We start from the raw sequence: 67,047 nt of genomic DNA on the forward strand, positions 1-67,047 counted from the left end.
TGTTCAATTTGTCAACAGCAACCAAATTTGCTATGATCATTTGGCATTTGGAACATCCGGGGTATTCTTGGTTTTTAATTTTGCGCATTGTATCAGTTATTTATAATGCTTTTCTATCACTGATATGAAATTTTGTGAGTGACATTTTTAAATACCTATGTTTAAATAAGTAACTTTACTTCTGGTGCACACAGGCAAATACATGCACAATGCACACAAAATTAGTTATTAGTGAAGTTGTTGGTTCATGAACTGGTTTGTTGGTAGAAATGTTGGGTAGAAACTGGTTTATGAACTGTTTTTATGGCTGGGTAGCAACTGGTGAATTTTGTTGGTGGAAATATTGGGTAGCAACTGGTTTATGAACTGGTTTGTTGGTGGAAATGTTGGGTAGAAACTGGTTTATGAACTCTTTTTATGGCTGGGTAGGAACTGGTAAATTTTGTGTTGGGTAGCAACTGGTTTGTTGGTGGAAATGTTGGATAGAAACTGGTTTATGAACTGTTTTTATGGTTGAGTAGCAACTGATTTTGTTTTGTTGGTGGAAATATTGCTGAAGTTGGTGGAAACGTTGCTGGAGAGATTAAATGTTTGAGGAAATGTTTTGCTGAATTTGATCAGTGACAGACATTTTGTGGAGATGTGCGGATTTTGGGCTGTGGCTTGGCCTCTCTCTCATGTGGTAGGGGGGCTGGAGGCTGTCGAGCTTTGATTGACAAGCAAAGCTCATCACCCAACTGAAGTGATGAGGTTTGCTACAAAGCCGACCCTGTTCAAGACACACACCGCACTCTTTGCTGAGCTGGCTTTTTATTATTTTTAATTTTTTGGTTCTAACTTGAGTGCGCGTTTCTCCTTCTCTCAAAACAGTCTCAATGGGTTGTGGAACCCACAACAACCGCCCATTAGAGCTACTTCCATTTTTTTGAAGTTTTCTTTTGACGTGGAATCGGATCGACGCCTGACTACAGTTCATACCCGTCAGTTTGCATATCAAAATGGGAGGGCTAGATAAGATTGGTAGATCTGTCAATATATTTTGCCATTCTGTGAAAATAGCAGTAAGATTACAATAATTTGAACCTTCATTCGAAAAGAAAGAGGGAAAACAATATTAGAATCAAAGTTTTGGAGTCAAACCTGGAAATTCAGGTGACGATGTTGTTGAGGCTATAATCGCTGGTAGCCGGGATTTTCTGTCGTATTATAAAGGGGTTGATCCGCATGGCCAACAATCAAGTAAAATTCTGATTTCCTATTGCAATGAAAAATTTTCAGAAACTGTTTAGTGTTATTCATAATAGCATAACTTTTTGCCATTTTGTCATCTCTGTTTTTGTTATTCCTGTTTTTCCTCATTATGCAGGGAGAAAGCAAAGATGACGATAGTGTTCAGACTACAGGAGAAGATGCGGGATGCCATAAGGGGGTTTCTGGAAAGACAGATTTCAAATGAAAGAAAAGGAAGTTTAAAATTTAAAAAAAAAAAAAAAGCGCGCCACGTGGGCTAGAGTGCGGAGGTTGTGGAATTGTGGGCGGTTGAGCAGCTTTTTTTTCTTTGAGCTTTAGCCAAAAACTCTAATTTTAGTCCAATTTTAAACTGCATTGCCAATGCTGTTAGGTAGCGCCACCAGCAGTACTATAGTTCTTGTCACGGTTTTTGTCACTGTTATGGATTGGAATTGTGACGAGAGGGGAACTGGACATGATGATCTGTGTCATTTGGCCAATATCCAAGCAGCTACGATGTTATTATCTGGTACAAGAATGTCGGGCTACATACAGACCTAACAGCAATGCAGATTAGTGTAAGCATTAAAGAGAGTTCAAGAGAAAGATAGACAAGGGAGGGCAGCCAACACCATCGCCGGCAGTCGCTCGTCCTGGCCGTTGACAGGCGGCAATCACTCGGCCAAAAATACCCTTTTCCAATCGGGATTGGACCTAGTTTTAAGCTCCAAAGCCAACTTCTGGCCTTGAAACTGCATCCGAGTCCAAGCTAGGCCGAAAGTTTGTGCCTTTTTTCAATCGATCACATGGGTATGTATCTTGGTGTAAGTTTGAGGTAATTTCAATTGTAATATAGAGATTTGACTGCGCAAAAGGGAACCGGTTTACTGTTCACATTCTGACATTTTCATTTGACATAATAGGTGTGGAACGTAGGATGCGGAATCGATGGACCTCAAAGAAATTTCCAGATTTTGGTGAGTGGATGTACTATTTAATTTATTGTTATTTTTCACAGCTCTCCCTGCTCTTGTTCGTTTCTATAATCGATTGAACAAGAGTAGAGTGGATTTCATGATTTGAACTTTTCTTTTCTTATTTAATTTTTCATTCATGTTGAAAGTATCCTGGTTCCTAATAGCTCATAAATTATGTTATTGATTAAACAAGTCGCGTCTCTTAAATTGGATTGAAATTATTCCCGTAAATCGTACAGGTCTATGAGTACTTTATATTAATCTACAAAGCTTGAGACAAGAAGTTTGAAACATGAGAATACAACTTGGAACTTTTTGCATTTTGCAGGTGCGTATATTTTTATTTCTATTTTTTTTTAGGTTTTCATGAAAATTTTTAATTGACCGAGGTTACAAGCATGACCAGCTTTTTTTTTTTTTTTTGTCTCTTCAATTGAAACACTCTAATTATGACGAGAAAGTTCTGATATTAAAGTTTTTTTTTTCCTCAAAATTTTATACATATTCCATGGACTTGGATCCATCCTTGGGAATTGCATTTTTCATAAAAGTTTCAATTTGTACCCTAAACTATTAATAGGTTTTACTTTGCACCATTCATTGAAATCTAACCATGATGATTGCATGATGTGATCAATATTTGTTCATCTTAATGGCTAGATCTTAACTGAGTAGGATTTGATGCATGCACAAATGTGCTGTAACCCTGTTCTTACTAGCATATAGTAAAAATTTAGCCACTCACTTCTTTGGATGTAAGCACACTGTCAAGCCACGAGAAATGCTTGGGTTTGAATATTCTCTCTCTCTATTATTGGTTCTCTTTGCATAATCGTTGTTTTTAACACCACATATCGCAACGGTAATGGATAATGTTGAACAATTATTCTTATCTACTGCTTGATGGGATGTAAATAAAATTTTGTCTATACACTCAATGCAGACTTTATTATTATTATTATACATGAAGATCCAAAAAGTCCAAATGGAAGAAATTTAGTAATACAAAGACTGTTTAATTCAGAAGAAGATAAAAAACTACTCTTGCATTAACCTTAACATGGAATCAAGGATTCTGTTAAATCTGCAATTTTTTAGTAATCGGCAGCATTAGATTGTAAAACTTCAGTTCTCACGGACAAGGGACTCCTTACAGCATGCACTCCATTAATCCACGTCAGGCTCCCAAAATAGTATCCTGTGTTCACCTTGTGAGTTGTGGAGATTGTAACCCTGAAGGAGATCTTCTTAACAGTAGAGTTGAATTCCAAGACATTAGGATTTACTGATATCATTATGCCAAATGGAGGTTCGATTACAGCTCTATAAATAGATTTTGAGGTTGCCACATTTGTAACAGTTCTGGTGATAGTGATAGAATCTCTTAGACTTGGTATCGTTATGGAAGGTAGATTTACATCCAAAATGGAGGGTTTTTTACTAGGGCACGCCATGGATTGCCCCATGAGCCGGGAGATGGCAGAGTTGTTGTAAGCCATGGCACAGAGATAATGTATGTAGTCGGTAGTGCCCATGTCATATACCAGTCCGGGGTCTGCTGCCTTGTTTGGATTTGCAATGCCACCTCCAAAGTCAAATGGATTAGCAAGCTTCTGAGGAGATCCTTCAGCAAAGATTGGCAAACCAGATGGACCTGTCTGCCATGCTGCATCAAGATTTGTGAAGATTGACGTGTGATTAGTCAGTTTTATATGCATGGTCTTTTGAATGGTAGTGAACTGATGACAATTTTCTTATTGAAAGGTATCAGAATAGGAGTACCAGTTGTGAAAAGGGCTGATTTTATGGCTGCTGGGGACCAGTTAGGGTGCAAGGCTTTGAGAAGTGCCACGATGCCTGAGATATGAGGAGTTGCCATTGAAGTTCCTGAGCGCATGGCATATCCACCATCCATCAATGGATCGAGGGCAGTAGTGGCGGCCAATATGTTGGCACCAGGTGCAGTTATATCTGGCTATCCCACATATAAACAAGATAGAATCATAAGAATCAAAGAAGAAACCCTGCTTTTTATGATAGTGCTGCTCAGGCTAGGATGGACTTGTACTAGTTTCTTTGGATACCATGCAGATATAGAGCCAAATGATTGGACACATTCAATGGTTGAAATATAGAGGCAAAATGAGAGGGAAAAAATACCAAAGGTTACTTAAAACTGTTTCACATGCATTGAAGAAAGTAGCCTTGTTCCATTCTTCTTTCCCAAACAAGAAGCAGGCATAAACCCATTATTGAATCCAAAAGGGCTTGGTAAGAGAAATTCCAAAATTCTCTGATCTCGTGTTCAGGCTGGTACAGGCCCAGTATATGTTAGTAAGGCAAGTTCTGACTGAGCCCTGCCTAATGCCAGATTAATTAAGCAGTGTGTATTAAAACGAACCTTTAGAATTGCTGGTGCAATTGAGCTAGGCCCCCTAGATGAGAAATACGCAACCTTTGGTGATACTGGCATGCCCACAATTGTTTTCGTAGGGCTCAACTTCACTAGAGGATTCCTGCATGATCCATTCCAACAATCGATTAAAGGATTGGAAAAGAACCTGGATCATGAAATCAAGAATGGTCATAAAGGTGTTTTACCCAGTGGACCTGATGTAAAACAGTATCTGGGTGCCGATTTCATAGTCAACTTCAATGCATGGGAAGTCAGCAACACATGAAGTCAAGATATCACGGGGATGCTTGGCAACAATCAGCCCAACACCTCCTGCTTCCTGCACAACTGTTGAGGCAATGAAAGAAATCTGCCGAGCCATTGAAGTGAAGCAGAGAACCACATTCCCGGCTACACTAGTTTTGTCAAGTTTGAGAGCTTCACAACTGCTTCAAATTTAATTAAGAAAAAGGAATCATGCTTCAAGTTAACTTGCAAGTTATAAGAATGTTCATCCAAAGAAATAGATCAAGCTACCTTCCTGCGGTCGAATCAAGTCCTGTGGACTCCGGGTATACCAAGCCTGTAAAATCAATCTCCTTTCCTGTAAAAAGGGCTTGACCCTACAATAACCATCACACACGACGTTGTTTCATATTCATTCTCAAAAGAAATGATGAAGAAGACTATTGTCGACCGGATGGTTGATATTTTAAGCTGCTATCTACCTAATAAAAAACACCATACCAGTAAAGTTTTATTGTTTCCTAGAGTAATAGGTGTAGGAAATGCTCGATCAGTGGTGCTTGCTGCAACACTTAAGATCCATGGTGCTGTGTTATGAACTGTGTATGCTGAAGGTCCGTCATTTGCGGCTCCACAAACTACAGCGATTCCCCTGGCCACAGCATGGAATGAACCAGTGGCAATGCCATCACGTTCATCAACATCTGAGAACAGAGGAATGGAAGAACCAATTGACAAAGATAAAACATCAACCCCATCATGTATGGCATCGTCAAAAGCTTTCAGCATATCAGCCGCTGCACATTGGCCTCCAAGTATATTCCAGCAAACCTTGTATATGGCCAAGCGAGCACGGGGTGCACCACCTCTAACAGTTCCAGTAGCAAGGCCCCTGAAGCTAACATTGCCCACGAAGGAACCACCAGCGGTGCTGGCAGTGTGCGTGCCATGTCCATTTGCGTCTCTGGGAGATAAGTATTCTCGGTCTCTAGATGAGTTCAATGGCTGTCCGTATTCTGCAAGAAATCCATCGATGTACGAACGGGCTCCAATAATTTTCTTATTGCAGTTTGTAGTGGCATTGAATTTGTCCCCAGATATGCAGATACCCTTCCATCGAGATGGAACCGGCCCGAGACCATCATCCCCGAAAGATTTGGACTCCGGCCATATTCCTATTTCATTAGGCAACTTGTCAAGAGTCCATTATAGACATGAGAGAGAGAGAGAGAGAGAGAGAGAGAGAGAGAGAGAGATGGTGAAGATGCTGAACCTGTGTCGAAGACACCTATGATAACTCCATCGCCCATTTTACTATTGTGAAGAATATTGTTGGGAGACTGAGGAGACAGACCGAGAAAATCCCAGCTCCTAGTTGTCTGCAGCTTGTGAAGACTATTTGGTATGACGCGAACAACCCCAGGCAACTCTAAAATACCCGAGTCAAACGATCAACAAAAGTAACAATGCTAAGACAACTATTATGATTGTAACTCTCATATCCGAAAACTAGAGTTAATTATTTTATATGTTAGCGATCGCATGCATGGTTTTGTTGACTCTAGATATGATCATCTACTTTTTCATAGCTATTGATTGGGCTGGTACCAGCAAGTTGTTGTGCTTGAGACTCTGTAAGCTTAGCTGCAAATCCAGAGAACCCATGCTTGTAACTGTAGACCATCAAACCTGAGGCTATTTCCTTGCTTCAGAGAGAAAAAAGTACCAATAATCAGAAGAGAACAAACCTTTTACTAAGATTTATTAGGGATCTCAGCCAATCCAGGTTGAAGTACATAAAATTTTGTTTATTTCGTCATATATTTAAGCCATACCTCCCTACTACTGTGGCAAGCATATCATGATGCGAGTCTTGGATCAACTTGGGATCGTCTCGCGGCTTCTCTCCCAGATAAACTATGCGAACCTGTAAATTGTAAGAGGAATTTAAGCACACCGGACCGATTAAGGGCTTCTAAATATCAATTCAGCCACACCCAAGTTCGGATGATGGAGTATTAAATATTTACGTACGTTGCTTCTTGCCTTCGCGATTGTTGTAATACTCTGGCCATTCAGAACCAAGATTAGATACACTAAAACAAACATTGATGGACTCATCTGGTTCCGCATAACATCCGACCGATCCACAGAGAGAGAGAGATGGCCTCTTGGACACTTAAAAATGTGCAGAATTCATTTGGGTTCTGCAAATATGTTTTTGATTAATGTTTTATACCAGTAACAACGTAACCGTCGGTCACGGACTCACGGTGAGGTTGCTCCTTAAAGTTGTGGGAACGTGATAACTTGAAGTCTTTATGCACACAAACCTGGATCATTTGACTGTCATTTCTTAATTAATACAGGACAGTGATGACAGTTTATGTGGTTCAGAATCGGTAATCCAATGGATAAGAAAAATCTTAATTCATGAAAAATACAGGGGAAGTTGTATAGCGACGCGCATAAACTCACTTACCACGGCCAGGTCCAGGCCGCGGAAAGGTCGCCTCAATTCAGTTGACTCCAAAACTTGGAGAGTGCGCTCCACGCAGATTGAGTTTACAGGCATCTCATTTCAGGTGAAATAGTGGAACATAGTAATTTCTTAAGAATTAAGTCATCTTGTGTCACCAAAAGAACTGTACGTACGTAAACAGACATGAAAAAGCACACGCATGGAAGCCCACAAGCAGAAGTCAACTGAAAGATGGGGGGTGCCAACACATTGTGTGGTATTGGACAATATCTATGGTAGGAAACTCGATTACCATTTGAAGCTAAACCACACCACTTTTTACGGCACATGTTTGATCTAAATGACAAGCAGCGAAACACTATCTCATGTACGAAAGGTAGATCCCAAGCAGACTGCATTGGGAGGAAGTTGATCTGAAAGGCTTGTATGGCTTGATCCTCGTTTTTTAACAAGTTAGGCTTGATTCTTGGTGAGAATGTTCACCACATAAACTATGTTGATGTCCATTCACTTTGTAACGACACTCACTATAAATTGTCAGTCTCAATCACTTTATGCAATTTGGATTAAAATAAACACGTGTTCCAAAATATTAAATGTTATTAACAAATAGTGGATATCAAAAAAGTAATGCAGTCAATTTTTTTTATATAAATTTTATATTTATTTATTTTTAAATTGAATGCTTAGTGCTTACAATATATCACAAATTCCATTTCTCTGACAGATACAGAAAATGGGTCCATTAATACAGGCATAAAGCCTCAATGTAATGCGCGTCCCAAAAGTCTACAAGAAAGAGAGAAAGTCCGCATCGCGACATAATCGAGAAATGATCAAGGGCGCCACCTTCTAGAGGCGTAGTATTTTCCTGTCCAGAGTTTTTCCAAGCAATCTGAAAGGTACATATCTAGAGACATGGACTTTATTCCATTTAATTTTTAAAAGGGACACCACCTGAATGGAAACATTCAACGGAGAGTTAAGGTTTGTTACAGAAGCATTCAAATTGTTGCAGCTACATTAATATGCGTTAATGCAATGCGTCAGCATACGTAATGCTCAAGACTAATCAAATTGCTGAGAAAAGTCAGCATTAATCCATTTACCTGTTCATTTCATAAGGATTGGATAACCTTTTGTAAGTAAAAATTCACAATAATAAAATAAAATTACAATAAAATTAAAATTAAAATGAAATTAATTTAGACTCACGTATGAAAATCTCGTTTTCTTTAAAAAAATTCAAGTTCTCTTAAGTATAAAAAACTTTTTCAGTTTAACCGGTACAGTAGAATTCATTTTGACTTATCTTCTTTAGGACAGCCAAAATGATCGTTGTATAACCCAAATCAACTCTACATAATTAATTGAGCTCAAAACTTCCCTCAAAGAATACCTCTCTTTTATCTTAAAATACTCTAAAAAAAAACATGCCTACGTACTTCCCAACATGAAACAGCACAACACTAAACTTACAACGAAAAATTATGTATATCATATGGACGCCAACCTCCATCCAATTTAAAAAGGGAGGTAGACCTTCATACCAAGAAACAGCAAAAACATTTATTACCAACTTTATTAGAGCTATTTGCACAACACGACATCACTACTTTCAAATCAGATGATAATCAAGATTTAGAAACTACTCATGATAACATCACAAAACCTGATCTGCAGGCACTGGCATTACCAAGTGCACCATCTGTTTGTAATAATGTTACTGTTAATTTACTAGAAAGTCCCTCTTATAGTTGAGTTGTAATGTACTATTTTTGTATTTTTACAGTTAGTTATGTAGCTATATAGACCTACTACATTTTCAATTATTCCCTAGTTACTTAGAATCTTTTCTTTCCTTTTTTGTGTATATAAGCAATTGCACAATGTAATTTGATTATATATGATTGAATGGAATGAAGTAGCCTCTTCTCTAGCAAGCTCTCTCTCTGGTCACTTTCTTTTCCTATGTTATTATTCATTTGCTTTTTTATTCTTACATGGTATCAAAAGCCACAGAGTGTGATTATTATTATTATTATTATGGCTACTCCTCCAACCAATTATGTTTATTTGGATTTCAACAATGTCACCAACCCTTACCGACTTGATCATGGTAATAATCATTCCCTTTCCTTGGTCCCTGACCTCTTAACCTTAGACAATTACATCACTTGGTCTAGAGCCATGTGTGGGGCTCTTTGTGCCAAAAACAAGCTTGAGTTTATTGATGGCACTTTGTCAAAACCCAAAGCTACCACTGATCCTCTTTATGATGCATGGCAACGCTGCAATGATTTGGTTGTCTCTTGGCTCCACAACTCCATCAACGTAACTCTTAAATCCAGCATTGCATTGATGGATGATGCACAAAAAATATGGGGAGAACTTAAAGACCACTTCACTCAATAAAATGGCCATCGAATCTTCCAGCTCAAAAAGGCCTTGACAAGTTTGCACCAAGAAAATGATTCTGTTAATGTTTATTTTGGAAAACTTAAAGCATTATGGGATGAACTCCTCATTTATGATCCTATGCCTGATTGTTCGTGTGGGAAACTTTATGTTCTACTTGATAGATACCAAAGGAATTGTGTTATGCAATTTCTTATAAGTCTTAATGATTCCTACAATGTTACCCTTGACCAAATCATGTTCCTAGACCCTTTACCCCCCATTAATAAAGTTTTCTCCATGATTTAGTAGCAAGAGATGCGTCATCTCATGCTGACTGGTTTACCAATCCCTGACACCATTGCCTTTGTTGTTAAACAACCTTCTCATTCATACAAATTTCTTCCCAAACCTTCTAACCCAGCAAAGCGTGATAAGCCATACTGTACTTATTGCAAAATTCAAGGCCATGTTCTGGAAACCTGCTTCAAAGCAGGCAATGCTCAGGCTCCAATTTGTACACACTGTCACATGGCAGGACATATAGTAGAAAAATACTACAAATTGCATGAGTATTCCCTGGGCACAAGTTGCATGGAAAAGACAAGTAGCCTAGTTTTCCTCCTGCTCATATGGCATCACTCGAGCAAAGGACCACTCAGCCACCAACCTCACCTTACCAAGGATCAATATCAACAAATTTTGTCTCTATTGCAGTCAAGCAAAGTTTCCATTACCAATCACTCAGTCAATCATGTACAAGCAGATTGTTCTCATCCTTTTACCATGTATGGTATCTCTTTTTCCCTCACTTCTTTCACTTCCCAACATCACAGCACCACAAATACACCTTGGATCATTGACACTGGTGGTACAAACCACATGATCTGTAGCACCTCCTCCTTTTTCGTCCATTACTTCTCAAATTTCTTTTGTAGTTAAACTCCCTAATGGACACACTACACCTGTCACTCACATTGGCACTGTCCAACTCACCAACACCTTAATTTTACATAATATCTTATGCGTTCTATCCTTCAATTTTAATTTACTCTCAGCCAAACAACTAACCACCTCACTTTCCTGTTGCTTTCTATTTCTTTCACAATTTTGGTTCATTCAGGACCTTTGTCATGGACCATGATTGGCATGGTTGAGATGAAGGATGGACTCTACCATTTACTTGCTGCACCATTTTCATCCATAGCTCTTATTGATCATTTCTCTGCTTTTCTCAACAAACAAATTTCTGTTTCTACTATTAAGAATCATGTTTTCACCATTTCTTATTCCAACCCTTGTCATGTGTGTCCAATCGCCAAGCATCATAAGCTTCCCTTTCCAACTAGCACTCATAAAAGCAAATATATATTTGAACTTATTCATTGTGACGTATGGGGACCCAACTCAGTTGAAGGTTATGATGGCTCCAAATATTTCCTAACCATTTGTTGATGACTTTTCTAGAAGCACTTGAACCTATCTCCTCAAAGCAAAATCTCATACTAGATCATGCATTGAAGCTTTTTGTAACTTAGTCTCAACTCAATTTCATACAAAAGTCCAAGCCCTTAGAAGTGATAATGGCCTTGAGTTTCAAATGATAGATTTTTTCCGTAAAGAAAGCATTATTCATCATGAAACTTGTGTAAAAACCCCCGAACAAAATGGGATTGCTGAGAGGAAGCATCAACACCTCTTAAACATAGCCCAAGGCATCAAGATTTAATCTAATCTTCCGAACAAATATTGGATAGATTGCATACTCACTATAGCTTATATAATCAATTGAGTTCCAACTCCATTGCTCTCCAATAAAAGCCATTTTGAAATCCTATTTAATTTCCCTTCTACATATTCTCATATGAGAATATTAGGATGCTTATATTTTGCCTCTACCCTCTCTCAAAATAGAAAAAAATTTGACCCTCGAGGTAGGTCTTCTGTTTTTCTTGGGTATCCTTTTGGGGTCAAATGATACAAATTACTTAATCTCAATGACAACTCAGTTTTCATTTCTCGAGATGTTACGTTCCATGAACAAATCTTCCCCTTTCATATTTCATCTCATTTTCCACCTTCTCCTCCCTTCTCAAATCATCAACCTTCTATTTCCACCTTGCCAACTACTCACATTCTGCCACATCCCTTTCTTTCTCATCCTTCACCTTCATCCATTACTAATTTGCCTCCATCTCCAAGCATTTCCTCTTCATGCACAATGCCTACTAAACCATCAACTTCTATCTCTTCCTCTCCCATTTCACTCAACCTTGACCCTGCACAACATCTCCCTCTTAAGAGGTCCACCAAAACTAGACGTGCATCTCAATATCTTCAAATTTCCATTACCAGCACATCACTTTATCCTTACCCACTCAATCTATGGACATGGCATCTTCTCTACCAGGTATACCATTTCCTTTATCATCTTCACTTTCTTATGCACGTTTATCACCTGCTTTTGCTTTATTTTATTCTGCCATTTCATCCAATATTGACCCACATACTACAAACAAGCTGCCAAACATTCAGATTGGTGTAAGGCAATGGAAACCAAGATTGATGCATTAGAACTTAATCACACTTGGATCCTCACTAACTTACCTCCTAGCAAAGTCCCTATTGATTGCAAGTATGTCTACAAAACAAAGTACCATTCCAATGGTACTGTTGAAAGAACGAAGGCCAAATGATTCACTTAACAAGAGGGGGTGGACTACCATGAAACCTTTTCACCCGTGGTCAAGATTGATACTATTAGAACCATACTTGCTTTAGCTGCAATTAAAGGGTGGCATCTTTAACAATTTGATGTCAACAATGTCTTTCTCCATGGATAACTTAAAGATGAGATTTACATGAAAAAGCCACCTGGCTATCACAAAGGCAAACCTGGACAGGTATGCAAGTTGCTTAAAAGTCTTTATAGAATTAAGTAAGCCTCATGGTAATGGTATGATAAATTTTCATCCTTTTTAATTCAGTTTGGTTTTATACAATCTAAGGCTAATTATAGCATTTTTACTTGCATTAATGGTGCCAATTTCACAATTCTACAAGTCTATGTCCATGACATAGTGGTAGCTAGCAACACTCTTGATTCAATTTCTGTTTTAAAAGCCTTCTTGAACCACAATTTCAGAATTAAGGATCTTGGTTTATTGAGATATTTTCTTGGTATCGAAGTAGCTAGATCTCCCACTAGAATTCATCTTTGTCAAAGAAAATATACTTTTGATATCCTTGCTGACTCGGGACATTTGGCTTCTAAACCTTTAAAAATTCAAATGGATCAGAACTATAAGCTTAGCAAAACCAGTGGCACCCTTCTAGCTAATCCCACCTCCTATAGACAATTTATAGGTCGAATACTCTGCGTCACTCTCATTAAACCTAATATCAACTATCCTATCCAAGTCCTCAACCAATTCATGGACAAACCTATCACAAATCACCTTGCTGCAGCTCATAAAGTATTAAGGTATCTCAAAAATGCTCCTGGACAGGTTCTATTACTATCATATGATTCCTCAATTCATTTGCAAGGCTAGTATGACTCAGATTGGGCTTCATGCCCTGATATCAGAAAATCTATAACTAGCTACTGCATCTTGTTGGACAATCACTCATTTCTTGGTGCTCAAAGAACCACACAGTTGTATCATGTTCATTTGCTGAAGCAGAATATCGTGCAATGGCATCACTCTCCACTGAATTTACTTGGCTAAGGTAGCTATTATATGATCTCTCCATCCCTCACCCATAACTTGTTGACATGTTTTGTGATAATCAAGTTGCTCTCCATATAGCAGCTAATCCCATTTGTCACGAAATGACAAAACACATTGCAGTGGATTGTCACCTAATTAGAGATAAGATCATTGAAGGAAGCATCAAAACTGCTCATGTCTCCACTCACACACAACTTGTTGATATATTTACCAATGCTCTTCCCTCTCATGTTCTTTATTCTCATCTTTCCAAGATGGGAATAGTGAATATCTATTCTCCATCTTGCGGGGGGTATTAGAGCTACATGTACAACATTGCATCACTACTCCCAAATCAGACAATCACCAAGAATTAGAAGATGCTCATGATAACATCACAGGACTTGATCTGCAGACACTGGCCTTACCAAGTGCACCATTTGTTTGTAATAATGCTACTATTAATTTACTAGAAAGTCCCTCTTGTAGCTGAGTTGTAATGTACTATATTGTATTTTTACAGTTAGTTATGCAGTTGTACAGACTTGCTACATTTTTTATTATTCTCTAGTTAGTTAGAATCTTTTCTTTCCTCTTCTGTGTATATAAGCAGCTGCACAGTGTAATTTGATTATATATGATTGAATGGAATGACGTAGCCTCTTCTCTAGCAAGCTCTCTCTGTGGTCACTTTCTTTCACTTTGTTATTATTCCTTCACTTTCTTATTCTTACAAACTTAAAAGTAAGAATAAACCGACCTGCAGAAATTATTGGACCATTAACTAAGAGCCGGTAAGATAAAATTTAAGATAAAAAAGTTTAAATTAGAAAACGCTAATGGACTCTTAAAAAACGTTGGTAATGATCATCACTCAAAAGATACGTACAAAGGCCATGAAGTCGGTTTTCCCAGTTGTTTGCTGAAAAATTTATACTTTACAAGAATAAAGGTAAAAGAAGATAACGGCAAGAAAGTAATGAGAAACCAACATTACTAACCAAGAGATTCTGCTACGGGCAATTCAAGAGAATAAAGGCGGGCTTAATATCGTTCAAGCAATAAAACCCATACGTCTAATAATTATTTTATAAAAAAATACCAACACCTTTCATTATTGAAGCTGACAGCTCCCTCCTTCTCATCACTGTCACCCAACATTTCCCATCTTCTCTTTACTCAGTCTAAAATAAACAAGAACCAGTGATGAACGAGATACCATTAATTTGGGCAGAACAGTCAAAAAAATGCAAGCAAGTTCAAAGAAATAGCAAAGAAGAAGAAAAGAATCAAGTGAGATTCTCCAAATGATGCCAACATCTCTGATGGAAGAGATTTCCTTTATTTAACTTGTGAAAAATTCCGGTTCTAAGCACTCATATATACACCTTAACATTTCTTAAAAATTATTGTGACAGTGTTCTCTACCACAAAGTTTGGAACTTCATCATATTAGAACTCCCAACTCACTCTTAACTAACGTAGTTCCTACATCAAGGAATCTTCTACAGCTTGCAGACACGAGCATGTTTGGCTACATGAGTTCCCATTATCTTAGTCATTGTGTCATCAATGCCATAGACCTATATCTAATATTATTCAATGCAAAATCTGGAAATAACTTCTAATATACATGATCAGCTCTAGCTGAGTATTTTATAAGAAAGAAAACACGTATGGTCAATATTAGAATAAACCGCACAAATATACTACAAGAAATAAGCTTATTTCCTGCAAACAAAAGTCGCCAAAAATAGTCTTATCTTCACCAAGTTTTTCCGATGAAAAGTAGTTGCCCGAAAGTTGCCACAAATTTTGAGCCAACAAAGATTTTTCAGAAAGATTTTTCTCGGCTACTCTTTTGCTATTTTCGGCGACATTTAGTCACCACAAAATTATAAAAATTCTCCACAAATAGATCTGGTGGCCGCTATTCATAATTTTTTTTTTTTTTTACATTTTTTTAATTATGTTGGTTTTTATCCACTCATATCAAATGAGCTTCTTTCCCTTATTGTTCAAAAAAAGTAAGAAAGATAAACATTACTATTAAAGTTTACTAATGTCATTAAAAAAAAAAAAAAAAGCAAAAGGTCCAAAAAAACCACCAAGCTATTTGATGAATCCGAGCCACTATTGTTGAGCATTGTTGTTCAGTTTTACACTACAAGAAATTAGCCTTTTGCAGCGCTTAAAATCATTGCAAATACATTCCAAAAACGCTGTAATTGATCAATTGCAGCGTTATTACCCTCCTTGCATGTTCGACAGTATAAAAGTGATATTTTTGATCAATAGCAACGTTATTGAAAAAACGCTGCAAAAGACTTCATTTGCAGCGTTTTTAAACCGCTGCAAACTCACTAATTTCACGCTGCAAAAGGCCACCCCATGTGACTGCCATGGCGCTGCATTTGATCAATTACAGTGAAATTTATCCTTGCTATATCATTAAATTTCGCTGCAATAGCCCCCAACAACAGCAGCGCTACATTTAGTTCGTTGCTTTTGCCATTTTTTGCAACACTTAAAATCACTGCAATTGATTTATAAGCGCTGCAATTTGTGTACGTCAAAAGCAACATACCATTCTAGTACTGCTTTTGATACTTTTTGCAAGGACTAAAATCGCTTCAAGGCCCCAATTCATGGGAAAACTATGTATTTATTACTTCTTCTTCTTCTTTTCCTCGAGAAAATAATAAAATGATGTTATTTGTAAGTGTCACTCAATGTTTGATGACTTGATCATGAGTAACTGTATATATCTAGAGAAAATATCAAAGCAAAACTAATCAGTCCACTTTCATCGCAGAAAATCCAACTAGGGGCTCTTTTTTAGAGGATTAGAGTTTTGAATCTTCTAGTCTGTTATAATAGTAAAGACTTCTGCCAAATCATGACACTCTTGATATATTCTGGTAAAGGTGGAAGACACCCTCCTCCTTCTCCAACTTTACGTACTTGTCCTCGAATTATCTATAAAAAAAAACAATGCGGCCATTTGAATTAGATCAAAGAAATGATTTTTGCCCACTAATTGAATTGTTGTTCATGTGACTGCTCACAAGGTGAAGTAGAAGGGTTATTATTGTAGAACTATTTTAAATGATATAGCACCTAAAAACACTTACAAATGCTCTGTTTTGTACAAATTTGCAAATGATAGTGGTATTGGTCCTGATATGTTGTTTTGATCAATTTGTATTCTGTCCAAGTTTGGAAGATGACCAAGCTCTTCAGGTAATGGACCTGTTAATTTGTCTCTATTTAGAAGCCTAGGAACATGGAATATTACAGATGGAATTAGAGATAAAGCAAATTACATATACCAACATAAGGCTTCAAAATGATGCCAAAATGGCAAGATCATGCATGAAAAATTATATGACAACTAGTTTTTAAAGCTACAATAACTGATAATGTAAATCAATTTAAGTTTAATGACTCTTCAGATAAAGAATATCAACTTATTGTTTCCCCGAACATCTGTCTCCAATGATGACTTGAGATTTCTTAGCATCAAATAGTCCAATTGCAGGGCATAAAATATTTTCAAAAATTACAAGAAAAAAGAATGTCTTTATCATTTAAAAAATATATATATAAAATGAGAAGAATGGAGAATGTCTGAATCATTACTACTTGAAAACATCAAAGTTTTATATACTCAAAACCATTATGCGAACACGTGATAAGAAGACCCAATAAAAAATCCACATCAATCAAAACCATAAATAAAATTTAATGAAAGGTGTACTTATTGGCAGCATCTTGAACATCTACAACACTTGATAGACCATTCAGCCAAATGAAAGACATGCAAAGAAAATCATAAACACCCAATTTCAAATATGGATCAACAATTTATATTCACCAATATACCTTTGCCACTCAAATTCACAAAATTGAATTCTCAAGTAATTGTAACCATCAAAAGAATAAGAGTTAACAATAAATTTATAGTGTGTATCTTTTTCAATAAGTTAAATCAAGGACGTCTGACTATCTAGCAAGATTCTTGAAATGCATATGCTAATATGGAACTTTAGGTATGATTCCTAAGATGACCACAGGGATAATCCACTCATTTATGTAAATTTTTACATAAGATGACCAGAAATTGGGTATTTACCCCCTGTTTAGATACGAAGAAAATGTAGCAATGAGAAAATAAAATAAAGACAACTTTCCTCGATTAAGCCATATACCATTATCCCCCATTTCGAAGATAAATAAATAAACATACGTAAGATTCATTTTTTCATTTTTCACCTTTTTTATATTTAACAAACACATTTCATGTATCGAAGGAAAAATCTACCAATCACAAAAATCAGTTCACAACGAACCTCTTGCATCCTTTTGTAGGCATTTAGCTTTTAAAAGATGGTCTCAATGATGATAAGCATGAAAGAATTTATTTAATAAAAAGGCCCAACCATCACCCCCACCACAAATGGGAACAAAATCCCAAATTATAATCTTAATAAAAGAAGTAACTTTTAATTTCTTTTGCTTTAACAAAACAATGACTATAGAGAGAGAGAAAGGTGAAAAATCCCCACCTAAATTGGCTGATTTATGATTTATGAACCATAATTATATTTGTATAGTCCAATGTTTCATCATACAATTTTACATTTTCATGTTTTATTAATTTTGTTGTTACAATTTATGAAAAAGGTTTGTTCTTGTTCAACTTATTGAATTAATTTTCCTTTGGGGGTGATTCATTCCATAGTTTATGGTCTGCATATCATTGGTATTATTCCACCCAAGTTTTGTGCCATTTGATGCAAGTTGTACAAAAAGAAAATGCCTTATAGAAGTCGCAAACTCACCTTTGCAGTACTCAAACTTGTCGTACTCAACTTGTCTCTCCCTTAGCATATTCCATAGATCCAAATTTATCAGTGATTTGCATCCAACTCTTGTCTATATAAAAATTATAACACTAACAAATTATAACACAACTATAGTCAAAATTGTAAAGTAATTAAGAATTATGCCATATTCAGATTAAGCCAAGCATGCAAAAGTTATAACCAATATCTAAACTAGAATATCCAAAAAAAAAAAGATTGCTATAATCAAAGATTGAGAATCCGAACCTCAAAGATCAAGTCTATACTATCCTCAACTTTTACATAAAGTTCTGCATCTCAATTTTGAATTGTAGTACTGAAGAAGAACCTTGCTTTCTTAAGCAACTCTTCTTGAGCCTCCTCATGACCTTCCTGATATAATTTACTATTTATAATTAAAAAGCAATACTCAATCTGGTTGAACAAAGTCTGCATTTTTTTTTTCTTATTCTTCCTTTAAGGTAGTTCAGCCCCAAGACAACCTACATAGCCCTTTATTCATGCCACTTGCTTTTCCATTCATTTAGTTAGATGATGTTGTGTTTTGAGTGTATAAGTAGAGGAATATCATGATTTGAACTTATGAAATCATGAGTATGCTTTGTCAAGGGGCTTATGAATTTGAGAAAATATTTCTGCACGTAGAAACAAGAGAAATTAATTCAACTAACTACTTGATGAGGTAGAATAAAATTTTGCTCTGTTTTTAGTCTAGGCAATTTGGTTTCTATTATAGTTTCTACTATAGATTTAGTTCTATCATTTCCTTTACCTGAATCCCTTTTCAATAAGTTTAAACCCTCCTTTTTATACGTCAAACCATTAGAAATCAGTATTTATTTGTAAGCCACCTTCTCAAGCTTAAACCAACGTGAACAACCACAGATTACACTAAACCAGTAAAATCTGCAGTAGTGAACTAACAGCCTATTTCACCTCTTCCTCAACTACTCAACTCAAGCCTCTTGTAGCTATTGATATTGCCTCATTCTAGACCCGCAAGAGGCAGCACAACCACCATAGAAGCCACCAAAGCAGTAGGTAAGATCCCTCTTTTAATTTTGTCTAAAACTGTAGCATAGCAGCAAACTCTTTCCGCAATGTGTTTCCTCCTCTAAATTTTTGCTTCTTCCACTGCAGGTTTAATCTTGAGGTCTTTCCAAGAAAGTGATTTAGTAGATTAGAGAATCCATATTCATCAGTGAGATGGGAGCAAGTGTAGGGTTGAAGTTTTATGTATAAAGAGAAAACTTCATTGCGTGGGAAATCATTGAGATGTGAAGAGACTCTGGGGAGAGAGAGAGAGAGAGAGAGAGAGAGTAGCGTTTTGGTCACAGTTGTGAAAGTACTTCGACATTGTTCAACATAAGTGAGTTAAATGGAATTGTTTTATAACTAAGGTCTTGTTTGGATGTTGAGACGACATTAGATGTAATGAGAAATTTGTGAATAGCAGTGAAATAATACGTGAAAAGTAGTGAAATTGTTTGAATTCAAATGTTTTATGGAGTTTTGGGAAATGAGAGAGAAAATTGAATAAAAAATTATAAAGTTAAAATATTGTTATAATATAATTTTTAATATATATTCTGTTTTGAAATCTGAAAAAATTGAATTATTTTTTGTGTTTTGTTTGAAAGTTTTGAAAAATTATAATGATTAGATAAAAAAGTTAAAAATTTGAAAAATGAAAAGTATTTTTGTTTTAGTGGTATTTGGATGTTGAGATTAAGATTGGTTGAGACCATCTCAACATCCAAACAGGGCCTAAGTGAGTTATATTTTTTGTGATTTGTACGATTTCTATTTTTGTGTGATTTTTATCTAATGTCAGGTGTTTAATTATTTGTAGAATCCATGGATAGTGCTCAAGTCCGAATACTAGCATTAATGCTAGCTCTGCTACACCTACTATTGCTCTTACATATGATCATAATAGACAAGCTACACTTTTGATTTGTGGAGAAGTCTAACCACTTAAATTAATATTCCTTATCGCCACACGGTGGTGAATGATATTCTTAAATTATGCAGTCTAGAAAAAGATTGGTTAGGAAATTTATTCAACAGTCAAAGAGTTTGCCCTACCATGATACATGAACATCGGTCCAAAAATTGAACTATATGTGTTTGATTGCTCATTTTGTAGATAATGATTGGCAATCATACAAAAATATTTTCAAGTTTTGTTTAATCGTCAATCACAAAAGTGATACTATTGGGAAGATGGTGGAGTCTGCAATAAATGAGTGAGGTTTGAAGTGGGTGGTAACAATAATAGCTAGTAATACCTCATCTAATGATACTGCACTTGCGTATCTAAAGAATAAAATTAGAGAGGAAAATATATCAATATTGGGTGGTGAACTTTTGCATGTTTGATGTTGTGCACATATTCTCAATTTTATTGTGACCGATAGTTTGAAAGATGTTCATAAGTTGGTTGCAAGAGAGAAATGCAGTGAGGTTTGTGAGATCTTTACCAACTAGGTTTAAGAAGTTCAAAATCTTTGTTTGTGCTGTGGGCATTGAATGCAAGAAATGTTATGTTCCTACAAAATGGAGCTCAACCTTCTTGATATTGAAAACAGCCGAGCAATATAGAAATGCCTTTGATGCCATGGGTGGAAAGGATATGCAATATGTCCTCCACTTTGAGGAGGACGAATGGAGATCGAGGCAGTCCAACGATTATGATTGGAAAAATATTCAAGAATGGATGGGTGGATTAACTTGTGCTAAGGGTTAAGAACAATCTTAATAGGTTATATGATGAGTTCACCGCATTCATGGGTGTTAATATAAAGATTCCACCATCCACCGCATTGCTTCCTCCCAAAATCGATAAGCCAAAAAAGTGTAAGTGGAGTATAAGTTTTGGCGATACCCACAAGTCTTGGAAGAATTTAGATGAGAATCGAATTTAGAAAAATACTTGGCAACAGATATACAACCATATGCAAAGCAGTTTGATATCTTAACTTGGTAGGAAGTAAATGTCATTATGTATTCAATCCTTGGAGAGATAGCCCGCAATATTTTAGATGTCCCTATTTCTACTGTAGCCTCAGAGTATGCATTTAGTATCAGGGGATATATATTGGATCCATTTTGAAGTTTATTGTCTCTTAACACTATGGAGGTTTTGATTTGCACTCAGAATGGGATAAATGGAAAGCCAATTCAGATTCTCAAGGTGGTTCACTTTGCAGAGAACCACAAGTCTTGGAAGAATTTAGATGAGAATCGAATTTGGAAAAATACTTAGCAACAGATATACAACCATATGCAAAGCAGTTTGATATCTTAACTTGGTAGAAAGTAAATGTCATCATGTATTCAATCCTTGGAGAGATAGCCCGCAATATTTTAGATGTCCCTATTTCTACTGTAGCCTCAGAGTATGCATTTAGTATCAGGGGATATATATTGGATCCATTCTGAAGTTTATTGTCTCTTAACACTGTGGAGGTTTTGATTTGCACTCAGAATGGGATAGACGGGAAGCCAATTCAGATTCTCAAGGTGGTTCACTTTGCAGAGAACTACAAGAAGGATGATGTTGATCAGCCTAGAAGCATTAATCGCTCTTAGTTCATTATTTTGCATTTACTTATAATATATCGTGTTATATTTATTTGACAAACTTAATTTCAAATTCAATTATTATAGGGACAACTTTGGAAATAATACGTCATCTCAATCTACATTGGCTGCAATTTGACTTTGATACACTACCATTGGTTTATTAATATTTGTAGTCTATACATATGTTAATAATGCTATTATTTTTTTCAAATTGATGTTCCTTTCTTTTTGAGACGTCATATTATTCATATACTCATTCTTTTGTTTTCTTTTTCCACGTTAAATGATGTCGCTCAAAAACCCCAAATGCTTGCCATGTTACACCTTTATTTCCTTGTTCTTAAATGTATTTCTATTTTAATGGGCAGTAACATTGTTATTCATTCAAGTTGTTTGAGAATTTCTAATACTTTTAGATTAATTTTTTATAATTTTAGATTAATGTTAATAGTTTATACTTATAATTATTAGTTAGCAAGTTTCTTAGGTTTATTCATATTTAGAGAAAGTTTAATTTATATTTTTTATATTTAATTTCAATTGAAATGAAAAGTTGAAAACAAGTTTTTGAACCAAAATGGGCGTGAAAACATGTTTTGGGCAAAAATTGGCCTCAAAATAGGATTTTGGGCCCAAAAATAAGTTATGGGCGATGCGCCCATTGAGTCCCATGAAAGGTTGACGACCTGTCAAGCCAATCTGCCCCTCAAAATTTGAACAAGAACACCCATCTATGGGCATAGGGCCCAATGTGTCCCCCACCCATGCAAGGGTGAGGGAAGGAGGTGTGGGTAGTACTTCTAATTTTAACTTCAACCCAAATATTTTTCTAAGTAGGGTTGTAAATGAACGAGTATGTTCAATAGCCCATTTGATACTCACTCGATTAAACTCAAATAAAACTTATCTTGTGAAAAAAAAAATTCTTGCCCATGATAACAGATATCTGCTCGATTATTAAATAATACATACCTGGTTAAACTCGACTCGATTCGATTAAGGCTTGTTATGGCCTGCTCATTTATGCTCAAGTCGACTTGTCAGCTCGACTCAATTAAAGCTCATTTATATATTGATAAATATAAATATATACATACATATATACATATATATTGGTTAATAATATAAGCATAACACATTTTATAATTAAATATATAGCATGTAACCTAATTTCTTATATCTATATATTAAATGTACTTCATAGTTATTTTATAATTTGTAAAATAGTTAGTCGGTAAGATTTACTAATTTCATACAGTAATATGTAGAGACAATATATAAAATGTTGAAATATACTATCATATTATCTATATGTATTGGTAATTTATGTATGGATATAAAATATGGTTACTACGGATAAGCATAAACTAGTTACATATTAATTATTTAGAATTGCTAGTTGTAAAAAATTCATTAAATTTATATTTTTTTATTTATCTGTTTTTTTAATTATTAGATTTTATTCAAAAATTCTAAATAAACAACTCTGGCTCGATTTGACTCGACTTGACTCAAACTCTTTTTTTATTGAGCTCGAGTTGAAAACTTAATGCTACATTTGGATGTTGAGGTAATTTCAAATGATTTGTAAATAGTAGTGAAAAATAATAAATAGTAATAATTAGTTTGTAAATAATAATTAGGTAGTCTAAAGTGATTTGAAATCACCTCATTGACCAAACATATCGAGTCGAGCCCAAATAAAAATTAGAAAAAAATCTTGAGCTTGAGTTTTTTGAGTCGAGCCAAGCTCAACAATTCAAAGACTAGTTCGGTTCAACTCAATTACAATACTAAGTATAAATGATGAGTATTGTTATGAGCCATTGAAACTTACCACTTAAATAGCCCTCTGTACGTGATATCACCATGTAATACCACGTGAGTTAATAAAAATAATATATATATATATATATATTCAAATTAAAAAGGAGTCCCCAAAAATAAAAAACTCTAAATTCCTTATGCTTTTTTTGTGATTGTTGTTTTGATTTTTTAATAAATTACATGGTATCAAAAGCCATATAAGTTCCAGCCAAATAGTATATTCATAAACAGTTCATATTCCGAAAAAATAAAATCATCTAAGTATGGGCAGACTTGCACCTTGTACCCATATGCTCTTTAACACCCTGGCACTGTATGACTGTACTACCCATGCCTTTAATCCACGATTTTACGATTAGATCCCTACCCACTACCCGCTTTTCATTGTTGAATCTTGTACTAAAGGCTCTTTAAATTTACTTGGACCAAACTACCCCTATTCTTTTTTCTTCTTGATATGCTAAATAGATCGAGGTTACATTATTGGAGATCTCGAACCTTTTCCGTTTCCTAAGAAAAATCCTATGAAGCCAGAGTCATACACTTAGGACAACCGCAACATTACAATTTACAATAGTCAACTATACTATTTTTTATGGTGTCCAAAAAACAGCCAACCTTGATTTTTTTTTTATGTATTTATTTTTCCGGTAAAAAAAACTATATAAATAACAGATAAAAAGCCAAGTAAAAGACCGACAGATATTTTTATTGATATTGTCTTTGATTTAAGATATAGAACGAAAGATAATTAATATTGTAATAATTTTCTTTTTTATAATAACGAACCAAATTCCATTCATTAAAAGAAAACATATAAAGTTGATTTGAAAACAAGTCAGTTACAAACGTTAATAGCTTTCCAACACACTTCCGTGATTGACATTATCTAATTCAGAAGGTAGATCTCTAAAGACCTAAATCTAAGAGATAGCACAACTCTATCCACGACAAAGTTAACAGTAACCGAGTGACAAAACCCAATATCCTGACTAAGTAGGTAAGGTAAACCAACCCCACCATAAACACCGCCTAAGCGGAGGGGGGACCACTCTATTCAGACTTAGGTCCGAAGGCATTATTTTTTAGATTTTTATTTTTCTAAAAAGTAAAGACAAGACACGAAATAAAATACAAAGGGAAAACACTACAAAAATCGAAAAAATAGTGCTCTGAAAGGCTGCTGTGGTGGGTGCAATACACACGCCATTCTAGGAGGAAAACCGACGGTCAATCTTGAAAGTCCCAGACTCACAAACCCCTACGCGCCGCTCGTGTCGTCGATAGAGGGCTTCCCGACAACTTGTGAGAGCCACATGCCAAATGTCTCCAAGACCTTCAACCCGGGTGTGCGGGCTACTTGTCACTCCATTTGGCGTTGCCTTTGGTGGTCTTGAAGATCGGCGGTTGGGCAACACCATGGAAGGGTGCGTGTTGGTATATGGTCATCGAAAATTTATAGATATGCAATTCTCCCTTATTTGACCTGAAAAGAATACAAAAACACAAAACAGAGCACTATATAGAGGGGGAGGGAGGGAGGGGGGTGGGAGCTTAGAGTTGGATCTAAGTTCTCTGAACCGCTCTTCTTTGTCTGTTTGTAATATTTATTGTTATTCGTATAGATGTTCCATACCTCAATGAAATCTTGGATGACTCATTTATCTACCTATATCTATCAAATCTAAATTATAGAGTTAAAAGAAAAGAATACTAAAAATCTTAATCCTATAAAGGTCCTTGTCGTCACAAACATTGACTAATCAAATAATATTATTCTTACATTATATTAAGATGACCATATCAACTACTCAACTTACAGGATTGGATCAATGTGGTTGAATATGATGATTGATTATATTTACTGAATGGGTTTTCTTTCTCCCACTTTGGGTAGAGAACTTATCCAAATAAAAAAAAAGAAAAGATCTAGTTATAAGTATAATTGTATACTAATATATGTATTAATATAATAAGATTGGTCAAAAAATAGATTTTATTGAAAATACTGTTAATTTAAATTTTGAATATGAAAAAATCAATATTAATACACAAATTAATATACAAGTTTACTTATATGTAGTAAACTTTTAATAAAAATATACCCATTTTTACAATTAATAAGAAAAATATACCCATTTTTACAATCATGTAGCACGTGATCCAACAATTGAGAATCTGCTAGACATTGATGTATCCCAAGTTATTTTGTTCATATCCGACAGTGTCGTGAATCGTGATTTAGGAACAGATATGACCGTCATTGAAGATGCAGGAATGGGAGATGAATCGTGTTGAATGAGGGGCAGATGGGACTGTGCATATATTTGCCAAATTAGCTCTCTCTGCATTTATCTATAAACCGATTTAGCTGATACTGAGGAGTGCCATCTTTGAATTTATAAATTGTTGTTGTCGAATATCCTTTGGTTGCTCACTGAAAGCATGATTTTCAAAACCAAAAGAAGAAAAAGAAAATACAGAAAAGAAAAGAATATAGGTCTTGATCTATAGGAGTGAAAACATCACTGTTCGAAAAAGTTTGAGGGTTGCTTTCAAGTTTCAACATACAATCAAAATGTCAATATTATGGTATATTCCATAAACTTCCTAACTAAGTGGCCAATCTATAGCAAAATGTCATATCGTGGGAATAGTTGCATCTTATAATCATCATAAGAAAAAACTCAATATTTCGGACTTCTTGGATCAAATATTAATATTGTTGGTACTCAATAATAATGTTTTTCTCATATTTTTGGTGTGGTTTACTGGTTAAGGATAAACTTCCGGGAAATAAACAAAAACTCTTGAGATTTACGCTTTCCGAAAAGGAAAAACAAAAGAAAAAAAGAAGAAAAGAAAATACAATAATATATAAAGAAAACAAAAGTTTTATAATAATGTCCCGAGAAAACAGAAAAAAGCTGTCAGCTCCAGACAGAAAGAGAAGAAAAAGAAAAGAGCACAGAACTGCGCCCAGGCGCAGACGTGAGAGCCCAACCTTTGGTTGGGAATAAAAGGGCATTATTGGTACCTGAGGTTGTCCCGACTTTTGTTAAATTTTGTGTTTTTTAACGTTGTCCCGTGACAAAACAATGAAACCGAGCGTAATTTGCTAGTGATGATGTCCAATGTCCATTCCCCAAGTGATTTTTTAACATCGTCGCCTTTTCTACTTGTTCTCTCCATAGTCCGTGTAGGTGCTTCTCATTCTCTAATGGGATCCCCTGCTTTCTCTGATTTGTAACACAGACGCTTCCTTATAAAGCTGAAGCTTTTTTGGAGATTGAAAAATGGGTCTGAGCAGACCTCACAAGGCTGGCAATGGCGTCTCCACCAGATGGGTTCTTGGCCTCTGTATCGCCAGCTTCATCTTGGGTGTTCTTGTTGTCAACAGGTACTCTCTCTCTCTCTCTCTCTCTCTCTCTCTCTCTCTCGTGCACGACTAAGATCTCGCGTTGAAGTGTCAACTTTTCGATTTACCGCTGTTTCTACTAGGGTTGGAAGCTTTCATTGTAATGATCTTTCGAGCTAATGGGTTGCATCTTTGGCTACCTTTTTTTTTTTTTTTTTTTAGGTTTTGAGGTTCTGATGCAGGAAAAAAAAAATGAAATTATGTCTTTATGAATAGATTCGTTCCTTAAGTTAATAAACTTTTGGGTACCTGTGCTGGGATTCCAGGTTCAAGATTAAGACTTCTACTGTCATTTGTGTAATTAGTTGTTGTATAAGACCTCCAGTACTGCTGACATATGTGTTGTAGGATCTCTCTTGGCACTTCGGTAAAGCAAGGCGTAAACTTGATGATGCTTAGTTCTGGACAATGGTGAACTATGTTTCCCTAATACGGGGAACTTTTTGCTGCAGTAGCTTAGAAGTCTGTTTTTAAAGTTTGAGTTTGATTACGGGAGATTGCTGGTTGTCCCCAAGTCTTAGAGCGGCTAATGGGAAAAACATGAGAGTTAGTGGGATTACTGAATTTGATTTTGAGTTGCACATTGCATGTCTGTCGCATAACAAATGTTTGCTTTGGATTATATGTCTATGATCATTACATGCATTTGGAACTTCACCACGGGTAATACTTCCAATATATACCAGAGATTGGTCCATGTATTTTAAGTATCGGCTTTTGAACTAATTCTCTAATGCCTAATTAGGTATATCTCTCTTGTATACTACCTCTGTACTTGGCTTTACCTAATTATGAATATCAATAAATTTTCTTATAAAAAAAAAAAAAAACTAATTCTCAAATGCATTGGAAAGAACAATGTTGTTTATTCATCCCATCCATTGTCAACAATTTTCTGCCCATTGAAGATTGATGCCTTATTGTGAAGTCACAGTTTGCTAATGGTAATTTATCAACATCCACAATTTGTATGCGGGATCTGTATTATTTAACCCCATGTATTTAGCTGGCAGCAAGACGCAAAAATGTGATATGTGGTATCTTATGGTTTAAATCTTGCATCATATGGCTTCTTTATTGTCTTACAGATTTTTCAACATTTTTAGTGTTTCACAATCCCATAAGTGTGTATGCCAGTTTAATTCATTGTTTCATATGGATGTCACAAGGGTACTAGGAGTTTGCTGAGTAAACTTCTGGGGACAGGCAAAAGTATGCGCTTGCCACCTTGCAACAAACTCCTTGACAGGTTCAATATCCCTTTGCTTGGTCTTGAGTTGTTCAGGCACCCCAACCCTAGTTTGCGTGTTGCTGAACTGCTTCCTGAACTTCAAGATGCTTGGGTCCTGGATTGGGATTTTTTGGCAGTCCTACTGTATCACATTTTATTTTATTTATTTATTTATTTATTTATTTTGTAGGGCTTTACCCATGAGGGGAGCCCTTCCAGAAATTCTTGAAGGCCAGGGACTAACCCAGGCCTAAGAGGGGGTTTGGAAATAGTTTTCAACCAGCAATAGACGCGCCTCGGTTAGAACCTCACTAGCTGCGTCATTGCCCCAAGCGCAAAGATATCACATTTTAAATTAATTGTGTCAGATAGAGATCATGAGGATCCCTTATCTGACTGGACAAGTCATTAGGATTTCTGCATTTCACTTTATGTGCCGGTCAACACAATCAAACTTGATAGATTTAGAGTCATAGGTTGAATCATTTCTGAATTTCTCTTATCCTTTTACATATTTGTCGCTGAGTTGATTATTATCCATTTCATAGGTTCTGGGCTATTCCTGATCCAGTTACAATGGACAGAGAGGCTTCATCAGTTGAGAAACATGAATCAAGACCTCTCCATCCCATAGACAACTGTGAGAAGAAGGCAAGTCTCAAGAATATTGTCATCATAAGCTCCACATCTTTTATTACCACATCCTTATAGCCTTCTTCATGTTTTTACAGGATGTTTCTTTTCAGACAGGGGACATCCTATCTCAAGTTTCACAAACACACGATGTAATAATGTAACTTTCTATAGCCTCCTGAGTAATGTTTTAAAGATATCTGGCTATATCTTACATATTGCAATCATCTCACTTTCTATCATGTAATTTGTATATATGACACATCAATGTCCAATATTTTCAGGACATTAGATAAAACAATCTCCTCGTTAGAGATGCAACTAGCTGCATCTAGAGCTTCCAAAGTTAACAATGAGGAGGGATCTCCAATAGTTACAAAATCAGGAAGTGAGCAATTTAAGGAGCGTCAGAAGGTTTTCTTTGTTATGGGAATCATTACTGCATTCAGCAGCAGAAAGCGACGAGAATCAATTAGAGAGACATGGATGCCCCGAGGTTCAGTCCAAAACTTAATCACCATCCTCTCAGATATTAGGTACATGTTGAAGTGAACTGATTGCTAAACACACTTTGGCTATTTTTCAATTTAGGGGAAGGGTTAAGGAAGTTGGAAACAGATAAGGGAATTATAATTCGATTTGTCATTGGACACAGGTGATTTTTCTTGAACCTGAGAGAAATTTGCATACTACATTTGCAATCATAAATTTATTAATAAGCAATCATAAGTTTTTTGATAGAACAATAGGCATAGCCCTAGTACACAGCATTTGCTTGGTTTGTATTAATAATCTTGACAAAATATACTGGTTTAAATTTGGTGGACATTAGTGCAACTCCAGGTGGTGTACTGGATCGTGCTATTGATGCAGAAAATGAGCAAAACAAGGATTTCTTACGTCTGGTATGGTAAACTTCTTGGGACTGAGTTGCTCTGTTATCTCTAGTCATCAATTATTCTTTTTCTGATCGGTAGCTATCTCTAATTTTCATATTATTAAACCAGGAGAATAGAAGGATCTGGTTTAGGTCACTGACTCACTGGTTCAACTAGTAGATCAAGTGGTTTGATTAAAATCGTAAAATAATTGCAACATTGAAAATTATGTCGAAAGTCAAAAAGTCATTACAAGATATAATAAGTTGTAAATCACCCATTGTTTCAAAAGTTAATGTTGAGGGGAAAAGATAAATTTAATCATTTAATTTATATTCTAACACTCTTCCTCACATGTAGGCCTGTTCTCCTTAATAAGTGGGTCTAATATATGGAATACTTAATTAATTGTGGGGTGCAATGTAGAGTCAGGGTTTGGATTCTATTTTGATATCATATTATGTCACCAATTATCCTAAAAACTTGAGCTGGTGAAAATGTAATAATTTAATTGATATTTTAACAGCAGAAAAATTACAACATATGTGCACAATAAAATACACAAAACAAAATGTGGATAAAAAGTGAATACTTATCCAAGTACAATAGCGATATTGAGAGGCTATTACTAAATTTTATACAAGATACTATTATTTCAATCTTCAAATTATGACTTGGAAAACTGTTTAGTGACATTGAAACTCAATATTAGTTAGATGTACGTCTCACAAATAAATAGACCAAACATATCTATGCTGCATGGTATTTACAATGTTGTTGCTGTTCTGGTCAAATCAACAGTTATAAAAATTTAGAATGCGTTAGCATAAAAGAAGAAAATGTTGCTGGTAGATCAGGACCTAAGGAACTAAACTTTCCAAAATACCCGGTCAGCTTTTCATGGTGGTTAGAATTTGCATGTTATCCTTTGATTAAAATTTCTTCTCTGAGCTTATGCAGAGTTACTTCTTTACTTTGCAGAATCATATTGAAGGATATCATGAGTTGTCCTCAAAAACTCAAATATACTTTTCAACAGCTGCCGCTAAGTGGGATGCTGACTTCTATATCAAAGTTGATGATGATGTGCACATAAATCTTGGTTGGTGTATCTCCATTATTAACTGTGTATCTTCAAAGAAGGGTGCAATATTAGGGGCATTTAATTCATTCTTTCAATATTTCACAGGTATGGTTGGTTCAACCTTGGCCCGGCATAGATCAAAGCCACGCGTTTATATTGGTTGCATGAAGTCTGGACCTGTCCTGTCACAGAAGTGAGCTGTCATTTTTTACCCTGTGGTTTGTTTAGTTGTTAGAACATTTATGGATGTCATTAATCAGATGTACCTTTGGCTACCAATGCAGAGGAATAAAATACCATGAACCAGAATACTGGAAATTTGGTGAGGATGGAAATAAGTACTTTAGGCATGCGACAGGGCAAATATATGCGCTCTCCAAGGATTTGGCTACATATATTTCAGTTAATCGGTAATTTCTTCAATGAAATCATTCTGTGCTTATTATTCCACTTAAAACTGTCAATTATTGATGTTTTCCCTCTGCAGGCACATACTTCATAAATATGCAAATGAAGATGTCTCTTTGGGTTCTTGGTTTATCGGCCTTGATGTTGAGCACATTGATGACCGGAGCCTCTGCTGTGCGACGCCCCCTGGTAAGATGCTTGCAGACATGCACCTGAGCTCGTAAACAATCAAGCTCCTTTCTTGGTTTCCTCCCTTGTTAGTTCCTTTTTAAGGTTTCCCATTTTGATAGTTACGACTTGCATATTACTGGATATGACAATGTGCTGCATTAGAGAGATGCATAGTTCTGAAAGTTTAATATCTTCTGACAGATTGCGAGTGGAAGGCTCAAGCAGGAAATCCTTGTGCTGCATCCTTTGACTGGAGCTGCAGTGGCATTTGCAAATCAGTGGAAAGAATGGAGGAGGTGCACCAACGCTGTGGGGAGGGCGATGAGGCTATCTGGCACACCAGTTTCTGAGACAAGTCTCTGTTCATTGTAATATATGTGAGATCAAATGGTGGTTTATTTAGACAACTCAATCTGCCCGATTTTTGTTTATTGATGCCTCGGGACAGTCGGTATATGATTGATTGAATTACTCACTGCACATAGAGATTTTCATACTGAGGAAATATGATTCAAATTTTTTTTGTTCCAAGTTTAACTTCCCGACTGCTACTCACAAAATCAAACAAGGTTGCAATCGTTTAAATGCATGAAAATGAACTCAAAGCATGTCAAACCATATGTACATTTTAAGTCATATTTGCAGCGTGAAACCATTATAGAAGACCATCAGTTGCTTTGCGTACAAGGAATACCAGGGAGTCGACTTTTTGGTGTTTTGGGACTATTTGCGTTGTGTTTTGGGAGGATTTTTTTTTTTTTAATTAGATGCTAAGGATGACGTGAGCTTTGGAGGTTGTGTTTTTCTTTTTTGTTTCTAAGCTTGGGAGCTTTGGAGGTATTTGAATTACTTGAAGAGTTTCTATCCATATCCTACTATTTACAAGAACAATAATAAATATTATGGGTAGTGATTAGGGGTGGCAATATGTGACACGACTTGTAAATCCAATACGAATAGACACGAAATTAGCGAGTATGGGTCAAAACAGGTTGATCTATTAAAACATGATTTATAAATGGATCAACCCATCTTAATCCGAAATCAACCCGTTTTGATTTTATTTTAAAATCACAAATTTATTATTGTTGAGTTGTAATATGTTTATTTATCAGTATGTTTATGTTGTATTGTCGGGATTGTAATAATGAAACTATGCTCATATTGGTTACTATAGAGTTTGTAATATTGATTTTATTATGTATTAAAATTTGAAAAATATTGATATTTTTTTATTAGTAAATAATCTTATTTTTAAAAAAAGATAATGTGGCCACAAATAAATAGAGATTTTGTAACAGTCCGCTAGAAATTCAATTGTGAAATTTCTATTAACTTTAGGAATCTCGTGAAAACCCAATAAGTTTTCACGAATCCATTAATCGTATAGGTTTTTGTCTAACTACATAGTTAGTGTTATTATTTACTATGGTATCAGAAGTGTGTTTTTGACTATTGGAGATAGTTAGAAGTGTCAAAATGTATTATGGTTTGTGCCATTAGACTCGGAGGGTTATTTAAAGTCTTATGGCGAATAACTTTTTTTCATATTTTTGGACAAAACGTCTGTTCAAAACTGTAAATATTATTGGATAAAAAGAAATATCTTGAGATAATTTTCATGAATATTATTGGGTAAAAATATTTTGAATTGATTTTTATAGATATTATTAGATAAAAATATCTTAAGTTGATTTTTTGTAAATACTATTGGATAGAATATTATGAGATAATCTTTTATAGATATTTTGGGTAGGAGAAAACTACACTCAACTCTCAACTCCAGCCACATCTTTTCCATATCTCATCCATAAGTATCTCCAGCCACCTCTCCCCACGAAATTATCTTCATTTACACTTTCCATTGAAAGAATATCAAACACTCTCTCTCAGACAGCTTTTAGGAGGTCTTTTGCACACCCATTACGAAGCTTTTGTAAGTATTTTATCATAAAGTCTCCTTCATATAAGTTGTTCATTTTTTAGTCTAGTTTACATGGATATCTTATTTTTCCCATTTGAAAATCATTTGGTCAGTCAAATATTGTGTAAACTATAGAAAAGTCATTCTGGGAGATAAACTGGAGAATATGTTATAGTTTGGAATTTTTGACCAAGCTAATGGATAGATATTGGTCCGAAATTTTTATGGAGTATTGTTAACATGTGTATATGATTATTGGTTGAGGATTTTTGCATGATTAAAGGTTTTGATGAAAGATTTTCTTAGATTTAGAAACTTAGAAACTGGAAGAGGAAAAACAGTTTCTGTTTTGAGAAAGTTTAACTTTTTGGTGGTCTAAACCTATTCCAATGACTTTGATAATTTTATTGGAGGATCCTAAACATCTTATATACATGTTATATTATTATTTTGAAGATATTTGATGTTAGTTTCAAAGATATGAAATTTTAGGCAAAGAGATATTCATATAAGCCAAAGTGTGGATATTCTTGGCTAAATTTATGTTTTGATTAATTTCTAACCATGTGATCTTGAATTAGAAGCTTATATATATTTTAGGACATCTTTTTAAACCATGTGATGGTTTGGTTTGAAGATCATATATTTATAAGTCATAGATCAAAAGATTTATCAAAACTAGTTGAGGAAAAAGTTTCTGTTTTTGGACTAACTGTAAAACCAAAAACTCCAAATATTATTTTGTGATTTTGGTGACTTTAGTTTGATGATTTAAAGCATGGTTGATGTTAGGATGATATTATGAATATGTTAGAAGTAAGATTAGATTTTTGAAATTCTTGGAGATGTTTTGATTTAAAGTCAAAACTTGTGATTCAAGTGCTTGGATCTTTTTACAAAAACGTTTGGTGTTAATTATTAGCTTTTTCTAAATGGATGTTTTAAGTATGGTTTTGAACTTAGGATTGGAAGATGTTTGTTGCAAAATTTTGGTTTAAGCATGAGTTTTGAAGTTGGAAGGAATTGCAACAAAAATCAAGGGAAATGGCCTATGGATGTTTCGACCATAGTGTGTTCTTCATAGTTGTGTTTTGTTTTTAATTTTTATGAGTTGATATTTAAGTTTAGGACAAAATTTACATGAGGAATGTAAATTTTGAAAACTTTTGGAGTTAGTATGCAAAATCCTTAAGTTATGGGTAAAACAGTCATTTTCCCACTTGTAGAGAGTAAAATGAAAATTTTACTCTTTAAGTTAGTATTTTCCATATTTTAAATTATTAGTGATTTAGTTCTAACTTTTAGAATCACTAATTACAGTTTCTCGTGGTCGCACTTGAAGTTTTATAAGAAACGCGGAGATCGAGGTAAGTTAGCTTTTAACTTACTAACAGTCTACTGTGTATGTGTGCTAAGTAAAGGAACTACAGTGTATGTATGTATGTTATCATATATGTCATGCCATGCCAAGTTATCAAGTAATTGTCTATTATACAGAATTTATTCTGTCGTCAATTTTTATCTGTTACATAATATATTCTGTCATGTATTACTGTACCTTACAAGTACGTCATGCTAAGTATGCCATCTATTACATGTATGTCAAGTCATGTAATATTCACTGTTGCAAGTATGTCATATTAAATATGTTGTCTATTATATATTATGCAATGTTACGAAATATTTCTATCTCAAGTTGGTCATGTATTTCAAGTTATATTCAAGTCACGTTATGTTATGTCAGGGTTTCAGTCATTTCGTATTCTAGTCACGTTTCATCTTGATTACTTATGTATGGGGTCACAGCAATTGTGACGCATACACTACGTGAGACACAATAATTGTGACACGTAGAATACATGGGGCCACAACAACTGTGGAGTATGTATTTAAGCAGTTAAAGAATAAGTTTCCGTAGAATACATGTGGCCACAACAACTGTGGAGTATATATTTACACTTAGAATACATGGGGTCACAACAACTGTGAAGTATGTATTTTTCATGTTAAGTCAAGTTTGTGTAGAATACATGGGGCCACAACAACTGTGAAGTATGTATTTACACGTAGAATACATGGGGCCACAACAACTGTGGAGTATGTATTTTTCATGTTGAGTCAAGTTTGTGTAGAATACATGGGGCCACAACAACTGTGGAGTATGTATTTACACGTAGGATACATGGGACCACAACAACTGTGGAGTATGTATTTTTCAATGTAAGTCAAGTTTCAGATCAAGTTCATGTCAAGTCAAATTCAGTTCATGTTTCAATTTAAGTTATGTCAATTATGCTATGTTGTACGCCAAGTTATGCTTTAATTACTTATGAATTTGATTATGCATTTATGCTTTTACTGTCATACATGCATCATTAGCTTGTGTGGAAGTTTTTTGTTAACTTACTGAGATTTGTAATCAAATCTCATTTTGGTAGTCCCAACTACCATTCCCCCCAAATGGTAGATCTTGTTACAGGACCTGAAGGAGAATCAGGAGCTGATCAACTAGACACAGTTGACTAAGCGACGGTGCGACGTCAATGTTAATATAGTAGTTAACGTAAATTACTACTTGTACAATGGAGTTACATCTTTAGTACTTTTTGGATCATAACCATCTTGGACTAGTGTTGTGATCTATTCAATGGGTCTTTATGTATGAAGTATGTTTTAAGCATTTGGGATATTTTCAATTTGGTGCATAGTATTGCTAAAGAAAAAAATTATCCGCTACGAATATTGCATAATGTTAGATGCATGTTAGGAACATTGCATCTTATATGTCATGAACGGGGGCAGGTAACCTTGTGTTGCATGTCTCGACGCTTCAAATGTTCGTCCGATCCCAAACGGAATTTGGGGGCGTCACAGATTTTAACTTTTAAGTGAAATTATGTTAATCAAGACAAATGAATTATGCATATTAGTTCAACCCATTTACATGAAATTAATTTAAATTAGTCGTGTTATGTTGATCTATTTATAATTAATTATTAAATGGGTCAAAACGGGTGACATAACATAACACGTTATCTAAATTGGCCAGGTTAGGATTTGAAAGTTTGATACATTTAGTTTAACGGGTTGGGTTTGAATTGACTTATATAGTTTAATATTCGTGACTTGATACGATACGAACACGATCGAAAGACACAAATTGCCACCCCTAACGGTGATGGAATTATATATTTCACAACATTGCCAAAGTGTTTTTACTATTACACCAACTAAAAAAGTTATTGAGTTAATTATGAGTATTTTTTTTTAATTTTATTTTTAATGACAGGAGAATCACACAAGAGTATAGCTCTTGGGACTCACTCATAGAATCTAAATTCTTGAAGACTAGCAAGCAACCCACAGCCATTACCTCTCACTTAAATCACAGTTTGATTTCAGTAAAAATCAAACTTGTGACATAGGGTCATGCACATAAGTTCTCCCTTGTCATATGGGCTATCGGTAATTATGAATATCTTTTTTATTCAATATGTAATCTCAATAATAAATATATACAAAACTAAGATATTTTTCTCGAATAGACACTATTATCCAAGAATTATGATTGGTGTCACATCAATATGACAGAATAAAAGTAAGAAGAAAGTATTATATCTTTAAGAAAATCTTCAATAAAAATTTTCTATAGTGTAGCATTTTTTTCATAGGCTGCAGCTATAATGTAGCAATACTGATACCTTAGGTTGGTAAGAATAGCCTCTTTAAATTAGTCAATTAAACCAAAGGCTCTCATGGATTTTACAAAAATCACGATAATTGACAATTGTGTTGAGTATTTTAGGACAAAGATCATTCACCCACACAAAATTAGCCTAAGGCCCTAAACCGTTTAGTTATTTATAAACTACTAATTAGATATGAGGTTAGAGAACTTTTCAGAATTAATTGGGGACTGGTCAAACTAATTGAAACCAACTCTTAACAACATCAATTAACAGAAATTATTACTTTCTATACATTAATACTTTTTAATAGAAATGGCTACAGAAGAGATTGGAATGGATAATCTTACTCACTTCTAATTGGTTCAAACTCATAAAATAGTTGTGAGTGACTGTTTGCTCCGATTGACTAAAACCGCACACTTCTTTGTAAGATGTTTCACATGTTGGGTGTGGAAACAGAAGGCGCAACTCCGTATGGGGTCGGTGTGATCATCGTTGGTTCGATGATAAAGATGTTTGTTTAAGCTTTAAATTATCTGAGAAATACATTTTTTTTAATTAATAAATAAATCTAATAATTTAAGGCCAAATGGCTGAAGAACTATTTATATTTTGTTTGAAAAATTAAGAAGAGAGAAATTCTATTATATATATAGATATATATATATATCTTAGGAGGTCCTTTTCTTTGTTAATAATTAATTGTTTTAAAAGAAGAATATGCATCTTATCTCTGATATATTAATACTTACTATAAATCAAAATTCTATATTCCATATTAAGTGTTGATTTTTTGTCCGATATTTATCTTGTAATTTATATGGAGTTGTGAATGTGAAACCCCAGATTCTGATGCGGAGAGAATGATCTGTAGCAATCCAAGAGGTACCCAGTATCTTTTATGAAAATGAGGTAGAATAGTGCAACTGGCCGGTCTGACTGACTTCAGCAAGACAACAAGATGAATGTAACCACATAATTCATGACTATATCTAACGATATTTGTTTTCTCTAAAGTTGTCAATGGACATACTCACCGTCCAATGTTAGGCAAGCCTTCTATTGTCTACTTATTCTTCGTTAGACGTCCATGTCGCCCAAACTTTAAACTGAATATCTTCAAAAGATCAGAGACTGTTGCATGTGGAGGCTATTTTAATGACAAATAAGAATTGTCAATGGTCATTGGTATTGGTTCAGGCTGAGTTACTTCAAATCTTCATGATTTCAATCCGGCGCGTACAATTGTTAAAGCTGTTTACATACTTAGGTCAACACAACCTAACACATTTGTATAAACTTGTTTATACAAAAGTTTTTTGCATAATGATCTATTTGAACTGATGTACATCTTCAAAGTTTATATTTTGCCATATGAAAAATGCAACAAACTTTGAACAGGACATAGTGTTTTGCACATAGACGATGCGCGTTTTGGATCAACATAGGGAAATTAATGGCTATAACAGCTCCCAAATTCTGATTGGGTTACATACACAATATTCAGGCACTGAAATGACCACTACCAAGGCACTGATTTCTAGATATTTTCGGCATTCTTGCTTGTGGTTAGGCTTTGTGTTGCTCTAAAAAACCTGGTTGGTGTGCATAACACATTAATAAGATGGATGATCAGGTACTGAATCGACCACTACCAAACCAGTACTGATACTATATATATATATATATATCTACATGTTTTCTTCATGTCTGTTTCTTTCTTGTTTCTGGTACAGGCTTTGTGTTGCACTTCAATGGGAAGGAGAGCTAAATAAAATATATATATATATATAATTGATGACGCTTTTTTTGACCGTCTTTGCATAATTCGTTACGCGGTTTTGAGTATCGATTGGTATAGTCACTTTTCAACAACACTAAATAAAAACATAACATATGGCCACTTTTCAACAAAGTTTGGCCACTAGGTGTTACATACTCTTCTTTCAATCAATTGCCTGAGAATCATGGGAAAATTTCTATATACCATATTTCCATATTGTCGTCTTATAGATCGCGTGATATTGCATCTTTGTAATAAAGAGAACTGTTAGATTTATCAAGATATATCAAGATATTTCTTAAAAATAAAACTCACAAATTGATAACACTTGTTGTATTCGTATATCATATTATATATACGTATTTTTTTAAATAAAATTATTTTAATATTTCACGTCTAACCATATAATTTATCAAATTAACTAGATTTATACATAAACTAAATATTTCAATATCTCAATAAAAAATAAAAGAGTAATAGTACTCATAATCATAATTCTCATCATTTCATAATATGACATTAAATTATCAGAGATTATTTATTATATTTTTATTATGAATATATCATTTAATATCACGTCATGATGATAAGATGATAAAAAAATATGAATAAATTATTTTTAAAATAAAATAGAGCCTAACATAAAAAGGTCATGAAAAAAAATAAATTTTATTATATATAAACAAAATTGCGAACTAATCTGTATATCAATATTAATTTTTTATATTTAAAATTTAAATTAATATTATTTTTAATAAAATTTATTTGATAAATTATATTAAATTGAGGTAGAAATTAACACATAATTATGTTTATAATTAAATTTTAAAAAAAAATATAGTCAAAAGAACGTGGAAAACGAGACAGAACGCGGTGACAGCAGAGAGCCATGTGCGCAGCAGCGTGGTATATTAGAGATTCGATGATAGAGAGTGGAGCAGCCAATGAGCAGAGGCAGTAAAAGGAATAGCCCCCAATTAAATAGACCGCACATTTTCAATGCGCATTGTTTTTTCTAAATAATGAAGTCTTTTTTCGGAGATTGATAATTTGCGTCGCGCACCCGTCGCCTTCTCTTGCTTTCGTTATATAAAATCTATCGTTCATGCTACCTTCCAACTTCATTCATTTCCTCGAACATTTGTTGTGCATGCATTGCTAACTTCTCTCCCCAATCCCTAAACATAGTTAAGAGAGCATAAAAGAGAAAAATAAAATAAAAAATCTCAACGGCCTGAACACAAGAAAATCCGGACCTACGGTAATTCGTAATCCTAACACCACATCTCTCTACCGCTTATCTCGTAATCCTTATCCACACCTTCTCAGAATACTTGTCTTCTTCTTCTATGCTTCCTGTCTCTGCTGCAAAAGCTCACATCTCTCATCATTTATTCGCATCAATCTTCTCTCTCTGTTTATCTATTTTTCCCGTTAAATTTATTGAGGCTGGTTTTTGGGGTTTATCCTCTATCTTATTCCCTATCTCTCTCTCTTGAAACCCTCAAATCATCTATGTGCTTTGACGCACACCAATCCCATTAAATCGAGGGTTCTGCTTTCAAATTTTGTTTCTTTTCGTTATTTGATTTCTGGGTCGTCCTTGAGCATTCCATTTCGGAGTCGCTTCGTTTCATTGTGGTGTTTCCTTGTTATGGCTTTGCTTTCGGCTTTATTGGAAATTTTGCGGAGACCCACAATGTTGGATGTGCTCAGCGAGCTCATGCTCTTCATAGCTCCTCTTTGGCTGGCGATTATTGTTGGGCTTTTGGTTGGATGGGCATGGAAGCCCAAATGGGCTAAGAATTTGACCAATTGTTCTATGTCGGACGCTTCACTGCCGTCACCGACCGCATCGTTATCCGCGTATTTCGCTTCGTTTCCGAGCTTGAACGCCCTGAAGTTTCAGCTGCCCAACTGCGTTTCTTGTAATGGAGATGATAAGGAGAGTCCCTCTGTGCCACCTGCTGCCACCGGATCCGATTGCAGGTTTGTTGGGTTTAGTTATGTTATTTAAGGGATTAGACGACTTGGTTTTTGAAAATCGTTCTCTTAATGCTTTGGGTAAGGAGGTGGAAATGAGGTCAATCGTTGAATTGAGATTTGGGTCATGTCTGGAAGATGAGTTTTTTACTTGGGTTGGTTTTCAACGTTTTATTTTTTTAATCTTACGTGAATTTCAAATTTTCAATCATACGGTTTGAATTAGAGCATGGAAATGGAACTGACAACGAAAATGTGATCTTGGTCGGTTCTAACAACTTTATTTTACTTGGGCAGCTCGTCAAAGGTCGATGGTGAAAAACCGGGAAAAGTGACCGGAGAGGATTTAGAGCACTTATGCCGGCTAGTGGAGGAAAAAGATGGAGGTCCTACTTGGATTCAGATGATGGATCGTTCTACCCCGACTATGAGCTATCAAGCTTGGCGTAGAGATCCTGAGGTATCTTTTCATTCATTTGTTGAAATGCTCGCCTATTGATATGTAGTTTGAGAACTACCTCATGTATTACTAGGAATTTTTCACATCATATTAGTTTGGAATATCATGCGTGTGCACTCTTGACTGATCGGATTACTTTGGTGGCTTTGCCAGACCGGCCCTCCACAATATCGTAGTAGGACCTTGTTTGAGGATGCCACTCCCGAGTTGGTGAGGGATTTTTTCTGGGATGATGAGTTTCGATTGAAGTGGGATGATATGCTTATACATTCTGCAACCTTGGAGGAGTGCCCCACCACAGGAACCATGATGGTGCAGTGGGTGCGCAAGGTATGGAGAGCACTTCCTTGTAATCTTTAGAATGCATGGATTGCCTTCGGTTTTATTAGCTTATGTTGTACAATGTTTTTTTGTTTTTGCAGTTCCCTTTCTTTTGTAGCGATCGAGAGTATATAATAGGCCGTCGAATCTGGGAATCTGGACAATCTTACTACTGTGTAACAAAGGTACACGATTGCTTTTGGCTTATTTCTTAAACTTGAAAAGTTATAAATTCTTATTCTCAACTTTGTTCTTTAGTTTTAGGCATTCTATGTGTCTCGCTTTCTTTGTATTTTTGCAGAGGGGAACACTTAGTTTTGAGATCTGTAGTACATATATGTTCATAAATTCTATCTACTTTTGTGGGTTCATATTATTTTCTTAGGCATGAAGATTTGGCCAGTTAGACGAGTAGATGTAGTAGTCTTCAGATACTTCTTGAGTTCTATCCACCTGTGCGAATGTGATACAATGCTATGATTTGGAGATATGGTTGTGATGATTTTTACTTGATAGCATTTGAAGTATGACGACTTATGTTACTTCATAATTACTGTAGCTTTTCTTTTTGATTGGTCATAATTACCGTAGCTTTTCACAAAAAAACAAAAAAAAACAAAAAACAAAAACAGAAGAGCAGGTTACTGTGTAGCATTTGAAACCTAGGCAAATGGCAGTCACTTTAGGATCTGAAAGTTTGTCAATGTGTGGCAAGTCGCTAGTTATTTGCCATGTGATGTAGTTGCACTGCACAAGGCACTTGGATCATTCTTAATGGTATCCTTTCACTTCATATCATTGGTGAACTTAAGTCCTCTAGATTGTGGAGGCAATGAATATAGTTTTTCTCTATTTGAACTGATTGTTTTGGTTGGGATGTATTTACAACAATGTGTTTCATGATATTTTCCAGATTTGATATCTTGAAGTTTCTGAATTAAGAATAATTTGTGTTCGTGTTTTGTCTCTTTTTCAGGGAGTACCTTGTACGTCAGTGCCAAGGCACAACAAACATAGACGAGTTGATTTGTACTATTCAAGTTGGTGCATTCGTGCAGGTAATGCCTTCCTATGTCTCTTTTTAAAATGAAAAGTTGCTGTATGTATTCCTATGAAATTTTGTTGTTGCCAGAGTTGAACACCTTCATTCTTAGTTTTGGGTCTTGCTGCAACATAATCAGTATGTTCTTGGTTGCATACTGGTGAAACAGAATCAAAAGGAAAACCTGTGAATCTTTCTAAGAGGAGGATATCATCCTTGGGATATGATAGACAGCTGCTTAAATTTTCAGTATTGCTCTATGCTATCTATTGTCGTCTTGGATTCATTCAATGACTAAGACGGGTCTCTATTCTATATGAACCAGTTGAATCGAAGAAGGATGGCCAGTTGACTGCATGTGAAGTGTTGCTGTTTCATCATGAAGATATGGGTATACCATGGGAGATTGCAAAGCTTGGGGTTCGGCAAGGCATGTGGGGTGCCGTGAAGAAGATTGACCCTGGTTTACGTGCATATCAAAGGCATAGAGCATCTGGAGCCCCACTCTCACAATGTGCTTTCTTGGCCCAGATCAACACTAAGGTCAGTGCAGACTACCTGAGATCTTTGGAAAACAACAACAGTGATTTGAGCGAGGTTGAAAACGGAGATTCACCTCAAAATCCAGAGGAGAGGAACATATCAAAGCTTTTATTTGTTGGTGGAGCTATTCTCCTTGCCTGCAGCCTTGACCGGGGGCTTGTAACTAAAGCAGTTATATTTGGAGTTGCCAGAAGGTTTGCAAGAATTGGAAGGAGGATGTGATTGAGAATGCTTTTTGCATCATTTGAGAAATTGCTCAATGGCGGATCTTCCACTTACCACCCTTTCAGAGAATAGAAAGTGTTACTCTTTTTCCTATTGTTTGAGCTGGCTGTGGAGCAGCTTTAGATTGGAGAAGAGAAGAGATCGCATGGTTGTATTTATCATAGTTGGAAATTTCAGTGAATGATCTCATGTGATCAGGAAATAATGATAATATTCGAGTTATCTCATATGCAAGTTAAAAACCCATTCTCACGTATCCCATATGCTAATTTCATCCTTGTGCATTAAGACACTTGGAATGACAATCAACAGAATATGGTACGTGTATACTTTTCCAGAGCATGGTATATCTCCTTAATAAGTTGGTCATACATCAGTCTTGTTTTCTGATAATTAACTTAAGAGCTTCATGCATCAGTCTCCATATGTGAAGAGGATGTTAGCACAGAAAATATGTAAAACTGTTCATGTTATGGTTTATGAAATACAAAAGAGCCTGCTCGATCAGCAGTACCATAGCTCCTAAGAATGCTCATGATGCTAGATTTTAAAACTTTTCAGCATGTCACTGAAATTCCACTCCTAGGAATGCTTACGATTTTTTGTGCGATTCGAAGTCGCTCAAAATATGAAAGAAGAACGAGGAGGAAGGTCGAATTGTCCCCCCCCATCAGAGCGTCATGGTGACTATCTCATGTGACCATGTCAAAAGTCGAGCTTTTTGTGCTCTCTGTTTGCTAACCCTTGAATCGTCTTTCCAGTGTTTCTTCTGTTGCATGTGGCTTCATAAATCTCCAAGTTTGTCACGATTCTCAAACATTCTTAAAATTTGTTCTCAGGGTATAAAATGGCTGATGAGATGAAAATTTTACAAATAATAATAAAATAATTTGTAAATAGTAGTGAAATGATTTATATTATTTTATTAGATTTTGAAAAATGAGAGAAAATGTTTAATAAAAATATTATAAAATTAAGAATTTGTTTAAACATAATTTCTTGACATTATTTTTATTTTATAATTTGAAAAAATTATAATATTTTTTGTATTTTGTTTTGAAATTTGAAAAAATTATAATAACTAGATAATGATTAGAAGAAAAAATTTAAATTTTAAATTAAAAAATGTTTTATATTCGAGTGAAACGAGATTTGATTGAGAGAAGTTGCAAAAACATACCAAAAAGTTTTGAGATGAGAGAAGATTTCATCTAAGTTTTCAAACAATCCCTTGTTCTATTTTTGGTGCAGACATGCTACCATGGCAATCATTGCGAAGTGAAGATGAATTCAGGCACAGGATTTGAGATGCACGTTACAAACTTACAAGGGTGTATTTCTTCTTGTTCTTCCTCTTCCAGACAAACAAGATACTGGCGTACTTAAAAATAGAATTTGGAAAGGAGTTGGATTCGACAAGATTGTAAGCTACTTGTAAATTTTTTTTTTTTAAAAAAAAAGAACAAAACGGCTCGAATAATTATCTATAAGATTCATCATTCCAGGCGTGCAGGGCAAGCTTTTGGCACGGCCCCCTCGCCTTCTTTGGTAAGTTGAGTACGTTGCTTTAATTAAGCTTCGACGTTGATCTATGAACTACATAATATTATCTTGTGTCAATATAAAGACCCCCAGACGTCCCCCTACAATGCCAATTCCTTGTAAGTTGAGTTTTTGCATGATAATTTCATAGCTAAGAATAGGAATAAAGAAAACAAGAAACAGAGAGAAATTCATAGCCAATAATAGGAATAAAGAAAACAAGAAACAGAGAGAAATTCATAGCCAATAATAGAAATCAAGAAAACAAGAAACAGAGAGAAAACAAGTCATGAACGAGAACAGCATTCAAAGATTAATTAGAACCAGTGGTTTTTACATAGTCGTAAGAATCAGCATCAATCATCAAAGAATGTATAGTACTCGCTGTGATTGTATATATGTTCCTATCTCTATCGGCCATACAACACATTCATATGGCGCAACATCGATCAAACGAACGGAGCAGAAGCTAATAAGAGACGAGAGTCTCGAAGCAGTTCAGCCCATCCAACTCCGGTGCGAACCGCAGTGACCTCCGCTGCTGCGGCTGCTTCTCTTCCTTAACATACGTCGCTAGTGGTGGCCCATGTGACTGTGAGTCTCCCTGTTGCTTCTTGTTCACGTCGATGCTGGAGGCGGCGGTATCGCTGCGGCCCTTGGCGATGGAAGGGAAGAAAGCCCTCACCTTTTGGCCCAACAACTCCGCACACACGGCGTCGAAGGAAGTGAAGATCATGGAATTCATGATTGACCCTTTGTCTGATCTCTTTTACTCCACGAACAAGAACCCAGAAACCAAAAGAGATTTCTTGTTTACAGAAAGCTGTAGGGGTTGGTTGAATTGATTGTGAGGGACTTGTGGACGAAGGAAAGTACTTTATAGCAGTAAGAAGTCTAGTTTTCCTTATAGGATTAAATTTTAAGGGCAAAGGAATCTTCTGTATGGCACTAGAACTTGCTTGCCTTCCCTAGTTGTACTGGGAAGTGCTGGATGCGTGAGAAGTTCGAACCGAAGAAGCGTGGGAAGTAGTGGAGTTTGATGCCACCTTCAAAGTCCAAAGGCGTTGTGTAGCGCACAACCACGGCCTGCTGCGTAGAATTCAATATAAATAAAGATAAATGATATTTGGATTCTTGGAGTTGTAGTCTCCCTACATTTCTTCTATAAAAAAATAGATAATTCAAAATTTTACATGGAAATTTTATTTTTCAATAATAATTTCTATCTTTTTAAAAGGAATATGAGAAATCCACATATTCTAAAGATTGTATATAGTATTATCGATTTATTTATGAGTAATATTAAATATAATTATGAAGCGTACAAACAACGTTTAATTATTTAAAAAATAAATAAAATTTATTATTAAAAAATTAATTTTTTTTATATAACTCTCATATTTATTCATACTTTTTCAAAAAATTATCCGTGAGTAAAAAACATTATTATGAAGCGACCGAAGCTTGGATGAACAGTGAAGTGGAAGAAGGAATTAAAAGATGAAGGTTTCCGTTTAATAATAATATCCAATGCATGGAGAGGGATTTGGGATACTAGAGTTTTCTTAAAGCAAGGTTGTCAAAGGAGGGTAGGGGATGGAAAAAATATCAGGATATGGCATGATTACTGGATCCCAGGGCACAAAAATTTGTTGCATGAGCATATAGGAGGAGAGAGTTAGGACAGAAAAACTGAGACAGTGGACACTCTTATCAGTGGGGAAACCAGATGGTGGGACACTTCAAAAGTTCGAGCTCTATTCAATCCAATTATAGCAGAGAAGATACTGAAAATAGTAATCTGTCCAGAGAGCTATGAAGACAGATGGATGTGGACTAAATAGAGAAGTGGGGAGTTCAGTGTTCGTAGTGCTTATAAGCTGTTACAAAATGGCATTTATGATGCAGTATGGCAGAATTCAAATAGCAGCAGCTTGAATAGCCTTTGGAGAGCAATATGGAAGATGAAGTTGCCTCTGAAAATAAGGATTTTTGCATGGAAATTATGTAAGGACTGCTTACCAACAGGATTGAACTTAATTAAGAGACATGTTGATATAGATCCTAAATGCTGTTTTTGTGCTAAACAGGATGAGGACTTAGGCCATGCAATTGTTTACTGTCTCCAACTAATAGAGTTCTGGAAAAGCCAGCTTTCAAAACTGTTTGATATACAGAAACCTTTCCTTTTCATTGATCTAATCAATCATGTGCATAAGAAAGGCACTACTGAGGAGCTGCAGTTTTTCTGTCTGATAGCATGGAGTTTCTGGTATAGGAGAAACTGAAAGATACATGATATGGTTGTTCTGCCTATTAAACAAGTTGTGGACCATGCCCTCTCAGTTCAATCTAGTTATGTTTCTTGCTCTCAACAGAAAAACCCAAACCATATCAAACTAAATGGTCTCTGGAGGCCCCCTCCCGAGGGGTTTCTAAAGCTCAATATTGATGGGGCTCTATTTTTTTTATCAAAAGAAAGCAGGAGTTGGGGCAGTGCTTCGGGATGGAAGGGGTGAAGTAATATTTTCAGTTAGCAAGATAGAAAGCTTTATAGAAGAACCAGAAACTATTGAACTAGTGGCAATATTAAGGGGTCTTCAATTATGCATACAATCGGGTATATCTAAGCTGATGGTGGAGTCAGATTGCAAGCTGCTAGTGGAAAAGCTGCAACAAGAACCTCAACAGGATGCCTCACATTTAGGAAATTTAACTTCTGAAGTTAAAAGATTAATGTCTCACTTTGATGTTTGTCTATGTAAACATGTGAGTCGTGTGGGTAACAGGACTGCTCATAAGCTAGCTAGAATGGCTTGGAATGTGGATGATTTGGTTGTATGGGGGGAATCTGTACGAGAACCTATTGCCCATGTTATTTGGGTGGATAAGGTTTCTTGTAATCCCTGATGCAATATAGTAAAGCCATTTACTATCCAAAAAAAAAAAATATCCGATAATGGATTGAGCGTAATAACATTGGTTATAGAAACCTAATAATAGCCCAGTTATCCAATCTAAACTCAGCCCAATAAAATGAATCTAATAAGTCATTCCAAGACCCAAAATAAGCCCACAATATTGAAAGCATTTGCGTGTTTCCACAATATTGATTATTTTACTTTTTTTAGACCTTTTTTCTATTTTCCTGCATCTCATGATGTCGACGTAAAAGGTGAATACGGATAAAGTTATTGTAAAATAGTAAATGAATTATATTATATACAGTCACTTTTATATATTCCTTATACGCTTTATTATTGTGATTGCTTAAAATAATTATTTTATATTAAAAAATAATACAATCAATCACTATAGTACAATATGTAATGGGTATGCAAAATTGAATGCAGACAAAGCTTTTGAGAGTTAAATTGAGAAAGACAATCTAGGACCCAATTGACTAATCTCATTCCACAAAGTAAAGTTAGGGAGAGTTGGTTTGAGTCGAATCAAAATTATCTGAACAATAATCAGATTACTTTTTATTAACTAGAGTGATGCAATTATTTTTTGTGACTGTGTAATGAATGGGTTAATTAGTTAAGCTATGTCGTATCTAGCCAAATGGATCCTATCCAATCAATCTGCATAAAAATGACATAATTTACGATGTTTGAATACTTAGAATATTTCAATATACTTGTGAATAATAGTAAAATAGTTTGAATTAAATATATTTTTATTAGATTTTTTTTTAAAAAAAAAAGAGAGAAAAAGTTGAATAAAAATATTATAAAGTTAAAAGTTATTTGAAAAAGATTTTTTAATATTATTTTTTTAAAATTTGAAAAGGTAGTATTATTTTTTATGTTTTATTTGGGAGTTTTGGAAAGTAATTATTAGATGAAAAAACTGAAAATTTAAAATTAAAAAATATTTTGTATTCAAGTGATGTTTGGAAAAGAAATATTTTAGAATATCTAAAAATACTTAAAAGTAGTTTTGTTAACAAACAGTTCTTAGTAAACAATTTGTCGAACGTGATTCGTCAAACAAGTCGTTCACATCATATGGCATCAACTCAACCTATTGATCGAAATTACTAAATAGGTCAATAGATACAAAGCACTCATGCTTTAGCATCAGGTGCAACAACAAGCATCCGTTTGACTTGGGGATGCTGATTTAGTAGCAGTGATCAGAAAGTTGCTTTGTTACCTATTCCATTAGAAATGAGTAGTTCTACATATAGTCCCCATTGGGGGTCTGCGTGCAAACAAAATAAGTCTTTCTATCTTTTCTACTACAATTTTGGTCAAATGTCAAAAATACGTCTAAGTCTATTTTCACTCTCTCCAATGTGAAACCCCAATGTCATCGACCACTCTTTGAGCTCCATCTGCCACAATCAATGTCAACTTCTCCTCCACTACCGTCGACCGCTTATCGCATAAAATCTCTTAACAAACCTTCATTTTTTTGTTAATTTTTTTTAGATTTCTTTTATTTGGCATATTTGTTAACGGGATATAATGAACATTATTGTATAAATTTATATGGGCATTTTGATTAAGCTATACTATTTATTGTGTAAATAATCCTAGAATAATGTGATTAAGCTATCCTATTTATACACAATAATGCGATTAAGCTATCTCAGAATAATAATTCCAGGTCTATTCTATGGGCATTGTAATTAAGCTATGCTATTCATATGGGCATATGGGATATAATCACATAAGTTGCTAATTGTAGCATTATTGTGTAAAACATTATTGTTGTAAATAGGATATTCTAGTACATTTGTTGTTAATTCGTAGCATAACCTGCTGTTTTTTTATAAGATAACTGGTGTACATAATGTGTAGATATTTCATTAAGCTTTTATGTTGTCCTTCCTTCGTTTTGCTGCTAATTTTCTTTTGCATTTCTTTGGTTGATAGATTTATATATTAGGATATTGAACATTATTCATATGCTATTAGATACTTATATATACGCAATTAAATTTTTCTCCTCTTTATTATTACAAACAGACCATATGTAAGAACTAGAATCCACAAATTTCTTTTTTGTTATGAATAGGAACAAAAGAAGTAGCAAAAATAATCACATGAACGAGGTGGTTGAACCCACTTCATCTACTAAGCAATCGTTGTTTTTTTTTTTAAAGCAATTCTCATCTGAATACGCTAGTGAATGTCAATGAGGAGGTTTTAGAACCGGCATCAGGCTCTAATGCTGATGAGGAGGTGTTAGAACCAACGCTAGGCTCTAATGTTGATGAGGAGGTGTTAGTGTCAACGCCAGGGAATGATGAGGAGGAGGGTTCAGAGTTAACGTCTAGGATATTTTTTACAATTTAGCAGGAACTCATTGAGTACTATAAGAAATATGGGAAACAAGTTGAGTTTGAAATAATGACGTAACAAAGTAAAAGAGATCAAGATGAGAGTATTAGATAACACTTGGCTGTGTGCGTCATGGGAAGGAAAGGAATCGTGCTACCAATCTTGTTAAACCACGCCCGACAATGAAGACTGATTGTAAGGTTAGAATTTATGCAATCTTGGTTGGTAGGGTGTAGTGCATAAATACTATTGAGAATGCACACAACTATGTCGTAAGTCTAAGAAATGTATGATTCTTTAGATGTAATCAAGTTGTTGATGATTTTGTTAAGAAGCAACTAAACATTAATGACAAGGTAGACATAAGTATGACTAAAAGTTTTGACGCATTGGTTGTCAAAGCTAGTGAATTCGAGAAACTTCCATTTATTGAGAAAGATGCATGAAATTATATTGACAAAACCCATCACTTTAGACTTGGCAAAGAAGGTGCTGAAGCACTTCGTGGGTATTTTGAGATAATGCAGTATAAAAATGAAGGCTTTTACTCTTTGATAGATTTGGATGATAATGGAAGATTGAAAAATATTTTTTCGGCCGATGCACATAACAGAGCAACATATGGGTATTTTGGGGGCGTTGTAACATTTGATACAACTTACCTAACAAATCGACATGGTATGCCATTCTGTCTGGAGCAAGTTTGATATCAAGTGAAAATATTGAAACGTTTGCCTAATTATTTGAAACTTGGTTGAAATGCATGGATGAGAGAGCTCCAAAAACTATCATCACTGATCAAGACAGTGCTATGAAAAATGCTATTGAAATAGTTTTCGAAATACCCGACACATATATTGTTTGTGACATATAATACGAAAACTACCTGAGAAGTTGGGTTCACATTCCCAATACAATTGTAGTTTGAAAACTACCTTGCATAAATGTGTTTATAATTGTCAGACTCTCGACAAGTTTGGGACCTCTTAGGAGGTGTTGCTTGATACTTACAATTTGTGTGATCATGTATGGCTTTAAAGTTTGTATAATGAGCGAATGTATTGGATTCCTGTATATCTAAAAGATAAATTTTGGATTGGGATCAGTACAACTTCGAAAAATAAAAGCATGAATGCATTTTTTTATGGTGGTGTGCATTCAAGGACCACGTGAAAGAGTTCATTAGTCAATTTGACAATACACTAAGGAAGAAAGTAGAGACTGAGATGGCAGCAGACTTTCACTTATTCAACTACACAATCCCATGTATAACCCATTTACATGTGGAAAAGTAATTTAAAAAATTGTATACTAACTCTAAGTTTATGGAAGTATAGCTCCAAGTCTTAGGGATTATATATTCCCATTGAATTCTTATCAAGACCGGATGGACGATTTTGAAATATCAAGTTAATCACCAACTGCAAGTCGAGGAGTTCATCAAGGGGGTTTCATATCGGGTATACTTCAATTAGGATGAGTGTGAAGCGATGTGCATGTATGGCCTATTTGAGATGAGAGGCACAATGGTCATACGGAAGAAGGACATTAAACGTAGGTATGCTCTCATTTGGAGCAATTACAATGCTTTGAGCGGTAAACTAGCTACTAGAATGTACTCTTCTATGTTGATTAAATTATGCTACGAAGTCACTGTAAATACCGTAGAATCTAATGATAGTGCAACGGATATAACATAGAAGTTACGGGCAATAAATTTGATTTATACATAAATAAAGCCCCCCGCCTGCACTTGCGAATGCTAGTACTTAGGGACATGATGTTGAAATTGGAAGTTAAAAAAAAATTGATTCCTCACATTGTTAGAGTCAAAGGGAGGCCCCCATTGAAGAGAATGGTACCTCCAATAGAGAAGTTTATGGGTAAGCAGTGTACTAGAAGTAACAATTTTGATACTGATGGTGATAGAAAGAGGAGAAATGTATTTCATTTGTATTTATGCAAAGAATAATTTTTAATCACTCATTTAAGAAAATGTATGTATTCAAATGTAAGTAAGGATAAAAACGGAAGATGAGGTGCTGACAAGTGGCACTTCATCTTTTATAAATGAGTTGCTACTGCCTGGTTCAAAACAAAGTATTATTTCATAGTTATGTTGTGACGCCCCCAAATTCCGTTTGGGATCGGACGGACATTTGAAGCGTCGAGACATGCAACACAAGGTTACCTGCCCCCGTTCATGACATGTAAGATGCAATATTCCTAACATGCATCTAACATTATGCAATATTCGCAGCGGATAATTTTTTTTTTAGCAATACTATGCACCAAATTGAAAATATCCCAATTGCTTAAAACATACTTCATACATAAAGACCCATTGAACAACTAAGATCACAACACTAGTCCAAAATGCTTATGATCCAAAAAGTACTGGAGATGCAACTCCATCGTACAAGTAGTAATTTAACTACTATATTAACATTAACGACGCACCGTCGTTCAGTCGACTGTGTCTAGTTGGTCAGCTCCTGATCCTCCTTCAGGTCCTGTAACAAAATCTACCATTCGGTGGGAATGGTAGTTGGGACTACCACAGTGAGATTTGATTACAAATCTCAGCAAGTTAACAAGAAACTTCCACACAGACTAATGATGCATGGATGACAGTAAAAGTATAAATGCATAATCAAATTCATAAGTAATTAAAGCATAACTTAGCGTACAACATAACATAATTGACATGACTTAAATTGAAACATGAACTGAACTTGACTTAACATGAACTTGATCTGAAACTTGACTTAGCATGAAAAATACATACTCCACAGTTGTTGTGGCCCCATGTATTCTACACAAACTTGACTTAACATGAAAAATACATACTCCACAGTTGTTGTGGCCCCATGTATTCTATGTGTAAATACATACTCCACAGTTGTTGTGGCCCCATGTATCCTACATAAACTTGACTTAACATGAAAAATACATACTCCACAGTTGTTGTGGCCCCATGTATTCTATGTGTAAATACATACTCCACAGTTGTTGTGGCCCCATGTATTCTACACAAACTTAATATGAAACGTGACTGGAATACGAAAGGATTGAAGCCCTAACGTAACATAACGTGATTTGAACATAACTTGAAATACATGACCAACTTGAGATAGAAACATTTCGTAACATGACATAACATATAACAGACAACATATTTAACATGACATACTTGTAATGTACAGTAATACATGACAGAATATATTATGTAACAGATAAAAATTGATGACAGAATAAATTCTGTATAATAGACAATTACGTGATAACTTGGCATGGCATGACATATTTGATAACATGCATACATACACTGTAGTTCCTTTACTTAGCATACATACACAGTAGACTGCTAGTAAGTTAAAAGCTAACTTACCTCGATCTCTGCATTTCTTATAAAACCTTATGCGCGATCACGAGGAACTGTAATTAGTGATTCTAAAAGTTAGAACTAAATCACTAATAATTTGAAATATGGAAAATACTAACTTAAATAGTAAAATTTTCATTTTACTCTCTATATGTTGGAAAATGACCGTTTTACCCATAACTTAAGGATTTTGCATACTAACTCCAAAAGTCACCAAAATTTACATGTCTCATATAAATTTTATCCTCAATTCAAATATCAATTTAGAAAAATTTAAAACTAATCACAACTATTAAAACTCTATAGGGCCGAAATTCTCATATGCTATTTCTATTAATTTTTGTTTCCAACTTGTTTTGATCAACCTTTTGATCTATGACTTATAAATATGTGATCTTCAAACCAAACCATCACATGGTTTAAAAAGATGTCTTAAAATATATATAAGCTTCTAATTCAAGATCACATGGTTAAAAATTAACCAAAACATAAATTTAGCCAAGAACATCTACACTTTGGCTTATCTGAATATCTCTTTACATAAAATTTCATATCTTTGAAACTAACATCAAATATCTTCAAAATAATAATATAACATGTATATAAGATGCTTAGGATCCTCCAATAAAATTATCAAAGTCATTAGAATAGGTTTAGACCACCAAAGAGTTAAACTTTCTCAAAACAGAACTGTTTTTCCTCTTCCAATTTCTATGTTTCTAAATCTAATAAAATCTTTCATCAAAACCTTTAATCATGCAAAAATCCTCAACCAATAGTCATATATACATGTTAAAAATACTCCATAAAAATTTTGGACCAATATCTATCCATTAGCTTGGTCAAAAACTCCAAACTATAACATACTCTCCAGATTCACGCCCAGAATGACCTTTCCATGGTTAAAAATACTTTTGACTAACCAAATGACCATGGAATGATACAAAAAATACATCTATGGAAACTAGACTCAAAGAGGAACAACTTATATGAAGGAGACTTTATGATAAAACACTTATAAAAGCTTCGAAATGGGTGTGCAAAAGACCTTCTAAAAGCTGTCCGAGAGAGAGTGTTTGATATTCTTTCAATGGAAAGTGTAAATGAAGATAATTTCGTGGGGAGAGGTGGCTGGAGATACTTATGGATGAGATATGGAAGAGATGAGGCTGGAGTTGAGAGTTGAGTGTAGTTTTCTCCTACCCAAAAGAAATCTATAAATGATTATCTTATAATATTCTATCCAATAATATCTAAAAAAAATCAACTTAAGATATTTTTATCTAATAATATCTATCAACTCAAAATATTTTTACCCAATAATATTCACTAAAATTACCTCAAGATATTTCTTTTTATCCAATAATAACTACAGTTTTGAACAGACGTTTTGTCCGAAAATATGAAAAAATGTTATTGCGCCATAAGACTTTAAATAATCCTCCGAGTCTAATGGCACAAACCATAATACATTTTGACACTTCTAACTATCTCCAATAATCAAAAATACACTTATGATACCATAGTAAATAATAACACTAACTATATAGTTAGACAAAAACCTATACGATTAATGGATTCGTGAAAACTTATAGACTATTCACAAGGTTCCTAAAGTCAATAGAAATTCCACAATTGAATTTCTAGCGGGCTGTTACATATGTAGTTGTGATTTTTACATATTTGTAGTGGTTTTTAGTGTTAATTTTGATTTTTAGTTGTGATTTTTACATATGGATGAAGTGTTATAGATGGATCCTCAACATCATCCCTCTCTTGACAATTGAGGAATCAATTTTGTTCCTACTGCTCTATAGAAGATGCGAGCTTACTCATTTGATGATTTGGAGTCTTGTTGTTTTGATTATGCTGGATAAAAATATGTATTTCGAGTTTGGTTGAATTGATGTATTTGATCTTGTATAGAAGAGGTAAGTTTTGCTATAGTTTTGGATGTCGAGTTTTTGATGATATATTTTCAAATGAAATGATGAATTATATGACTATAGTGTGAAGTTATGCTTTTTAATGAAGAATGGAAGTTATATTTCTACTATTGGCAATTTTTTATTTTATTTTTAAATTTATATTCTTGCACGATGTTTATTTTTACTATTTACAGTTTTTTATTTTGCTACTCCTATGATGGCTTACTTCTGTTTTGTTTTTGTTTTTTTTTTAACAAATGCAATGCTATGTAAATCTAACCATGAAAGCAATGAATTTGTGGGAAAATCCAATTATGTATTAAATGCTCATAAGTTTGGTATAGTATAGCATATAAACTGCATATTACACCTAGACAACATTGCATATTATAACACAATTACAAGTGACTAGTCTAACTACAATGCTTACAAACTAAACCAAGTTGAGGCCCCAACACAACATTAATCTTCATTTGATCTTGATCCTCTCAACAAACATGAGATTAAATTTAAAAGTTCACAATACACGTAGAGTAGTATACATGTATGACTAATTTCTTTAATTTGACTTTCAAACTATTCTCGCTCATTAAGAATCAACACTCTCTTTTGAATGTCTTCCTCTCTTTTCTAGATCTCTTCCTTTGCATCTTGGAGTTTTTCTTCTCTTTTTTGGAGTTTTTCTCTTTGTTAGAGTTTTCCCTCTCTCTACTAGAGATCTTTTTCCCTGGTAACTGGCCTTTCATTGTATTCTTCAAAATCTGCCCATAAAAAGTAGTTGCAGTATAGTTTTCCTTGCAACAAACTACTTTCAAAAATCATTGTAGGAAATTGAGACATGTACTTCAACATTAAAGGAAATTAAATGTAACACAAAGGAGAGTTGTTAGTAATAACCTCCTTATTGTATTTTGGACAAGGAAAAAAAAAGTCTTCTTGGATTTCTTAAGGTGTACACAAGTTTGAGATGTGCTATCATCCTATATAAACATTTTGGAGCAGTCCTCGAACAACGATCAATGAAAGAATATGATGAATATGATTGCGATGAAGACATTGCAATTAGGCAACACAAACACCTTTCAAACAACTAATGTTAAGTATTATTGTACTGAAAAAAGTGTAATTTTTATCTATTAGTTTCAGATTATCAAGTTAAAATTAAGTTTCAAAGACGGATATGGGTCTTAATCTATTTATATACCACCAGGGCCAATATTTAGTTTTTTCATCAAATTTTGTAGGAGAACCTTACAATCAGTTGCAAAAATGAAATATCTGTAATATTCTAGTTAATATGTTTCACTATGATCTTTTTATCTATAAGTTATAAAACTTCATTAAAAGGCACAAGCAAACTATGCTAGTTAATAAGTTTCATTACGTGATATTGTAAGGGATCAAATAACTAAAACACTGCATATCCAAACAGCATTCCAAGTTCAACTTATTTCAATCCACATTTGGATGCATGGGAACCAATTATGATTACCCTGAATATATAGTTTTTTACCCTTTCACCTCTTCATTCTAAAGTCACACAGAAACAAGTGAATTTATCTATTGAAGTCGTGAACACAACATTGAATATATTTGCGATAAAGACATTGAGGTTAGATGTAGTTTGACTGGTTATTCATACTACAAAAAGGTCATTATCAAGAATCATTACAAAAAGGTTAGATCTAGTATTCTGGACAAGAGACAAGATGATAATTTCAAGAAAAAAGAAAAAAAAAAGGAAAAATTATATTTGCAAGATATCGCAAGATTTGATTTGCAAAAAAACTTATGTTTAAAATTGTTTTACAATCCAAATCTTGCTATAGTTGTGGGACGCGGGGGGGGGGGGGGGGGGTGGGAGTGGGGAGAGAAGAAAGAGAGAGAGACATGAGAACAAACCACTCGGTCTAAAACCCTTACACTTTTCACTTCCAAGCATATATGAATAAAGTAACATAAAATGAACGGTCTATATGTGTAATTGTGCACGAGCACTAATAATAGCTTCATTCATCACTTGATTTTGTACAATTACTATTGCTCATTAGAGGGCAATGCATAGCATAAGCAAATTGCAAGAAAAAGATGCAATAGCTAATATTGTACTAACTTTAAACTCTTCATTTGAGGAGTGATTCACCATGCATTGGATTTATGCATATAAATAGATTTATATATATATATATATAAGATCTTCCAAAAACATAGGATATGAAAACCATCGAAGTTACATATATAAATCATATATGTCCCAACATTGAAGAAGCATATTCCAACATGATACCTGCTTTGAGTAAAACATAATGTAAAATATATTACCTTCAATAATAAATAGAAGTAATTAATTCATACCTGTCTATTTGCTTGTCTATCCAATCAATTCATTCCTACACCAACTTCCTAAGCTTCCTAATCTCCTCTCCCTTGAAGTAGAAAAATAGTTCAAGTATTAAGAAATTAAAAAATAACAGAATTTATGGAAATGAACTGCAAAGACAAAAAGATTGACCTACCTGCCAAAAGGGTTTTAGAAACACAATTATTTTCCTTTTCCCTTGAAGAAGTTGTTAAGCATCGAGTGGGAAGAGAGAGAATGGGTTTCGAAGCTCAATCGATCGTGAATCAAGGTTATGGATTTCAAAGCTTAATCAGTCGTGAATCAAGAATGGGTTTTAAAGCTCATTTGGTCATGTTAGTAGAATGAGTTTCGAAAGGAGTCATACATTTTGGGGAAGGGATTCGGGGCTTTAAAAGAGGGAGGGAAAGGTGTTAAGGAGCTAGGGTTCAGACAACCCTTACTACATGGAAGGAGATGTGATCGAAGAATAAAGTACTGAATGAGTTTCAGTCTTGTCTTTTGTCTTATTTTTGTTTTTAAGGATTACGGTTTCGAAGGGAGGGGGGAGGGGATTCAGGGCTTCTAAGGAGGAATGTAAATAATTAGTTTCATCTAAGATGAAACGAGTCATTTCATTTCATGCGCAGGCAATCCCTATTCGGGGACTGCATCAAAAATTATTCATTAGAGATAGAAATTGTAGATTTTTTGGTTGAGCATTTACAAAACCCTTGTAAAAAACAAACTTTTTCAAGTTATGTGTAGGATCCATTTAATTATGAGAAATTCTATATAGAAGTCTTACATCACATACCTCCACCTAATAAATATGTAATTTTTTATTTTTATATTTCTATCTTAAGACTTAAATATGTATGTGTTTAAATAAAATGACAAATCATATATTGGTTAGGTGGATGTGTGTAGTATAATGTTTTTTTGTAGCATTTATCTTTAATTATGGATGACAAATACTAGTTAACTTATACATGATCCAAACCCAATTCTATAACATAATTGCTAATCCGATTAAGGAAATTAATTTTGTAGTTAAAAGAAGCACAAAATCATATATCCTCCTCTCTCTCTCTCTCTCTCTCTCTCTCTCTCTCTCTCTCTCTCTCTCTCTCTCTCTCTCTCTCTCTCTCTCTCTCTCTCTCTCTCTCTCTCTCTCTCCATAACAACCACCCTTTTGCAAATGCTAATTAAGTATGAGAGGAGCTCCTACTCCTATTTCTCTCTCCTCTACCTTCTACTTTCCCTTTCAAAGGCTTAAAAGTTAGTTTTATAAGAGTTTTTTCTCCTTTTTTCCTTATATAAAGAAAAATGATTGATTTACCATCTTTGAAACATTTATGAGTAGCATGCACCACATCACCAAATTCTTAAGCTGCTAATCTTTAACATAAAGTAAGTTGTACATCATGTGTGTGAGCATCATGCAAGCCCAAACTAGCTTGTGAGCTTCATGCGCAGCTCTATCAAGTTCCCCTCAGCCTCAAATTGTCAAGATCCGACTATTTACATCATGATGTAACAAGCGTGAGAGTCCCATGAGCAAATACTATCTCCTGTGCTTCTCAAGAATTGACAAGTTTTGAACAGTCTTAATCGTGATGGTATTTATTTTACTACCTTTCTATTATATCAGAGTCAATGTACATCTACATCTATTTATTTTACTAGAAATAATATTTATATTTTTAAGGTATGCAAGAGTCACTTACTCTTTTCAAAAAGTATGGATAAATCTAACATCCATATGAAAAAATTACTTTTTTAATGGTAAACCTTACTTTTTTGCAAAAAGAGTGCATGAAGTTTACAAATTCTAAAACTGTATCTAGTATTATAATGAAATTAATTATCCTTGTGATGACCATTTGATTAACACTTGATGAGTCAAATAAAATTGCAACTGAAATAATATGTAGTAAATTTCTCTAATACCCTTTTTATTTTTACATTAATGGAGTAATTGTATGTAGGTTTTATTAGGGCAACCTATGTGCTCTTTGGCCACCTATTATATATATAAATTGCTTAAGGAAGAAAAAAAAAAGAAAATTAATTTGGTACAACAAAGTTTCATCCCCCTCAGTGAATCTTTTGCATGCACTGATTCGCTAGGGCATCTATGGCCTCGTGAATTTGTTGCATGCACTGTTTTGGTGACTATATTTGTTTGTAATCTTAATGATTAGGGAGAGTAGAAGAGGTTTAATCATCTTTCGAGGGCCTGCTGGGTCATACCATGGGCCTAAACTATAACGCAGCCCGATAACCCAATCCATCAAGGGCATGGTTCATTTCAAGCATATAAAAGGTTAACACTAAAAGAATAACCACCTAAGAACTTCGAGAGAAAGACTATCAACTTATTCGAAATAAGCTAAGCCCTAATATATTGTGGCTTGAATTTCAAATAATGGGTAAAACAGTTATCACATAAAAATAGAAAGCATCGTGGATTTTATTTATATCATCTAGGATGACAACGGGACCCATCTGAATTAATTACTAGAGAGATCTCCATAATCTTTTTTGACTTAGGTATCAAAGGTGTTCCCTTAAACCCCCAAGCCTCATTCCTTTTTGGTTGCAAGTGATCGTGTCTGTGAAGCTGTGAAATACATCCATAACAATTGACGCTGTCTATGAGATTCCTTTGTCTAACAACTAGTGTGCTTTTCACATACCCACCACCACTCGATCTCAAGCAACCAGAGACAAGGAGTTGTCGTTAAGAAATATAGAACCGAGGCTTGTAGAGATGGAGGAAGTTGTGAGGAAACTCACTGTTGAGATAGCGTTGCTGCGGAAGGAGAGTTAGGCCCTCAAAGCAAAGTGGAGGAAACATTAGCCATCTAGGTCAACAGGATCGAGATGGAAGCACATAGCGTGGGAGCAGGCAAACCTCCCCAGGAAAATGAAGAGACGAAAAATATTTATCATGACATGCATAGTCTGATGGATAAATATGAGAAAATGACCAAGAAGATAAGGACATCTTCCTTCGGTCGAACAGTTGCTGACTAGCACCAATTTTCCGTACAGTGCAGAAATCATGGTAGTACCATTTTTGCCGTAGTTCAAAGTTCCTGCAATAAACATATACGATGGATCCAAAGACGCAGTTGAACATTTGGAGACCTTTAAAGCTCACATAACTCTTCACGAGTTTTTTGGGGAGATTGCATGGAGGGCTTTCCCTTTGACTTTGAAGGGAATGGCTCAAGGATGTTTCAAAGTGTTGCAGCTAGGCTCCATCGACAGTTTTGAGGAAATGGGCAAACAGTTCTTAACCTGGTTCATAGCTAGTTGAAGGTGAATGAGACCAGCAACCTACCTATTAACCGTGAAACGAGGGAAGATGAGAGTTTGAAGGCGTATCTGAAGCAGTTCAATAGGGAGAAAATCATAGCTAAAGACCAAGATGAGAAAATCATGTTGGCTACTCTGCTTGAGGGCATTTGGCTGAGAAGCCCCTTTATGGTCGAGTTGGCAAGGAAGACCTCTTCCACTCTAAGAGAATTCATGGACAGGGCAGACGACCTCATCAACGTCGAGGATACACACTTGTCTTAACTACTAGATGGGAATAGAATGAGGAAAATGTTGTAAAAGGGGGTTCAAAAAAAGATCGAGAGGGAGGTCCAAAGGCAAGGAGATGCCAACACGAAGGAAGGCAAGACACTCACACTGGGCATCACAATGGCACTCACATACACTACTCTAGTGTGCATGCCCAAGACAACGCCATAGAAGCCAAGCATGGCGAGGATCAAGAGCGACAGGCCCATAAGCACTGCACGTACCACAATGCAAGTGGGCACAGAACCCAAGATTGCCACACGTTAAAACAAAGATCGATAAGATGAGGGGCAATGGCGAGTTGGAGGGCATTGTTGCCCAGATTGCCACTTCACCACGGCATTCAAGGGATAGGAAGTAGAAGCACAAGCGCCAACGAAGCGAGAGCCCAAGAAAGAGGAGTTCACCAAAAGAGAGAGGAGATCCTTGGAACCGCAAAAATTGGCATCCTAGCTAGGACATAGATCAAAAGAATCCACATTTAGGTGAGATACGAACAATCGTCGGGGGATACGCCAAGGTTGGTCCCACTTCCTTTGGGAGGAAAGCATAAGCTAGGTTGGCCAAATATGAGGAAGTATACAATGTGGGAAGATCAGTCAAACAACTTCGGATACAGGTCTCACCCACCATCTCTTTTGATGATGACAATTACAGAGTAGTAGTCTACCCACACAACCACGCGTTGATGGTGACAATGTTAGTGGAAAACTACACCACATGGAGGATTAATTGATAATGAGAGTTTTGCCGACATCTTGTTCTGGGACACATTCCCGAGAATAAAAATTATCATAGACCAACTACGTCCAGCAGCTACTACGTTGAAAGGGTTCATTGGGGAAGCAGTGCAACCCATGGGGTCCATCGTGTTACCAGTGTTAGTAGGGGCAAACCGCTACATTGCTACCGCCATGACAAATTTCCTCGTGGTGAGGACCCAATCAGACTACAATGCTATCATTGGTAGGCCTACGTTAAATGCCCTACGGGCGATCAGCTCCACGTATCAGTTGAAGACGAAGTTACCCACAGAATCAGAAATTGGAGAAGTTTGTGGCAAACAGATACTCACTCAAGAGTGTTACGTCCATGAACTCAAACAAGGAGAATGAGAAGTGAAAGTGGTTGAGTAGTGAGAAGACAACATCGAGGCCCCTCCGCCACCTCCAACAGTACTAATGACAGAGGCAGAGACAAGGGATGAAGACACTCTGAGGCAGAAGGAAGCGGATGAGCCCTTGGAGCTTGTCAACCTTGATTCAGCCAAACCGAAGAACACTGTGAAGATTGGGACCATAATAGCAAGTAGTGAAAGGCGATAACTGAAATAGCTCCTTATCAAGCACAAGGACGTTGACATGCCTGGTATTAGCAAGGAGGTTATAGAGCACATACGTTAGTCCAAGCACATGACCAGTTAGGCAAAAGAGAAGAAGTTTTAGCTCCGAGAAATATAAGGTGATTGCAGAAGAGGTAGACCAACTGTTGGCAGCCAAGTGCATTAGAGAAACTCAATATCCTGAGTGGTTGTCAAATGTGATGTTGGTAAGAAAGTCCAACGGGAAGTGCAAATGTGCGTGGACTTTTGAGACCTTAATAAGGCCTGTCCAAATGATATTTTTCCTCTCCCGCAGATAGACTTGATTGTCGACGCGACTACACAATACAAAATGTTAACATTTATCGACACCTATTCAACATACAATCAAATCTAAATAGAACAAGCCGACCAGGAGAAGATGGCCTTTATAACTGATCAGTGATTATATTGCTACAAAGTCATGCTTTTTTACCTCAAAAATACAAGGGTAACATACTAGAGGTTGGTGAATAAGATGCTCAAACATCAAATAGGCCAAAATATGAAAGTTTTTGTGGACGATCTACTGGTGAAAAGAATGGAGTTCGATCGACATAAGAAGAATCTGAGGGAAGCCTTCGGAGTGTTATGTCAATACAAGATAAAGTTCAATCCAATGAGGTGTGCATTCAGAGTACAATCGGGCAAATTTCTTGGGTTCATGGTGTCAAAGAGAGGTATTGAGCAAAGTTTTTAAAATCATTCAAAATCAATCGGTCAATTCCAGAACAAAAACCGGTATGGGAATCATTAATATTCCGTTTCGTCTTAAATTTCGATCAATTTCAATTTATTTCAAGTGTTTCGACTGGTTTCCAGTATTCCGGCCGAAATCAATATTTCGGCAGGTATTAAATGGTAGACGTAATTTCCATTTTCCAGTACAATTAAAAAGCCTGTCTTCTTTCACAATATGGAAATAGAATCTGGCACTTCTACTAAACATCTTGTTTAGTGCTTCTTCTACACATCTCAATCAAATCAAAGTCAAATCAAGCCAAAGGCTAAACTGTATCTTTATTCCTTAGTGTCTCTCACAATTTTGTTCTTTAGAGGCAAACATACTTTCATTTATATTGCATTTAATGGTGCCTAATAGAGGATTTGTTCATAAATTAACTAAATCAAGGATTATAAATTTTGTAAATTTTTAGACGCGAGATTTAATCAAATCCTACATAAAATATAGCGATTCAATGTCTTATATTATTTGACATATAGAAATATGTTTGTTTGATAATTAATTCTTTTACAAATATAAAATATATATAATAAAATATTATATAATCCCCAAACGGTATGCTAGTACATACCAATACCGAAATATTTCATTCCAGTGTCCAAACTGAGACAATGTTGTAACCCACGAGATGCCCAGTAATTCGAGATCGAAAATGTGCACCCTATTAGGCACTATAAAAAATTTATCGATGTTATAGGTTAGAATGACATCGAACCACGTGAAAATACTGTTTTGATCTACCTAGGCTTGTACCAACTAGATGTGAGCCTCCTCTCGGTCAAAAAGGATGATCTCAAAACCATGCTCATCCATAACTAGATTCCATGAAGCCTTAATGGGAACTCCTGATTCGCTACCTCATGTGTAGGAAACTCCCAACCATTACTAGATAAGAAGAAAAATTTCCTCTACCAATCCTTAGGGTGGGAATATTTACACTCCAGTTGGACCAATTTGTTATGAACCCTAAAACTATAGAGATTCCCTTCCAAGCCTCTAAAATTGTGCAGAGAAAGGAATTCACGAGCCATGAGGTCATGATATTCGTCACCCGTGGGTTCCAACATTAAATCTGCTAGGCATTGGGCACAAGTTTGCTAGAGAATGCAGCAGGCTATCAGAATCTACTAGGCATTGGGCACAAGTTTGGTTAAGGCAAGACCCAAGACATTTAGCACATTGCAAATGAGTCGTACAAAGTGCAAGCAAAGCCCAATCACAAATATGGTAAAATACAAGGCAACAGAAATGATCATTCCTCTCATGCCGACAACTCCATGAGGCTGGCCAGGCAAACCAAGAGCCACCGAGTCTGGGATATTGAATTATCCCTCGCCGAGTCGAATTCGCAACAGGAAACAGTTGAGAACCATCAATGGCCTTTAAAAATCGAGCGAGGAGCATATGCCCCCTCAATAGTAGGGTTAACGGCCACTTCCTTAGAGCGAGGACGAGGATCGTGGGGTTGCAAAGACCCAGCTCCACGGGAGGAGGATAAGAGGCTACCTTTAGAGGAAGCCATGGATTCGCAAGGGAGATTGGGAGGAAATGGAGGGAAACAAAGTGACTATTAATGACTATTAGAGAAGCAGAAGAAGAAAGAAAAAGGCTAAGCCCATTTCCATCCATACGCAGATTGCTCGTGAAATGAAAACCATTTCGCATTCCTCGAAGGTTTGCTACTCAAATTTCTCTTACATTTTAAAAACTTAGAAAACAAAATACTTTCCATCGATAATGCATCTCTCAAACTTTTTGGTTAAATCTTGGTGGAAACCCATTAGGGTTACTTTCTATGGAAACCTCTTTTAAAAACCTCAATTTGATTCCAATATGTGTGCATTCCTTCAATGTCTTCAATTCACTTCCTCTTTTATTTAGTTGGTTTGTTTTTTTATTAGGCATAAGTAGAGGGCATTATATTGGCTAAATTGTGAGTGATTCTTTCTTAAATTTAACACTATTGGATGCATACAAATTAACTATTATTGTAGAACTTTTTAGATGTCAATTGTGTACTGTAAGAATCTTGTTGATCCTATCACAGCCAGGGATCTCTGTCCGTGAGGCCATTTCATCATATGCGATTTATGTCCTACAAAACTACGTATATATATCCTTCTGAAACATACAAAATGCTAAACACAATATATCATTAATCCATGCTAGCTGGCATGTAGGGGTGTAACTAGTCCAGTTTGGTTTGGTTTTGTATAAATTTTGGAATCGAACTAATATACACCAATTTTGCATTTTCAAGATCCGATCCCAAACCGATTACTCTCTTAAACTGGTACTTTCAACTTTACCAGTTCTAATTCGGTTCGATTCGATTTTTCGATTTTAATCAAGTGTCAATGTAATTATAAATATTATATATATATTTAAGATTAAAATTTTATGTTGTAAATTATAATATAAAATTATTTTATATATAATTAATATAAACAGAATAGAAATAATCAAAACAAGAACTAAATATTTTATATAATATTTAAAATTAATTATATATATTTTTTATAAATCAGTCCAATTCGGTGCTGAAAAGCTAAGAACATATTTCAAATCAGATTTAACCGATTTCTAAAATGTAAAAATCGATTCTAAATCGGACTGATTTAAAACTGAACCAATCAATCCAGTCTGTGATTCAGGCCGATTGTTTGGTTTGCCGGTTTAGACTTTTACCTCTACTGGCGTGCACAGAGCCTACACCCTACCCCTTTATGCCTCTTGGAATATAAATAACCATATCAAGGAATTAGAATTAAAATCACATGCAGCCAAACAGCTTGCTAATGATAGTTAATTTAGTTAGAATATATCAGATGTATAAATAGCTCATTTCTGTACATTTTAAAGCAATTCAATTGATTCGATATTCATTCTTCTACTCTGTTTCCAAGTTCATAGAAACTTTACATGGTATCATCGTCCATATAGTTAATTTAAATAACTATATAGTTAATATAGATGTTGGAATATAAATAACCATATCAAGGAATTAGAATTAAAATCACATGCAGCCAAACAGCTTGCTAATGACAGTTAATTTAGTTAGAATATATCATATGTATAAATAGCTCATTTCTGTACATTTTAAAGCAATTCAATTGATTCGATATTCATTCTTCTACTCTGTTTCTAAGTTCATAGAAACTTTACAATGCCTGTGCTTTGCGTTGGTTTGAAATCTTGAATTCGAACAGACTTGCACTTAATTCGATTAATAAATATTTACAAGTGTTTAAGGCCTCGTTTGTTTTTACAGATGAGATGAGATAAGATAAAATCTTTTGAAATATGTTGAGATGAGATGAGATAAGATGAGATTAGATGAAA

General features: G+C 35.1%; 3 protein-coding genes, 1 long non-coding RNA gene and 1 other non-coding gene across 14 annotated transcripts; 3 read left to right on the forward strand and 2 right to left on the reverse strand.

Annotated features, from left to right (window-relative positions):
• Window positions 1–700: 700 nt before the first annotated feature.
• Window positions 701–9,264, forward strand: LOC122281689. Of its 2 annotated transcripts, XR_006230297.1 has the most exons (5): window positions 701–1,239; window positions 1,367–2,040; window positions 2,154–2,207; window positions 2,447–2,535; window positions 8,058–9,264. It is a non-coding gene; the product is annotated as an uncharacterized LOC122281689 (long non-coding RNA). The 2 variants fall into 2 exon arrangements; XR_006230296.1 differs by lacking the exon at window positions 8,058–9,264 and having other exon boundaries at window positions 705–1,239; window positions 2,447–3,145.
• Window positions 3,137–7,232, reverse strand: LOC122281688 (subtilisin-like protease SBT3.8). 5 transcript variants are annotated; one of them, XM_043093422.1, is made up of 10 exons: window positions 6,883–7,232; window positions 6,684–6,775; window positions 6,457–6,554; window positions 6,122–6,277; window positions 5,350–6,023; window positions 5,140–5,225; window positions 4,818–5,051; window positions 4,609–4,723; window positions 3,990–4,182; window positions 3,137–3,873 (listed from the first exon to the last, which is right to left on the reverse strand). In XM_043093422.1, exons 1-10 carry the CDS (start codon window positions 6,979–6,981, stop codon window positions 3,302–3,304), a joined length of 2,319 nt encoding a protein of 772 aa, XP_042949356.1. In that variant the 5' UTR covers window positions 6,982–7,232; the 3' UTR covers window positions 3,137–3,301. The 5 variants fall into 5 exon arrangements, with proteins under 5 accessions (XP_042949356.1, XP_042949354.1, XP_042949355.1 ...); XM_043093420.1 differs by having other exon boundaries at window positions 4,809–5,051; window positions 6,883–7,226; XM_043093421.1 differs by having other exon boundaries at window positions 4,809–5,048; window positions 6,883–7,220.
• A 17,370-nt stretch (window positions 9,265–26,634) lies between the features above and the next one.
• On the forward strand, window positions 26,635–32,077 carry LOC122280342 (beta-1,6-galactosyltransferase GALT31A-like). Of its 5 annotated transcripts, XM_043091196.1 has the most exons (13): window positions 26,635–26,765; window positions 26,979–27,123; window positions 28,311–28,390; window positions 28,921–29,023; window positions 29,104–29,165; window positions 29,290–29,501; window positions 29,597–29,660; window positions 29,838–29,910; window positions 30,865–30,985; window positions 31,073–31,160; window positions 31,252–31,377; window positions 31,455–31,564; window positions 31,748–32,077. In XM_043091196.1, exons 2-13 carry the CDS (start codon window positions 27,067–27,069, stop codon window positions 31,894–31,896), a joined length of 1,245 nt encoding a protein of 414 aa, XP_042947130.1. In that variant the 5' UTR covers window positions 26,635–26,765; window positions 26,979–27,066; the 3' UTR covers window positions 31,897–32,077. The 5 variants fall into 5 exon arrangements, with proteins under 5 accessions (XP_042947130.1, XP_042947133.1, XP_042947131.1 ...); XM_043091199.1 differs by lacking the exon at window positions 28,311–28,390; XM_043091195.1 differs by lacking the exon at window positions 26,635–26,765 and having other exon boundaries at window positions 26,776–27,123.
• LOC122283466 lies at window positions 28,563–28,714 on the reverse strand. The gene has a single exon (XR_006230870.1). It is a non-coding gene; the product is annotated as a U4 spliceosomal RNA (small nuclear RNA).
• Window positions 32,078–39,971: 7,894 nt separating the features above from the next.
• Window positions 39,972–43,887, forward strand: LOC122281991. Its single transcript, XM_043093892.1, has 6 exons — window positions 39,972–40,931; window positions 41,223–41,385; window positions 41,539–41,715; window positions 41,808–41,891; window positions 42,683–42,764; window positions 43,074–43,887. Exons 1-6 carry the CDS (start codon window positions 40,597–40,599, stop codon window positions 43,511–43,513), a joined length of 1,281 nt encoding a protein of 426 aa, XP_042949826.1. The 5' UTR covers window positions 39,972–40,596; the 3' UTR covers window positions 43,514–43,887.
• Window positions 43,888–67,047: the final 23,160 nt, after the last annotated feature.

The sequence above is a fragment of the Carya illinoinensis genome, chromosome 11 (genome assembly GCF_018687715.1).
Source record: "Carya illinoinensis cultivar Pawnee chromosome 11, C.illinoinensisPawnee_v1, whole genome shotgun sequence".
NCBI lineage: Eukaryota > Viridiplantae > Streptophyta > Magnoliopsida > Fagales > Juglandaceae > Carya > Carya illinoinensis.

Coding starts and splice junctions, on each gene's coding strand:
- LOC122281688 (XM_043093420.1), bottom strand. CDS start 6,981: ATGCGGAACCAGATGAGTCCATCAATGTTTGTTTTAGTGTATCTAATC. Junction 6,555..6,683: donor CTTGCCACAGTAGTAGGGAG/GTATGGCTTAAA, acceptor TTCTCTCTGAAG/CAAGGAAATAGCCTCAGGTT. Junction 6,024..6,121: donor CATAGGTGTCTTCGACACAG/GTTCAGCATCTT, acceptor CTAATGAAATAG/GAATATGGCCGGAGTCCAAA.
- LOC122281991 (XM_043093892.1), top strand. CDS start 40,597: ATGGCTTTGCTTTCGGCTTTATTGGAAATTTTGCGGAGACCCACAATG. Junction 41,386..41,538: donor CTTGGCGTAGAGATCCTGAG/GTATCTTTTCAT, acceptor TGGCTTTGCCAG/ACCGGCCCTCCACAATATCG. Junction 42,765..43,073: donor AAGTTGGTGCATTCGTGCAG/GTAATGCCTTCC, acceptor TATATGAACCAG/TTGAATCGAAGAAGGATGGC.
- LOC122280342 (XM_043091196.1), top strand. CDS start 27,067: ATGGGTTCTTGGCCTCTGTATCGCCAGCTTCATCTTGGGTGTTCTTGT. Junction 29,502..29,596: donor AGAGACATGGATGCCCCGAG/GTTCAGTCCAAA, acceptor TTTTCAATTTAG/GGGAAGGGTTAAGGAAGTTG. Junction 31,565..31,747: donor CTGCTGTGCGACGCCCCCTG/GTAAGATGCTTG, acceptor ATCTTCTGACAG/ATTGCGAGTGGAAGGCTCAA.